The sequence below is a fragment of the Glycine max genome, chromosome 18 (genome assembly GCF_000004515.6).
Source record: "Glycine max cultivar Williams 82 chromosome 18, Glycine_max_v4.0, whole genome shotgun sequence".
Taxonomy (NCBI): domain Eukaryota; kingdom Viridiplantae; phylum Streptophyta; class Magnoliopsida; order Fabales; family Fabaceae; genus Glycine; species Glycine max.
The window spans coordinates 57,279,315-57,339,586 of NC_038254.2; the positions used below are offsets into that span (position 1 = coordinate 57,279,315).

Below are 60,272 nucleotides of genomic sequence, written 5' to 3' on the forward strand. Positions count from 1 at the left end.
AGGGTCTTGTGAGATTCTCTATTTGTGCAAGGAGTGTCTCTTTTCAATTATTATTGTCGGCAATAGTATCGAACTACCAATGCTGAAATCTTTTCTGATTTCTGTCTGCGTTATTTAATGAGAGTTGTTGTAAAATTGACAAATCCTGTAAGAAAAATGCATTCGATGAATACTCTTGGTCAATGGTGTGAGTTTGACTTAATTTATGTTGGGGTAGGGTGGTTTGATTCCATTGTGTCCCCTTCCTTGGACAACAAGATTTCACGTCTTCTCAGGCCCATTTAATTTCAAGCAAAAGCAAGGTGTGATTTACTGATTTTGGAAATGGACCAACGCCTTATTTCTATGAATAATTATATACACATTTTAAAGAGCTACATTATCTGGTACAATCATATTTCAACTTAAGATTTCCTTCTAATTACATTTTAAAACCTTTCTAACACACTCGTAGTGTAATTTTTAATGTAAAAACTGATTGAGAAGTTCGGAAACAGTTGTCGATCCCCTCCAGGCTCCAGTATGTAATATCTTAAAATGTTGAAGAGAAGATAACAGCTAATTGTAGCCCTCTTCGTCCTTCTTCTAAGGACTTGTTTATCATATGACCAAGTACCTTGCAGTCATGTTGTAAATTTAATGCATATTTGAAAATCTGGTATAAAATCATTTTCATGACAAAAGTCATTCTATTAAAGGGTGAAAATTCTTATTTTCACTTTCATTTTATTTTTATTTTTTAGATCTGCGTTGAAACAGAAGCTACACTAATTTTAACTATGAATTCAAACATGTACTAAGTACTCCCTTTGCACATCTTTAAGGCCGAACACACATTGTGCAGAAGAAAATTACTTTAATACTCCCGGACAAGTACAATTACCTTTGCATGGAAGATCCACATTATAGTCACTACTGACACATGAGAAAGTGATAAACTATAAAACTATAAAATTAATATTTTGCGTGATTTGGATTTAAAAGTTGGTATTAAAATTATAAAATCATTTTAACTTAAAATTCCAAAACTCATATCTGAAGTTCATACCAAACAAAGCCTAAATTATCGAGCACGTTATAGCTAATTGAGTACAGCTTGCAAAAGCAAGGTAGTTTGGAAATTTGGGATAAACGATACATTTCTTTAAATTTGGAAATTTTGGAGCACTGTAATATAATAACGATTATTAAGTCTTTTCTTTTATCCGTATTTTTTTTCTGTTAATAAATACCTTGTTTTTAGACCAAAATCATTGAGTTTGAAAATTAGGAACCACCAACACTGATTCAGCTACGAATGATGTTAATATTAATGCAAAGTTCCTATTTAGTAGTCGATGGACCATCATATCTAGTCAAGGCACGAAATACCATGCCAACATTCTTCTTCCAGAACAATATACAAACTAAATAATTTTGAGTACATGAATGCATAATCTCAGAGTCACAGATACCACTAAGCCACATTGACACCATGACAATGGGCTTTTCTCTATCTTCCTTTCTTGCCTCTGATTATAACCTTTAAATAAACATGCTCAGATTTTGCATTTATCATGGCCTGCAAATAATAACAGAACACATAAACACCGTAAGCCATATATGAATAAAAGTTAGATACAAATTCACAAGTGCTTTCAATTTTGTTCTCTGATCAGAGTGGAAGTTTCAGTTGAATAATCAGTGTTAATCTTTAATCAAAACCTTTATTATGCAAATTACCAATATAAAACTAAAATTCTGATTAAAGAACAAGATCAGAAACACATAAGACTGCATTCAAGTTTTGCTATGGTGGTGAGACTCACTTGGATTAGTAGTAGTAATAACACCAGTTTGAGAGAAGTCACAGTTGAAATCATGGCGCCCATTGGCCTGGTAGTAGGCATTCATGGCATAAGTGGCAAGAGCCTTAACGTTGTTGGCTGCAAAGCAATCTCCTCCTGGTTGAATTGGCCTACAATCAACTCCTTGGCTGCACACATAGTTTATGTTTGCTTGCAAAGCTTGGTTGCTAGCATCTGCCTTTGGCACACACCATTTTTGACCTCCTACTGCAGGTGCAGGTTTTGTAGGAGCTGCAGGTCTTGTAGGTGTAGGTCTTGCAGGTGTAACTGCCTGCATTTATTCATTCAAAAATGTCTCAACAACAACATTACATGATGGTAAGAAATTTATCTGAGTAGAAATGTAATATTATTAAGCAAATACTACATACGTACAAACAGTCTCAAGGATTTTCACATGTGCAACCAATTAAAAATTGTCGTGGATGATAATTATGTAGCCCTTTGTTGGTGGTGTTTATAATAACTAATACCTTAAAAGTGATACCAAGCATAATTTCTGATCTGATTGCTCCAAATTACTATGGATTTCTCCTTTACAACAAGACACATTTTGTAATCCATTAACCCAATTTAGCACTACTAACTACCAAGTTCCAATCATTCATTGGTAAAAAGAAAAAGTTCCAATCACTCAAGAGAAAGTTACTCAAAAATTTCTAATTAAAAAAAATACAATATCTTATTACTATAATCAAATTCTTTTATGAATTAATCAAGATTTTCTAAAAGCTAAGAAAAGTGTGCCCATATGACCGTTTGTTAGAATTTGATAATTGTTAGATAGTAAACAGGCCATGTGACGAACTAGACCAAATTCTCCTTCTAAAAAGCAACAAGGGGCACCTCTCTATCTCAACCGTTAGATGAGGGGGGTGCTATTTAAATTATCAACCACAAAAGGTTCACAATAATCGACGGCTTTACAGGCCGGTGCATCTCGAATTGTGTATTGTACTCCATCTTGGAGAGAAAAACTGAAAAAGCAAAAAGTAAAAGGACAAAGAGATCATAATTATCTCTTTTTTTCCATTATTTTATACGTAAAAAACTAATAAATAAAACACTAATTTCACAAAAATCATATTTCTTTAGGTCTTACTAATATTTAATGACTCTCTTTTTAATAGGGGTGTGGTACCTGCACTTATCATTATTAGTGTTAAGGTGAAAAGTTAAAAAAAAAAGATTAAACCTGTCCGTTGCGGAGGATTCCGGAGTCGTAGACGGGAGTGAAATCAGGTTGGAAGAGGCCCCAGTTGCGTTCGGCTATTGGGCCGGGCTTTTGGTTCTCATTGAAGAGCGCGAAGATGTAAGTCTCGAAGCTTCGGTTTGGCATCAATGGCGTTCCCTTCCCCGTCGCCAGGTGCTTCACCAGTTCCCTGTTAAAGGACTGCGCGTTCGCCACGCTGCACGCGTCCCAACCGTCGCAAACGGAGGGCCACCCCGTTTCGCCGACGGCGATGTCCACGTCACCGTACCCCAAAGCATTCATCGCCGAGTGCACCGCGTCCATCAGAGCGTCGAACTGGTTCGTGTAACTCCTCTTCGTGTACCTGTCGTACAAGCCTCGGTTGGGCCTGAACAGAAGAAAGTTCACGTTTTTCCCGTTGTAACCGAAGTACGGGTACGGGTTCACCATCAAGGGTGTTCTCGTCTCCCTCAGAAACTTCAGCATTGGGCCCAACACGTGCTTTGCGTACCCGGGCCTGAACCTGCCCATACTTGGTGGTATCGATGACCGCATTATCGCCAGAGAGTGAGCAGTGGTTACCTGAAAAACCAATAAGCAAAATTAGATTAATCAACTACTATTGCATGCTTTTGTAATTTTTTTATAATAAAAAAACCTTTTTTTTTTAATGTTCTATTAATTTGGTTAAATTTCATTCTCTACAGCTAAAGGGGTTTTCAACTTTTCCTGTAACTATATAGGTAAAAGGGAATATGTTTCAATCATGGTTGCCATTCATGACCGTGACCCAAAATAAACATGTTATTCGAATATCTACCGCAGAAAATTAGATATTAATTTATCAGAATTCAAGGTACACGAACTCACATTGAACAACCATTGATCGTGTTTTTAAGGGGCATTTTATTTGTCAATCATTATAAAATGTAGCTAATGAGACAATATTCACTACTTTGGCTCATATCACTAATAAAAGTGAATTATCTGTCATGCTCTGTCGAATTGAACATCTTAAACAGCTCAAAAACGAATAGCCTTAAGGCCCAATAAATAACAAATTAGTCATGATAAGCTCGAAAAGTTATAAGATTTGATCTTAAAACAGCTCCAGAAGCCAACTAAGAAAATCCAGGTTTACTTATTCTGGTCACATCAAAAAGTAAATCGGAATGATAATTGTACTACAAATCTTAGAATAAAAAAAGGAGAAAATTTTGAAATGTAATAAATGATATGATAAAAGGAAATAGACACATGATGATGATGTTCAATAAATTGTTGTAAAAATTATTATACATGTATCATATCTGAAAAGTAAATGTGAGATTTTTTAGGAGTGAGATGGAATTAACAATAGTACCTTAATGTCGGTTATGCCCTCGGCTAGGAGGGCTGAGTGAAGGGTTCTCATGGCAGGGACGAGGCCGCGGATCATGTTGGTGTCGCCCCAGTGGAGAACCTCGCTGCCGACGAGGATGTAATTAATTTTGGTCTGAGGGTGAAAGGGTTTGATGTGCGTCGCCACCCACTGCCTCGCCGAGTCGATTTTGGTTAAGGCGGCGATGTCGCCGTTGGGGGCGGTCACCGTCACGGAGATGCCGCTGCCGGCGAAGGCCCGCAGGATGTCCGGGTTCACGTCGTAGATCTTCACGCGGTCGATGGTCGTCTTCGTCTTCAGGAAGTTCGCCACCGCCGCGGGCGGTGGAAGGTTGTCGCCGAGCGTGCCGTAGTTGATGCCGATGCCGTGAGCGGCGATGGCGAGGTGGAGCAGCAGGAGGAGGGGAAGGAGGAGGAATGCGGAGGTGGTGGCCATGGGTTGTGTTGTGTTATAAGAATTATTACAAGTAAGAAACAAAAGGTCTTACGTTTGTGTCTATATATAACAAGAGAGGAGGGATAGGGATTGTGAACTATTTTTTAGGACCGTGGTCAAATAGTGTGTCTCTTCTGTAATCTTTGTCTATTTTATAATGACCATGGCGAAACGCGTCACTAATCATGAAGGCTAACGGCTAATCGTGACTGATAATTAAATTATCTTTTGAAAAATTAAATAAGTCTTTTTTCTTTTGCTAAATTTAAACAAATTGGAAGACTGTTTCGTTATCTGATGATGTCATTTTTCTCACAATAATAGGTTTTGTTTGAGAGGTGAATGGTCTCTGTTTTATGTCAAGGATTATTAGACGAAATAATTATTCTTTTAATAATGTTTTTATCTATAAAAAATAAATTTCTTTTGATTATGAATATATGAAAATAAAATTTCGTGTATGATAGTAGGAGAGTATTTTTTGTACTTAATTTAGATTTTTTTTTTATCGACTACCTCATTCTCGTGGATGACTTTTAAAATTAGGAAGAGAATATTTCTATTTGAAAGAAGTTTTTATATAAATGAAGTCTGTTGTCAATTATTTTTGTGAAGTAAATTGAATTGAAAGGGAGAATAATTCAAAAACAGATAAAGAAATGGATCGTCCACAGATAAATAATAGCTTTTCTGCTAGGTGATGTTTTTCACTTAATAATGATTAACTTTTAATTTTGGTAACAATGAGGATTAGTGAAGAGAAAGCTCTCGTGATTGGTGCAAGTCTAACGCAACGAGGTGGGGTAGAAAAGTAAAAAAACGGAAAGCAGAGGGAGAAGTAGCGTGTTGCTTGAACAACGGCTACGGAATTGTTGGGTTTAAAAATGAAAGGAAGGAACAAATTACAAGCTGGCAAGAGAGGGGCACGCCATGATGGCGATGCTGTGGGGGTGTTTTGGAATCGGATTCAAAATTGAATCAATAGAAAATTCATAAAATGAATGGTGGGGCAACCAAGGTGTTGTGGGTCAAAAAGTTACTTGAGATTCATTTCCCTCATTTTATGCATTTAATTTATTCAAACAATGTACCAAAGTGTTCTTTACCGTATGCCCATAGGGGTGACTCATCAGAGATTATCTTGCGTCTCATCTAGCTGTCAGAATGTCTCAGAAACGTACGCGTTTTCACGTGCCATTTTTGCTACTGTTTTGGCTTGGCTTGAACTTCAAAATTTGTGTTGGTGCCAGCTACGCGGTTTCCACCAGGTTCGATGAATCTCGTAGGTCGTAGCCAGCATTGGGCTATTATTGTTCGGCCCATGGCATGTCCATCTTCCCAAATAAACTTACATTAAAGTATAACAACGTATAAAAACCATGCACTTAAATTGGGTGCATCACGTGAGTAGCCCTTTTTTTCAGAGAGGACCAAATATAAATATTAAATATATAAAATTCAACTAATAATTAAAAGACTTAGTGGTTAATGTATAAAGTGTAAATAAAAAGTACTAATAGAGAGCTTCTCATTAAGGACAGAGAGTATAATGAAATGACACCGGCTAAAGGTAGGAGAAAGGATAGTTACTTTATTATGGGTATTTTTTCCCGTCTATTTGGGCAAGCCTACACTCCGTCCATGGTGCATCAAGAGTGCGGCAAATTTGATCAGATTGGGTTAATTTTAAAAATTATTTTCTAAAACGGTCTCTTTTCAAACTATTTTTGAAGGGGATTTATTTTTTCAAAGCGTTCCGCCATCATTACGAATGAAACATCACGTGGCAACATGACATGCGTTTTGCCATTGGTGTTGGCGAAACATGCTGTAACTTTTTTCCAGCGTGGCATGGATCTTGCCACTGGTGCTGGCAAATTTCCGAAGTAACCCTCCAAAAATAGTTTGAAAAGTAACCCGTTTTGGAAATAGTTTCTAAAACTAATCGAGTTTGATCAATTTGCCTCAAGAGTGCAAGTTGAAAGGACTATTATTATGGGGAAGGTTGTCGAATGTCTTAGCACTCATCCTATTAAATAAAACAATAGAAAGGAACAAGCTTTAAATCAAGAAACATGCAATGGGAGGATCGGTTGAACAAAAGCATGTGTTGTTGTAAATCTCCAAAAATGTCTTCTATTCCTACGGACAAAAAAAAAATCAAGATACATGCAACATAACCTCAAAAGCTAGCACACATGTGAACTAAAATACTGCAAGTTCAAAAGTTGTTTCTTTTTTCTTATTGCGTGCTGAATCAAAATTCAAAAACAATCATTATCTAGTTACAGTCTTACAGTTATAAATAATCAGAAATTCAAAAGACTATAATAGTTCACACAAAATTAATCATAAGAATATAAATCATAAGAATATATATTGAAAGATAGGAACATTAACATATAGTACCAAAAATTCCCAGACCCAACAAATATAAGAGGCAAGGAATAAATATCAGACATAATGGGTAGGTATCCAGTACTTGGTGATTGTCACTGGACACCAACCAAAAATTCGACTCTGCAATTGCGACACCTCAAAAACATGGACAAGAAAAAAGGAAAGAACCGTTTCATTATAAAATGGCTTATTTGTTGTTGCTATGGCTGCCTATATGAACCTGTCGTTTGTTGATCAGACTTATTAGGTAGCAAGATGAGGATTTCATAGAGGGAAAAATAGCCGCATAATTCTGTATTATTTTTGTTCAGTCTCTTGTTAACTTCAAAGCCAAAATCTGTACATGTCAAAGAGGCCTTAACAAGGGGTGTCTCCATCTCTCAGGCTTCATCCTCCAGTTACTTTCAATGTTTCTTGGCTTCAACATTCGCTCTATTTCGATTCCTGATTGAAGACAAGATTGCAGCCTCTTCAAATGTCCACAACATTGCTTGTGATCGAAGCAATCACTGCTGCTAACAATATTGCCTTCTGAATGTGTGTATCTTTCATACGGTGACTGCCACTTGGCTTGCAGATATGCTAGAGATCTCCATGGAGGAAGCGGCATAGAATTCTGTTTCAAAGAAGATCTAGTAGCTTCTTCCATTATTCCAAGAAATTGTTTCAGCCTTGTAAAGGAACCCACATAGACAACCGGAAGTGAATTCAGTATCCTATCATATGAATCGACAGCTCTAGCTATTTCAAAGTGGCTTCGGAAATCAATATCAACAATCAATTGCTCCGAGCTTCCAGAATTATTGTCAACCACAACATCAATATATTCATGATCACCTGTGCCACAAGTTTCAACAAGCAAACATCAGCTGAGATGAAAGCATAAGCAAAAACATGTGCATATTGTGCCAGTGGAATCCTGGAACAACAGCACATATAATAATACTACATAAAAGAGTATGCCACTTTACTGTCCTAATATTACTTAACATGGTAAAAAGCAAAAGTAGAATTGTAATTTTTGTCAAATAAAAAAAATATAATATGGCATACCTCCAGGGACCTTGCCACTACCCTGCCATTTAGATGCACAAACACCAGCATCATAACCAGAAAGTCTCATCAACTTCACAAGATAAAACCTGATACAGCTAGCATAACATGGACCAGAATTCATAACTTGAAGGTTGGTCTCATTCATTGACCGTATGAGGGAATGGACAACTGAAAGCAAGTCACTCTCATGTTGAGCCACTGACAGCTTACAGATCTGTGTCATGATAGTCAGGGAAGTTGTTAAAATATCTGTTGATGTAGAAGATAGACTAGAATGTTTTAGAGAATAAGAATGCTTTATTCAAGATGATACGTAGGTTCTACATATCATCCACATGTATAAAGTATAGAGTATAGACTCTTGATCGACTTTGCGGAGACTATTCCCTAGGATAATAATAAGAGATGCAACTTCCTTAATCTAATACCCGTGAACACTAAATACATTGAAACATGAGATAACTGAACATACTATTTCCTAAGTACATTAAATGTCATTATTCTCAACAATATCTTTTATCCAAAGTAAATAATTGGTAGGAAAGCATTCACTGATACAGTAAAATCATAAAACGGCAATTCTATTACTTTGGAGTCAATTTTCTGTTTTTTCTTCATTTTGTTTCCCTGTAAAATCCAATGTGGCAATGTGTCGAGTTTAAATACTTGAGAAACGAGTAGAAACTGCTTCCACCCATACCCCTAGAAAATAGGAGATTACATGTTGCAATTTCATGATCAAACCCAAAATTTTCAAATGAAAATAAGAGATTCAAAATGCATGTGCTAAGACTCAACCCCAGGTTGTTTTAGCTGGTTTATGCTTTCCGAGGCTTGTTGAACAAGAATCTTGAACGTGAATCCTTATCTCATGTCAGATTCACGTTTAACATGGTTCAATAATAAAAATACAAACATGCTCATAGAAAGCTTTGAAAGAGCCTATGAAAGTAACCTATGATGACCTTCCAATAAGCTCTTTTTGGCTTATTTCATAAATTCCATAGTTATGCTTATGTGTAAGCTCTCATCTGATCAAACCTTATTAAATAAGTGCTTAATCAAACTATATAGACCACCATACCCCCAAATGCATGCAAACAAAATCCTTGGTGCTAGATATCAAAATTCAAAAGACACAGTAAAAAAAATAATATAACCAAAGTCAAGGAGGAAAAAGATTGATGTCAGTCAATAAAACAACTAAACCCTGGTTTCTATCACAGTAATGTCTGAAGATACTCCGATCAGAGACAATAAATTCCAGAGGAAATTGTTGTTAAGGAATAAATAAAAGGTTGGAATTTGGTACAACAAAAACTACCATATTATTCTACATAGAAGTTGCCCTTGAAAGGGACCTATTATCAATTGAGAGAAGACTCTTTCCGAGGTGAAGTTATAGGTGTGACCAAGAATTAAAAAACAAAAATCTTAATAAAATTATTACAAGGCCTAGACAACAAGAGTATCTAAGCAGATACAGCTACTTTGGATTCTCCTTGGGAACCTCAAAAATCATAGTTTGAGCAAAAAAATTACATTCTCCAAATAGAAATCCAAACATGATTAAAAAAACAAAACTAGTGCCCATTCCAATTCCTGCCCCCAACACAAACAAAATCATTTTTGTAGAATCAAATCACAATTCAACAATTTACCTGAATCCTCTCGGCGAGTTGAGCGAAATCAGAATGTCCAGTATCGCTATCACTGCTACACCAAGACTCTGCGCCACTACTTCCATTTTCTAAAAAATCGCTAACCATGAGCGCCAAATCATGCTCGCTCTCGTGGCTGAAACCGCCACCAATCTCTCGTCCGCCGCCAACTCTGACCCACAAATCGCCACCGGTGGCCACGCAAATCCTACAATCCATCCCTTCTCCTTCTCCTTCTCCTCCAACGACGTCGTTTCGATCACCCCAAGTCCCCAGCTTCTCTCAAACCAAACGACACCGTTTTCTGACAATCACCAAAGTACAACAACACAGTCGAAATTCCTCGTACACCCACGATTCCTCTGCCTCGAATTCGACAACCCAATTGAACGCGCGGTCCAATTCGGCAAAACGGATCAAAATTTCAATTTTTTTTTTGTTTTTGTTTGCCAACAAATTTTAATAAAAAAAAACTGAATTTTATGTTTCCGTGTACTGACGTGAATTTAGTCGCGAGAATTTTTTGAAGAATTGAAAAGGGGAAAAAAATATGAAATAATAATGAAAAAGGAAAAGAAAAAGAAAAATTTGGCCTTTCGATCTAGAGGGATGAAGAAGGTTGATTGGCAAATGGAAAATGATTCCTTTGCAAATGAAAACCCAAAAGATTGGAAGGCGAGTTCGTTGGAGAAAGAAGGCAATATAAAAGGCACAGGTGACTTGTAATGACCAATTTGCTCCTCTCAATTTGCCCCATCACAACAAAAAATTTAAAAAAAGGAGTGGTTAGTTTAAGTAGTTTAAGTAACAAATCAAATCAATCAATTGTTAGTAGAGTATTAGTTTCTTTAACTAAAATTTTATTGGAAGAAATAACTTTATGATAGATATTATATTATGTTTTTGACTCGTATATAAATCCTGGATAACTTTATTCAAATTTAATATAACTATTATGAAAGATACAAAAGAAAATTATTTTTCCAATATTCGGGGCAATAATGATTTTTTTTTAAGGACAATAAGGATTCAGACAAGAGAAAAAGATATTTTTTGTATGAAAGATAATGGAATATAAACTTTCATTTCCAAATATTTAAGACAAGAACGACTAACACAAAAAAAAAAAGTATCTTTTTTACAAGAGACAAGTTTGTTCAAATTTAATAGAGTTATGATGGAAGATAAAGTTTTATTTTCAATTATTTAAGGTACCATTTATTAAGACAAAAAAAATCAATTCAATATAAAATTAAAATAAACCTTCACATATTTTTATATAAAATATTTGATTATTTGAAAATAATATTTTGCATAAGAAATTTTCACGATCTTCATATTTACTTCAAGTTAATTAAATTATTTTTCTTTGTGTTTTGACATATATTATAAAAAAATTTATCATAAAATTTATAATAAATAATTTTTTTGGTCAATGAAGATATTTTTTTCTCTCGTACAATATGCACTAATAAAGGTTTAACTTAAACCTTTGTACAAATTATCTAAGAATGCTATCAATCTCTGGAAATGAATATAGTGCAATTTTTTTTTACAATTACTCTTGGATTAACTTATTCCTCTTCATTTGTAAAAAAAAAAAACTTATCATTTTCGAAACACTATTGCTAAGATAATCCTCCCAGTTTATTGAAAAGTAATTTTGTTATATTTTTAGAAATCATAAATATCTTTTAGGAAAAATAATCATATTTAAATTTGGTAAAATTATTATAAATGATTAAATTGATTTTTTTAGTACTTAACTTAACTATACTCTAAGATTGGAATTTGATATCAATAATAATTGTTGATTCTTGCACTCCATAGTTTTTTTTTAGCCATTGCACTCCATAGTTGTTGTATGTATCTTTACATATTGATTTTTTTTCAACGGGCATATTTATATTTATTATTAGAATGCTAGCTGCTGCATATATATATATAAAGCTGATTGATGCATTTAGCTGGACGAGTTTCATTCTAGGGAAACCTACGCCGCACGCGTCTCAAGTAGACCATTTTTTCTTGTCAAATCAAAAAGTCATTGTTATTGTTCAAGTTTAACCCTCAAACAATTGACTCTGTCAATTTGTAGTAACTAAATTATAAGAGAAAAAAATGTTTGGGTTTAATTCTATAATCATGTAAAGAAAACACATAAATGTTTTGAAAATATTGAAGGACAGCACCCCAAAGATCGAATTGGTCTGCCCTGCCATTATATTTATGTTAAAGGATGCAAGCTTACATCTTGCAATGAGGCATTGGAGCCACTCAACAAATAAACTACTTTTCTTTAGAGAAATTTAATTATGTCAATTATGATAGGATTGAATATGTTGTTAAAAGCTTTCCTTTGTGTACCAAATTGAATTCCCCAACAGCTACGATGATTTAGATTCATTGTGGCATTGAAAATCAAATATATAAAGTAAGATACGTAGTCCAGCGGCATAGCCCACCTTCACGGGCGAATTTCTTAGCACCATGTTTCTGTTTTACTAATCCCATAATTCTTGCATCTCAATTTAATATAAACTCTCCTACTAAATTATAATAAAAAAATAAAAATTTATAAGCATGCCATTGATCTGCATAAACAATGACTAATGTTGGTTAAAAATTATCAATACACATAAAGTAAATAATATTTTCCTCTTAATGTAATGTATTTCATATCCTACAACATTTGATTATGAAACAGGAGTTATTATAACTTGTGTGAACAATTGACGATAGTAAAATATTTAGTGTTAAAATTAAAAGCAAAAATCTGAACATGGGCATTATAGTAATTACACAATAGGATAACTTTCGTGGAATTGTGGAAACCAAGTCACTTTTAATTAAAATATTGAAATTGAAAGGTTGAAGATGAAACATACAGAAAGTGACAGAAAGCAAATTGATTGATGAATTGGATGAGGCTGACCTTGACCCTAATGGCACAATGAGATGAAGACTCCCTGAATTGCACGGAGACTATATTTTACACTTTTATTATTATCAAATAATTGGTTTCTGTGAAAACGAAGAAATAATAATAATAAGTCACCCTATTAGATTTGAAATCCGTTGCAAATTTCCAATTGTCAAGTCATTGCCATAAATTTAATAGTGGTTTTTTTGCAACGGATGTGCAACAAAAGAGATATAAAAATGTAGTTCAATTCTCCAAGTTACACGTTACCCAGAAAATATTTCTGACAAGTTACTCCTTACAGTAATAAAATATAAGAGAGAATGTATTCAGACCAGAATCATTACAGTAAAAAGTAAGAGAGAACATATTCAGAGCAAGAGAATAACTGGATAAGCAACCATGAGAAATATGCATAAAATAGGAAGTCAATAGCTGGCATGACCAACATTTTTTTGGGAGAAGGTTCTCAATTTTATTTATAGGAAATTTCACATATTCTGCAGACATCTTAATGCTTGAAAATATGTAATAACATTATTTTGATTAAAATCTGTGTACATTAATTTTCAAATGCTATTGTATTTAACATATTAGTCTGTGTAGATAATGAATATAATTGTTATTTTTTTATCAGTTTAAATGAAATTTTTGTAGTATGTTAAGTTGTTAACAAGGCGAAAGCGTAGTTACGGCTTTTTATGAGCTGTTAAAAGTTTTTTTAATTAAAATTGCAAGTTTATGCATAATTATCGAAATAGAATTTTAATTTTGACTATAAATTAATGTAATAATTATTTAAATATTTCGTACTTTTTTCATAATTAACATTTGGCAGTTTTTTTTTCATAATTTACATTATGAACGACTTCAAGGATGAAATTCAAGTAATAGAAATTAATTAGAAGAATTAGATTTTTGCATTAACCATGATAAATGAACAAATTTCCTTAAAAAAAGGACAAAAATATAATTAAAGTCAGGAATAATCACGCGAGACACGGGAGATACAGCTAATCCTTGAAGTGGCATCTATGAGAGTAAAGTTTATATTCGGAATCTTGTGATGACAATAATACTAATCCAGATTAGATACATACCTGTCATGCAATGCAACAATATGAAATCTTAAAATCTTGCATGATTTGATACTTCATTCATTTGCATTTTTCTATCCAATGCAGAAATATATGAAATTTATTGTTTTCAAACCAGTAAATATTTGCTTTTTTTATTAGTTTTAAATATTTTATAATTTTACACTCTAAAAATTAAAAAGAAAGTATATTTCTATTCATTTAATTTAATTGAAATAAAGTGATTTTAGAAGTTTTTAAATAAATCGTTTATATTATTATATTAAATTCAATTTAGTACTCATAACATGTGTCAAATTTTAATAAGCCCCCCTTGGAGATTTTCACCATTGTTTTAGTGAGGCTTTATGAACAGCTAACAATCTCAATTTTAAAAGTGTTGATAGTGTTTATGAACTACACACACATCAATGAGACAAATTAATTAATTTTGGAAGGAAAAAAATGACACACTCAATTCTTATCAAGCAGGGTGATACTGACATGTGTTGAGGAGTGAGGACACTAAATAGGATCATTAGCATAGAAATATACTACAGTGAAAACTATATATAAAGAAAAACAGCATGGTAAATCCTTGATTATATGAAAAAAAAATCCAACTATTTTTTATCAGCCCTAGTGAAAATGTAAATATTTTACAAAAATATCTAATTATGTTTTGTCGCCTTAGATATAAAAGACACATGTTTATCCAATATTCATCGCCATAGCATTATTTCTACAATAATTATTTGTTGTCAACAATTCTATACAGTTTTTAGTACCATTAAATACATCGACTTTATTTAAAGCGTTGGATTATATTAAAAAATTATACGTTGAATTGAAACGATTTTAATCATGTATTTCATGTTGATTCTATGGCGCCACCATTTTATTTTTTGGGGGGGAGATGAATGGAGGGTTGGGGGCGAAGAAGAAGGGTCAAAACCCATTAGTATAAAACATATATATTAAATTAACAATCCGTAATTCATTATATGTTCTAATATAAGGTTGTTAGTATTTTTTATGCATATTGAATAAAAAATTATTTTATTCAAAAATAGTATCAAATTTAAATAAAATTTTATTCTATAATAGAAAACAAAATAAAAACTTAATACATATTTTTTTCCGTGAATAATATGTATATATTTATAATTAGTCTAAGAAATTCATTTATATCAAATAATTATTTTTTCTATAAATATCACGTCTCTACAGCGTTTTATAGTGGATAAAAAAATTTGAAACAAGCCATTCTTTTATTTATTCATAAAGCCAAAAAAATATAATGTTGAACAAAATAATTAATCAGACTTTAAAGAATTTTTTTAGGCAACTTTAAAGAATTGATAAAGCTTAATACATGTATTTTATCTATTAAATCAATATTTTTATAAATATATCTATAATTATAGACACAATTCACCTTTATACCTAGCTATAACTTAAAATAAATCTATCATATTCATAACTATATACAATATAACATAAAGATAAAGATAAACCTCTCTCTCTATATATATAACTTGTGCCAAAATTAAAAGTAGATGGTTGAATATTAATAAGTACTATACAAATATATAGTGGTATCAATTAAAATACTTCAAAATTAGGCATAGTATGTAAAAAATACAATTATTAAATACAATATCATGAAATGATTTAAACAAGACATACTGGCCATAAAGACACCACAACAGCAACATGGTTTGATTACCCTATCATTTATTAGTGACCAAGAAAAGAAAAACCCTACCCTTTTGGATGGGGGCACAAGGCATCTTCTGGGTATGAATCCTCACAATGCATTTACAAACATGACAGATCCTTCTGGAAAGGAGGAAGGACACTTGGCACGAGAAATCCAAGGAGAGAGAATAAGGTTAATTGTAGGACCACTTCTTAAGATTCCAACTTTCTGGCTGACACCTAATAAACGAACATGACAACATTATGTTGCCCCTCCATATTATTCTTAGAAATTAAAAGTAAGGGTTGGCTCCATATAGCAGCGGATACACAACCATGTAATAATTATAATATGATCCATTTCAAAATTGGTCATGCAAGACGCCCAACGCTAAGGTAAGAATCAGTTTACTCTTCAATGGTACAAATTATGAAGGATAGAATTCACCTACCAAGCTTTATTATGATAACAACCAATCCACCACATCTTATTATCAATCTTATGTGGATTTGTATTTATCTTAAAGTGAAACCTGACTTTAAAAACAAAATGATGAGGAAATTCAATCATTGATTAATTTTTTTTAATAAATACATAAAATTAAAGAATGATTTATTAATTTCTTTATGAACGAATGATTCAGTCTAGACTAATCTACGGAAACAATTTTTAATTTTATGATTCAAGATGGATGACACACCTCACTCGAATAGGAAATTTCCAGAAAGGTTTAGAACTTTAGACTTTAGAGCATAATTTTGCACCGATACTTATGCTGAGCTAGAGGGAAAGGAATTTTCTTTAGAGCTACTTTAAAGTGATTTAGCTAGGTAGCAGATGCAGCAATAGGCCTCAGGACCCTCCATGTATATATAAAAAAAGATGCAATGAAGAATATATAAAAGAAAAGCAAAAAGTAAAGACATTGATTTTAACTGTTCCAAAATAGATGAATTTCCATGTATATATTGTCATATAATAAACTCTAGGTTCATATGTGTCACGAGTAATCGATTGTCTTTTCCTTCTTTCTTTACACAAGGACTCCAGTGTGGGGCGTGCATACGAAATACAGTGAACAATATGGCAACCAAGTTAGGTGTACATACATTTATTAAAGGGAACTTGATAAATAAATCTACAATGTATACATCTTTTCCTATGATAATTGAACAAATTCTAATTAATTAATATCAATTTATATTAACAATCACTTACTATCAATGATAACTAGTGAAAGCTACTTGTTTAATGGATACTATCTCCTGACTGATCAAATTTTAACTTTGATGAGGAGCTGAAAAAATTATATTGGAAAACTTCCAATTATATATACAAGACACTGAAATTACATAATCAATAAACCAGGAGTACTGGTCAACAATCATAAGATGTTACTTTGAAGAAATGAATTAGCATTTCTAGTTGTTTTACTGTTCAATCAAAGGATACAACACTTGAAAAGCATGTGTTGCAAAGGATTTGCAAGGAACAAGATATGTGAAATACAAGAGTTGACGGTGGAAGCAATAGCAAAAGTTAAACTAGGAGATACACACGTGGAAGACAAAATGTAGCATTAGGTAAAGAGAATGTTGATACAATGTAAGAGTACCCACACAGTTTTGATGTAGGACAGAGAATGCTGGTCAGTTAGTAAAAGCTTAAGAAATAAATGTGTTGCTATTTTTGTACACGTCTTTTATTCTAAGCCATGGCAATCTAGTCACTACCTCAATGAATGGACATGATCCTGCTTTGAACCTTTTCAAATGTAATCACATTTGAATACTCTATTATTAGATATACCTCATTATATTTATATTTTTTTATTTAATTTTTCATAGGTGTTAAATATAATATATGATATGATGAGATAAAAAGAAAAGGATATAAAAATAATAAAATGTTAATAAAATATATAAAATAAAAGAGCGTTGAAATATTACTCGATGAAAAAAAAAATCCAACCCAAATTCCTCTTCGATATCAACGATCATGTTATTAGTTTTTTCATCAATTCCAAATTTCCAATGCTATGTAACTCTTTCTACATAGAATCAAGGTTTTCTTAATGAGCTTGTCCACATCTAACAAACACGATGGTGGCGCATCAGATACCTCATTAGACTACAATAGGATAAACAAAACAAAAGTAGCAGGGGCATTAACAAAATAAGCAATATGTGAAATGCATGCTTAAAATAAAGAAGAGAAAAAAAATTCTAATTGAGAGGAGAGAGAGTGAGAATTTTACTCTTTAAGTTGTGTTTTTTTAAGTTATAATACAAGAGTAGTTGTGGGTAGAGTCTCGAGATTTTTATTTTTATTTTTTTAATCAAGAAGGGATAAAAGAGAAATCTTATTAAAATAATAGGAGTACAAATACAAAAATGATAATAATTAATTACAATCTCAATTATAAGTTATTAACTCACTTATTTGCACTCTTTTTTTGTTAACAGATTAGTAGATCATTCATTGAAAATGTCGAGCAACACTAAGGATAGGTTTAGTTGAGTAGAAGATAATGGAAAAGAATGAAATAGAGAATAAATATTTAAATTAAAATAGAGAAAAAAAAGTATGAGATCCAATTAAATAGTGAAATTTTTTCTTCAAATCATTTTTCCTTCTTAGCAATCAAATCATCCCTTACAAAACATAGAGGAAATTAAATAGAGCGTTGCAGCAGTGCACAACATATCAACAATGGCAAATCAAGCATGCACATTCTATAAAATAACAAGTTAGCAATCTTGAATTTATAAACACAAACAAAACAGAAAATACAGAAATCACATTCTCCTAAATACATAGAAATAATTTGCAAATCTTTGATGTAACATTGATGGGTGAAAATATTCTGAGCTGTCAATCCAGTTTAGCTAGCTCCATTCCTAGACCACAGACTTGGGCCAAAAAGCCCACAGACAAAATTCCCTAGGACCAAAAAATTCACATAATCCTGTGAGCCAAGACCAGCTCACAGATCCTATAAAAGTTCAAAGATATACCCCTTTTTTATGATTCATTGCTATCTGAATTCTAAATAAAAGTTTGTTTTCTGTTACACATTAACTTTTTATGATTTATTTGATAATATATATGTTTGAGTTAATGCTGAGTTTAAAATCAGATGGATCCTAAGTATTTATGGCTTTCTATCATTCTCTGAAGCATTCCTGTTGCACAATACCAAATGTCTCCTCAAGAATTTCAAAATGATTAATAGTACCACTCAAACCCGCTTTGGTTTCTATCCAATCTGAGGACCGTGACTCACTTGAGCAAAGGAAACTGCTAGCTTCACCAAGATTAGTAATGTTATGTACTCGTATTAAAATGATATATTATTGTTATAGAAATTTAAAATTGCAGTTCCTGTCACATAACTGAATGTTTTTCAATTTCCTTTGCTACTTGGATTTGCTGGTTGAAACTTGTTACCTGAGTAAGGCGAAAACATTTCATTCAACTCGATCATACACTTTGCTAGTAAAATATGTGCAGTGCCTAGAATAAAAATAAAGGTTTTTTATAACAATTTTATGCAAGTTTCAAGTAGAAAGCACGAATTTAAGGTAAAATATGTTTGGGGCGGTATAAAATTTAAAAAATATTAATTTGGTTTCTATAAAAATAAAATATTTTTTATGATTGTTAATAGTAATTCTGTTAGATGATTTTTTACATGATTAACGAACTTTTTTTTTTTTTTTACCTTCGCACGCACACTTAGAAGAAACTAAAATTTGTAGTTATTTCATCTTTTCCCCCTAATCACATCATAAAGTGCAAAAAAATTGCATAGGAAACAACAAAAAGTTATAATTTTTGGAGGATATTAGCTACAAAAAATTGTTTAATTCATTTTAGGGGTTTTAATCACCACAAATTATTTAACGCGTTACAAAAAATTACATGTATAAGTATATTAGTCACGTCAAATTACTATTTAACAGTGTTATCACTAAAAACCATAAAAAATATGTTTTATTTTTACATGGACCAACTTAATACAAAATGTTTTTATAAAGACCAAATTAATACTTTTCAAAATTGTAGAGCACTTCAAATATATAGTTTACCCACTAATTTATCAGCTTGACGGAGGCAAGTAACATCAGTTTAATATACAGGCTAGCTTTGTCTATTATCACAGGTCACAACTGCATCTTGAGGGGAGTTAATTATTACAATTTGTCATTCCAATTGTCCAGCTAATTAATTATTTTGTTAAATCCCAATCCTTATTCTCTCCAACTGCTACAACTCTATATTAGGAATCAATCAAGCAAGGATTTGCTCTAATCTGTGATTTCGTTATGTTCCCTGTCATATCAGAATGTAATTTTGTTCCCATAAATAGCTAGGAAGACTTCTGTTTTTATCAGTTGCGTCAGTTTTACATATACAAGAATTATCTTAAATTTCAATAAAACAAGGAATTGTTTTACAAATAGAAAATTTATTGTTTCAGCTGCATCCTTTAGTTGATGAAACACAACGAGAGATTGCCTTGGGTATATATGAATTCAATCATAGTTCGCAATAATAGCTTCACCTTATCAGTGAATACTGAATAAAAATACTTCTTTTTTGATGTAGCAGTTTTTATGCCATGAACAAATAAAATATCTACTGATTAGAATATAAACATATTAATTTATAGGAAAACAAATTTAACTATATATAAGGTTGTTAGTGGACTTTTATACGTCAATAAAAGCAAAAAACATGTCATTGAAATTTGAAAGGATCCTAATTAAAAGTTCACTACTACAGGTCTTTTAGCAGAAGCTTCTTTTACAAAAATGCATGCCTCCATTTTGAAGGGTTGAGCTCTTTATCATGAATTCCTCACTCAACTTTTGGCATTACTTATCAATAAAGTAATCATGCATCGCTCTTTATTATGATGCAATTATGCAAGAGGGCATACGCTACAGGGAACAAATATGGTCAAAAGGGACAGTGATTAACTTGGAATATATATTTATGGTCATGCTCAGTGGCCTTGGTTGATTGTGCCAAGGCTATATATAAAAGGCTGGAATATATTTGCTTACTAGCTACCAAAGCAAAGCATTAAATAAAGGTTTCTTTACCTTGTCTTTTGTAATTGGCTGGTCCTCATCAACTAAATGGCCCCGATCAGATAAGATTACCATTACAACATCAGATTCAACTACAGTACCCCTTCTTATTGATGCTGCATTACTCTATAATTTAAGTGATATGCCAATAGCATTAAAGTGAAATTTCAATGATAGATGTGTCTTCTTCACTTTTGTTTTGAGATATAAGATTATTAGGACACAGGTGAACAACAGTCACCTAGCTTAAATTATAAAGCTAGCTACTTGAGGTGTGAGGTGCAAGGAATGTATGTGAATTATTGGTCTAGTTGGTCACATCAAGTTATTAACGGAGTAATAAAATTAATTTGGTGGTAGAAAGATAAGAAAGAAAGAAAAAGATCCGTATATTCGATTTTCCTATTTTCCTGCTAAGAAAAAATTGACATTTTATAATTAACATTTATCAATAAAAAAAATTAAATTGGTAATGGTCTTAGATCAATTACTTCATTTTTCTTATGGAACTGTTGATTAATTACAATATTGGCAAATATAAATGAGATCAATAACAATTTCATTCATTGTCCTAATTCAATATGTGAAAATAGTATTGTTATTTCAATTGAATTATTATATTTCCTTATTCTGATTTATATTTTCCTTGGCCTCCGTTAATGAAAATATAACATGTTACTGATTGGTACATTTTTACTACAACTTAAATCACAAGACCTTTATTTTATATTGTAATAGTAGTTTTTTCACTACTGATCAGAGAAGAGTTTATTTTAGTCTGCGTTGGTAAATATGTGAAGGGAACAGGAACTCACTACAAATTGTTTTCAATGTACTTGTCATTAATTGTAGGATGTGTGGTATAATCAAGTAAATTATATTACGTAACCTTTTTCAATAGTTTTGATCTTTTTCTACCTAAAATGATATATTCGACGATATACTTTTCAGTCAGGATGAGTGCAAAGTTTGCATGAGTTTGTTTTAGAATGGACTGTTTTTTGTTTTATAACTTATTAAGAAATTATTATTTCTATAGTTTTCTCTTTTCCGGAGATGCGCGTACTATTTATACTTATATATACCTCTTACTAACGTACCTAACTTATTACCTCTAAGGTAAGGGCTTATTCCGTGGTATATATCTTTACGAAACATTGATTTGTTTTTTTTAAAAAAATATTTGTTAACTACTTTATTAGTGGGAAAGATTTACCGGTTTTATCAATAATTTATCTTTGTTCAAGAATCTAGTAGATAATCTTTAGAGTAATTTCCTTTCTTAATCACATCTTTTTTATCACAAAATTTGAACTTGAGACATTATTAATGACATTGTTTTTTTACATTGATGTTTATTTGAAAATAAATAACCATTAATTTTATTATTGGTTTCAGTTTGGATTTTAAAAATCTTAATAAGAAGACACTTGATTATAAGGCTTACCAGTTACCACTTACAAAGTCATTTACATTATATATGCTAGAGAGAAATCTATCTAATTTTGCATTTGGACTTAATTAAGATGGTTGAACGAGTGACGAAATTTAAACAAATAAGAAATTTGGCTAGAGATCATAATTAAGTTCGTTGACGTACATACTTACTTATTTGAAAAAGAATTGTACTTGTATATTTTCATTGTATAAAATAAATCCAATTGAGGTATGCAATTTACAAAGGTATATTATATATAAATAGCTTTCTGTAAAAAAATATATTATAAATACCTTGCAACAGAAGCAAAACTTTAACTTACCTTCGCAAACGATATATCATGTATGTATAAATGATAATTTTCACTTGCAACCCATCTTTAAACATTAATTAAGGTCTTTTGCAACCCTCTCTAGTCTATATCGCAAGAATATTGAATACTACTCTTTTTAAAATTTAATATGCATTATACCTTTAAAAAGGTAAAAGGTAAAGTAAAATTAATTTAAATGGGGGCAAAGTTAATCACGTTCTGAAAAAAAAAAAAAAAAGACTTTTTAGAGAGAAAGGAGAATAAGGCGCACGTAGCTCGGGGGAAAAGAAAGTGAAAGAGAGAGAAGGAACCTTCTCGGATTCAACGGATAAAATGAATAAGTGATCCCAAAATGTAGAATAAGTTCACTTGCAAACATTTTTGCAAAGTATTACAAGATGATAACACAACTTTATCACCACAAGTTTTGTATTACTAGAAGAACAATGATTTTTGTGTACAAAACCTTATGAACGTGTATTAATCAGAAATGGTTTAAAAGAAAAAAGAAACAAGACTAAAAAGAAAACAAGTAAAGTAACTCAGAAATCGATCATAATGACTTTTTTTATTTGTCATCTAAAAAAAAACATTTGTAATATTAATTAGAATGTTTCTTGATACAATTCGATATATAATAACTTTGACGTAAATTTTATCTGTTAGTGGTTTGTTTGTTCAACTGTCTATTTCCATTAAGTAAGTGTTTGGGATAGTTACAGATAAAATTATTTGTAAGTGAATTAGATTATTTTAATAATCGACTATATATAATTGATTACAATTAAAATTAATTTTTGTTTGGGTAAATTTACTGAAAAATGTTATTTTTAGTAGTAAAAAACCTATTTAAGATAAAAGTAATATTTTTTGTAGAGTAATTTGGAACAATATTCGTTGCCTTTTTTATTTGTATAAATTAAGCATTTATATAAAGATAACAAAAATTAAGCCATGAGAAGTAAATTAAAGGTGAATATATATAGGATATATGAAATGTAATGTTCAAATAGTTGTAAGTAAATTTGATGGGTCAAAGGAAGGTAATTCAATTGATTAAGCAATTAGGTAAGTTATTATAAATTTTTTGATATTGTTTTCTCACCGATAAAAATAAAATTAATTTGATCCAGAGGTTATATTATAGCATGCAAACGTGCAATAATTCCCAACAAAAGTGAAATAAAAAAATCTGTCTTATTTTTTTTTGTTTGTATGAAAGTTATATATTGTCTTATTCCAAAAGCAAGGCACAATATATATTCACCAATTGAAACAATCGTTGCTAATACAAGTCCCTTGCAAATCGTCCTTTACCCTGACATGTTATCAATCATGTCTTCTACAGGCAATAAAGTTAAATAAAAAAAAATACTTAATTATAGTATAAGTGAAGTATTACACATTGGCTTAATGAAGGAGTTAGGAGTAACAGTGGTCCTTTGCGTTATTCGATTTGTCTGTGGTAGGCAGCAAGAATCAAATTCCTCTCAACACCTTTCAAAAATGATTTCTGCTATTTTTAATTCTATACCTTCTAAAGTTTGATTGCACTTCAGCGTTTTTCAGTTTCCACGAAGTTTCAATAATTGACGCTAGCTAGCATGGCAATCCAAAGTTTTGTCCCGAAGCACATTAACAAAAAGTAGAAAAAAAGAGTGAGTACATTCATTGACTCTTCTCCTTCACACTTCGAAGCACCAAGTGTAAAGAAAAAGCTGGTAGATCTACAAGAACCAAGATTCTCTTAAGATGATGATGAGAAATATCATTACATGATGTAGAATTATATAGATCTCGAACAATTTCTATCTAACACATTTTTGTGTATATCATTGTATTATGTATCGAGACCTAGTGATATCAAATCATGTGATAATTTATCGATTCTCAGTAGTTGCTTACATTATAGTATATTACATGATGTAGGATCATATAGATCTCGAACAATCTCTATCTAACACATTTTTTGTGTGTGTCATCGTGTCACGTATAGTATAGATTGATCGAGACATGGTGATATCAGATCATGTGATAATTTATCGATTCTCAGTAGTTGCTTACATGATGGAGCATGCATTTACGTTGTCTTCACTGAAAAGGGACATAAATTTCTCTTCTGTATCAGCTGATGCTGCAAATGTTTGGACGTTTCGAACATAGCCGCCGGGTGCCCTTTTGTCATAGACGCCGGAGGCATGAGGATATGTGACCACATGCTGTGGAACATAAGGCCAAAATTCAGCTTTTTTCTTCCCGGTTCTCTTTACCCTATTCAACACCTTGTTTGGATCAACGCAACCATTCACTGTCACCCTGCTTTGCTTTCTGTTTATCTCCACAGATTTCACTCCTGCAACACATGCACGCATGTATCCATTAGCCTTCAAATCAATTTTTCTTTAATTTCGTATAATGTACATTTAATTAATATGTGGTTTAATTTTTATGTATGTAGTTAATTTTTTTCCTTTTCAATTTTCGCTTGTTACCAATCACGTACATATCTCAAAAGCTTAAGATATAAAGTACTAAAATGTTCTTTACGGAAGCATTAAGCTTGAATATTGCATGTACATGTGCACGGACCTTGTACTGAAATCCAACAAGATGATAAGAATTTAATCAAATCTGAACCCCTTGATCATACTGATTATGATATATATATCATGATATAAATTAACTTTCCAAAAACTTAAAATTATAATATACCGAATAAAGACGTATAGATAATTTTATATCTATTAGGTATCTAATATATATAGATATCTAGTAATAAATTAAACTTTGGATTAGAATTTAGAACCTTTGATTGTAGCCACTGCATTTCTGACTTTTCGTTCACAGCCATCACAGTCCATTTTGACTTTGATCTCAACTGTCTAAAATGAAGACCGACATGTGAGGAATGAATATATATGAAGCTAATAAGGAAGGAAAACATAGCGTTAAAAAAATTAAAAGTATGGGGAAAGAAGAGAGCATAAAGGAAAATGGTGTTGTGGCATGTGGTAATTAGGTTAGGGGAGTGCCTACCTGCATTGTTTTGATCTTTTTGCTGGGAACTGTGCAAAAGTTGGAGATGATGTAGTTAAGTGCACCCATTTCAATTCCTTTCCAAAAAGCAAATTAGAGAAGAGTGAGTGAGAGAGAAGACAGGCACAAATCAAACATGAGGGCGTGGTGTTTATATAGGAAACTAAAGATTCACAGCTAGATAGAGAAAAAAAAGTTGAATTTCCAAAGCGGTGTCTAGAACATTATGTTAATATTATAATAAGAAGAAATAATTCAAGTGGACATACGTGCCCATAAAGTTAGATTTGTGGTTTATAAGAACATGCATGAAAGATATATGCTTTAAAATTGGTTTTGTGGTGCCATGTTTTATTGAAAAGAAAAAAAAACAATTGTTTTAAATCTAGGCAGAATTATAAAAAAGTGATTTTGGGTTGCCTTTCTTTTCTGTCAATGAGTATGACTTGCTTTCCAACATTCCATACATGGTGCATCGATTCAAAATTATACGTTGTGATTTAAGATAACGAGCGTATACATTCTAAAAAAATATTTTTATTATATAAAATATTATTTTGATTTAAGGGAATGTGTACATCCTAAAAAAAGGTACGTATAAGGAATACATCCTATTACCAAAAAAAAGGTAATTTGTACATATTATAGTAAAATAATTTTCAAACTAAAAGTATTTGTTAAAAAGTAAAGTAAAAGTAGTTAGTTCCACATTGGTTAGGAAATAATTCAATAAAGGATATATATAAAAAAATGTGGACCATATAAACCTAATGTCAAGGTTTTAGTTCTTCCGATCCTAGTGTTTCACCCCTAGAGTCATATAAAAGAGCTTATTAGCAATGTGGGGATTAGATATATAGTTCAATATCTCTCTCTCTCTATAATGATGATAATGAAAATTAAACTTAGTGGATTTGTTGTCTAGTTCTCTTTACTTATCATTATCATTAGCTCATGAACTCGTGTAAGTACTCCATGAGTTCCCGATCGAACAATGTTTTTCATTATTAAAAGAGTCGAAATTAAAATAACTATAAATTAGTTAAATATTTAGATCAAATACCATAAATAATTAGTGGCATTGTTAAAGAAATAATTTAAAATTAAATAATGATTATTTTGGATTAGGTTGAGATTTTTAAAGAATAATTCCCTTAATATATAGAATTCTTTAAAGGATTAGTGAAACTGAATCTTTGTAAAGTAGTTTGTCGAATTTCCATTGATAAACTTTCAAGAGCTCAAAGCTTCAAACAACAAAAATGAAGGAGGAAGAAGATGATTAAGGAGAAATTGACACATTCAACTGACTAAGATCAGTCCAATAGTAAGTTAGACCTAAATTTTGACAGACTTTTATACTTTAAATAAGAAAGTTATATGTTGAACATTTTTATCAATATAGGTAGCTAGCTTTTTTTTAAAAAAAAAAACAAATTAATAATAAATATTATTTTGTTGATAGACCTAAAATTTAAATTTTAGTTATTTTATTTTTGGATTGACCAACAATCAACAACTTATTAGAATGATAAGCCTAATTGCAGATTTGTAACAAAGGATTCACACACCTTAAAAAGAGTTCAATCTAAAATCTCATTCAAAGTTATACACACATAAGTGTTTGTAAAAGGTATTTAACTAAACACCAATGAACCCAACTAAGGAATCTAAACACTTTTCAAGTCACAAAAATCTATAAGACGAGGGGTTTGAAATACATCAGAATGTGCTAACTTTCAAAGATTAAGAATCATACCTGTTCCTCTAAAAAATCATTCGTTATTTTAGTTGTTAAATTTGTTAGCGATCGATCGATTTTTCAATTTCTAAAACTAGCCGTTTTAATTTCTTTTTTAATTTGACTCAAATTAACGAGCTTTATTTTTTTTCCCAAAGTTTGTATTGTTTTGAAAAAAAAGAAACGAAAAATTAATTTCAATTTTGTTGCATGTTATCATTTTCATTTTTTTATGAAGTTATCATTTTCGTATGATTATGTATTTTTATCTATATTTTTTTTGCATTTAATATCATGATATATTGTCTTTCAAAATAATAATAATACATAAATGTACTATTATTAATTCTATGTATTTAAATATATATGTATAAAGTTTTGCAAAATAAATTTCTTTCTCTCGCTCTCTCTAAAGCATTCTTTATTACAAAAGAAACATTCTATGTATTTTGGGAGAACTCTGGGTATCCTCTAGTTGAGAATTATACATGCACTAATTTTTTTGAAGTACTGAGATGCATTAAAAAATTGATTTCTTCTGACATATATTCTTCAAGACACATTCTATGCATGGCCATTAATATGTATTAAGTAGAATAATAATAAAAGACATTGGCTTAATAATGAAGCAACTTCAATTTAAAAACTTTCACTCTAAACGTGTATCACCACATTTAATTTCGAGTTATTAGTACGTACGTAGTAAATCATCTTTAAAATGTCATGTATATTTTTTAGACTATATATGTATATACTTAAAATACTTTCATATTATATATATATATATATATATATATATATATACATATATATATATATATATATGTATATATATTTATAATTTTATTTTGTGTTTCTCTTAGTTTTAAATATTTTTATTTAATTTCAGTAAAAGAATAATGTTATTTTAAAGGTGCTATTAATAATTTTTATGTGCCAGTAATACCGTTAATTATATTGGCATACTAGTGAAATAAAATGTTAAGAATAAAATAAATGTGTAAAAAAAGTTAGGAAATATAGATTGTGTGGACCTCAATTTTTTTTTTTTTTGGTTATGATAATAACTGTTTGAGAAGTGAAATTTGGTTAATATATGTTATAGACACACGATTTATTTAATATGTATTGTATTAAGACTTAAGAGTATGTTGGGTCAAAATTAAAATTCCAAAGTTAATTATATAATTTGTCCTCCAATCGGAGGGAGAATAATTGACCTACCTAATGTGCAAAGTGGCTATATCTTTCAAACCCTAAAAAATGGGGCAAAAAGAAGAAATTAAAGCATTATGCAACCCCACATATACAGAACAGAACAAAACAAAACCACCGCCCAAGGATCAAAATTCCTTGTTGACTCGGAACAGTTTTGTGCTTTTGGTTTTTCTTCTCTCTCATTTTGGCAGGCAGATATTCATCACTTCCAAGTTTGGATTTCTATCAGTCGTTTTCCCTTTCCCTACACAAGCATTTTTTTTTATCTTTTCTGTTTTAATAATTTGTAATGTTTGATAATATTTTATATAATATAAAAAACATAAAATAATTATTTTTTTGGAAAAATCTTGTATTAAACAGTAAAAAAAATTATTATTATAAAAAGTTTTCTTGTATAATCTATTCATTTCCTTTTATTCTTTTTTTCACTCATCTAAATGAGTGGAGTTTTTTTTTTAATTTATTTTTCTCGTATTTTGTATATTTAAGCAACATATCTTTATTTTTTTTATTTTAATTTTTACCCTCACATTTCTAATCTTCTTTGTCCTATTTCATTCCTTATCCAAGAAAAATGTTTATTTGTTTTAAAATCTAGTAGAATTAATTTTGAACCAATATTTAAATTTATTTCTATAACAAATTTTACATTAAAAATACATACCAAAAAAGAGTTATTTTAGAAATAAAATAATATTTAATTGCAAAAAAAAACAAAACTCACCTATTTAGCCAAGGAGCTAGGCTCCTGATGAACCTGGATTAGGAGGTTGCTCTTCTCAACAATGTGAGGAAAGAAATCAGTGCGCTGATTTTTTTGTTTAGATTGATTTGATGAAATAAATGTTTATTTTAATAAAATAAGTAATATTTTTTAGTATTTTTCTCTAAATTACTTCTGTTTAAAAAAATAATTTTTAACTTATTTTAAAAAATAAATCCTATCTACTTCTTAAAAAAATACTTATATAAAAAATATTTATTTTAAAATTTAAACAAAGTCATCCTTAGAGTGTGGGGAAGATTATATCGTCTTATATTGCATCACACATTCCCCATCATGGCATCACAGTTGTACTGATGCATCTAGGGTGCATTTCTTTGGGGTGTAATTTTGCTTGGCTTTTCTGTTTTTGTTCTCTTGTAGTACACTACCCAAAAAACAAGATCACCAGATTGAAGAGAAATAGAGATAGGCTCTCATGTTAAGTAAGTGATATAAATTAGGCTATATGTATATCTTGAGAAAACATAGCTTTTATCAGGATGTGGTCCTTTTGCTCGATCATATATTAAATTAGATCCTAGAAAGAAGAAAAACAAAAGATAATTAACTCTTGATGTCGTTGATGCATATTTGGTGGAATTGGCCGTAGTTTTATCAAAGTTTTCTTCCACACTACAGATTCTCTAACTAACAAATAAGAGTTTTATTCATGGAACTTAGAATCTAAAGCTCTATATGCAAATCCTTAACTCACTAAAACGTACTACTTATCTGAAATGCTGACACATGTCCCCAGCGTCACTTTTCTGATAAGTTACCCTTCTCAAGTGCATTCCTTTGGAAGGCATTTTTGAGAAACTTTTAACCTATAACTTGGATGAGCTGAAGCTTCTCGAACCACATCTCTTTGAACTTTTAATATAATTGACGTAACTGTGTGTATCTCTTACTATCCACGCTCATCATGCATATGCTAAGGAGATCGAAAATATATAATATACTATTGAGAATATTACTAGTTAAATAAAATTATGACACAAAACATACGCGACCTTGGATGAAATTTTAAATAATGAACAATGAACAATAAAATATATATATTCCCAATGATGTATTTGAGGGTATAGAAGAATTCTCCAAAATGCTAATATGGTCTCTTCATAATTCTCCGAGTAATAATGTCATGTGATTATCCAAATGATGTATTCGAGGGTATAGAAAAGTTCTCCAAAATGCTAATAATGAACAATAAAATATATATATTCCCAATGATTGATCGAGGCCAGCATTGGTTGCTGCTAGCATCCATGGTGGCATTGAAATGTCCAGGCACAGTAACATGCAACAGCATTAATCTTCATAGTATGATCCTTCGCAGATATTTCCATATAATTTTTTGCAATATCTCGCATTTTGACGAGAATCATAGAATGAACTTCCTCAGGAGAAAAGTGTCGCTCCTGATGCAGCAGGTACCTAACTGAAAGAAATCAACAACTCTTAAATGAAACAAATACCAAATCTTAAATGGCTTAGTTAAGTTTATGTTCATTTGATATTTTTTTAAATTTTTTTTAAACAGATCTTTCATAAAAGAAATTATTATAAAATTGTCCTTTTATTGTTATATTTTCATTTATTTTTGAGAATTTAAATTTATGATTTTTTCCATTTAATCTTTCTTAATCAAAAACCAAATAAGAAATTATTTATGAAGATTAAAATATAATATTCGTAATATTTATAAAAATTAAAAGGAAAACCTATAATATGTAGAGAGATTAAATGAAAAATAAAAATTACAGAAAAATGTTTAGTAAAAAGATATTTTAGGAAAGACTTGTTTAAAAACATAATAGTCAAAATAAATAAAAAAACATGATTTTTCTACAACTGATGAGCTGCATAGTATTATTGAAGAATCAAATTATTTACATCAAGTTATTATACTAAAGACTAAACTTGAGAAGGAGTCTCCTATATCCGAGCAAATTTACAAAAGAAATATGTAACAAAAATATGGCCAAATTTGACATGATACAAAGTTAATACACTAATAGAATCATAAATTCCTCCTTTCAAAAATAATATAAAACAAAATCAAAAATTCCTTATTAAAGTTAATATTACAAAGTTACAAACTAAAATTTAATGATATAAACATTTCATTTGCCAATGAGCAATTAGAGAGAGTGTGTGGATAAAATAAATTAATAAAAAAAGCCCAATTTATCCGAGAATACAAAAATGGATGGGGCTCTTAACTCTGAACTATAGTAGCTTGAGGCTTGAGCTAGCTACTCTACACACTTAGCACAACAACAACAACAACCATATTTCCAACTGTGAGTTTCCTTCTTCAACGTTCGTTTGAGTCTTATCTGTTATGTTTTCTATTTCGAATTCAATTTCATCCAAATCAATTCTAACCAAACGCACCTTCCAATTACAAGTCGAATTTCCCCCACATTTTGTTACATATTATTAATTAATTAAAGAATAAATTTTTAGTGGAACCCTAACTCTCCGTTAATCAATCGACCAAACAGGCATAGCTGCTGCCCGCTCCGATAGATCCTCTATTCCGCAATTAGTTGCTCTTGAGTTCTTTCCTCTTTGCTTTAGAAGATTTTCTACCTTTGTGTGCTTTTTGTAATTTTATTTTAAGTAATTTACATTAGTTTCAAACTTCAAGTACACTGTGTATGATAAAATTGGTGCTTATCTATACGTTTTGAAGATGTGACACTATAAAGGTGATAACAAACCACTTGAGTTTATAGGATTAAAATCAATTGTGCTTTGTGCTATTAAGTGTGATTTCTTTCTATTCTATTCTATTTATTTATTTATTCTGAAAGCATACATTTTGTGGGCATAATGTTGGGGTTGACCCAAGGTCTCTATTTGCCGCCACCCCCTTTTTGGAAAATAACTTTGATCAGTTCTCAATAGAAACGAGGTTGAGTTGTTTGGCGATTTTAACTTTTTTTTTTCTCTTAATTTCTGATATAGCTAAGTGATCAAATTGCTCATGTTACCTAATTTATTTTGGTCGGATTGAGTTATTTTTAATTAACCTCCCATCCAGTGAGACACCGGATTCTGTAGGATAAGAGCTTATCAAGAGTAGAGTTGCCTTGTGCAATCTGTTTCTGTCTTCTGTCTAGTGCATCAGATATAGCTGGTTAAGATTCTCTACTCGGGTGCATGGCAATGGTGATCTCTTCTGTTCATGCCACACTATTTGCCAGGGCCTCTTTCTTTTGCCAAAGTAGTGGCCTAAGAAGCTTTAGGTCGTGTTTACCTTTCTCATCTTCAGCTGCTTCTGTCTCCACTCACAATTTTTCACGGAAGAAATGGAGGCAGCCAGTGTTGTCAGTATTGGATCTTGGCGGAGTCAACATAAGCAGAGAAGGTACTCTGGGTATTGCTTGTTGTTTTTCTTTTATATCTGAATGTTTATTGTCTTATAAATGCTTATTTGAGCTATAAGCACATATGAATATATTATGATCCACAGAAAAAAAAACTTTCAAACTTGGGCAGGTATGCACTAATATTCTTTTTTTTTTTCTTTTTTTTCCCCCATAGTTTTGAGTCATTTGATACACTGAAGGATGTTCTACACGACCACTAATTGTGTTGTAACTTTTAAGGAGAATGTCCATGACTATGACCTATTTGCACACTTTCTGTGAGTGAATAACATTGAAGTCATTTTATTTAATTTTCACATTTTGATATAATTGCTGTTGCAGAAGTGGCTAGGATGTTTTGGGTGGCCTATAATTTGCTTTATTTATTCTACTTATTTTACTTTCTATATGCCTTTACATTTGTGGTGCTGCTTTATGCTAATGTTTTGGTTGAAAAATGTTCTTTGGTTTATAAAATTCTTATAATTTCTGATTCGTGGTGTTATAGATGTGGTGAGGGATGATCCAACAAATAATGTGCCAGACAATATATTTTCAAAACTTGGAGTGCATCTTCACAGGAGGGATCAACACCCTCTTGGGATACTGAAGAATGCAATTTATGAGTATTTTGACACACATTATTCAAATAAGTTCAACAAGTTTGATGATCTTTGTCCTATTGTTTCAGTGAAGCAGGTATGGAGAAATAAATTGAAGAATTAGTTTCCCTTTGCCTCCTATATGATGCATTGATATTTTTAGCTGTTACTTTGTTTCACACATGTTAATACACTATTTTCTATTTATGCATTTAGTTCCTTCTAGATTTATGCCGATTATTCATTTGAGTATTTCATGCCAATGATGTTCTCTATTTGTCATTTGATGTTATTTGAGTAATTTGCATGTTGATTTTCTTCCGAAGGTAAATGATATTTGTGGAATATCAGATAACATATCTCGTAGTTTTTTAAGACCAATAAACTTGTTTAAATCCTTAAACAAGCCTCTAAAAGGGAAAAACAAGTATTTTGAAAGTAATTGATACTAATTTGTTTATGAATTTATTTTATGAATTACATATGTTTGTACCTGTGATATTATATATTTTTCTTTGATATGAACTCACAAAGCTGACTTAGTAAAGGAAACAGTGCTTTTACTTTGGCTTTAATGAATGGTCTATTCAGAGATGATTGAGTCATTGATCTTCTGTTTTTTCTTTAATGAATGTTTTAAAATTTGTTGCAATTTCTGTTTGGGTTTATGCGGCTTATAACATTTGGGGGCTTTTGATCAAATGGCTCTTCAGTCCTTTGGTGGTGGTGCTTTTGATGAAATTATATTATTCTTCAATCTTTTCTTGTACATGGTGTTGCATTTGATCAAATGACTTAATTCTTCAGTCGTTTTTTGTGATGTTATTTAACCAGTATCTGCAGATTCTTTAATCCTTTCCGTTTGGAAAGTTATATAAAACAGAGGAAAAGGGGGATAAAGAAAGAATGCTATTCAAAAGGATGACTATAGTAACATTGTACATGACTCCATATATAAAAAATACTGTTAATGCTAGTTTTTAAGCATAATTGTACTTTATTTCTGATAGTAAACAAAAATTTCTGATGCATCAACCATATTTACAGGTTGAATGAAGTTCAAGTTTCACGGTCATATTAATTTAAACTAATATAGTTAATTATTGAAACCTCAGTTAAGAATACTGCTATGTCTTGTCGATGTTATATTTTCTACATAAAAGTAAATGTGCCACCTCAGCTCTGCTAATATAGTTCTTCGATCCATTGTTTTTATCCCTTTCATTTTGATTGCTTATCTTACTTATCACTTCTTTTTGGTTGATAAGGTGGTTTGAACTCTGGTTGGGTTTCTTTGTGACAATCTTCTTGTAGAATTTTGTTGAGGTCTTGGCTCCTTACAATCTTTTTCTTGTTGCAGAATTTTGATGATGTCTTGGTTCCTGAAGACCATGTAAGTAGGAGCTATAATGATACTTACTACATAGACCCTCAGACTGTTTTGAGGTGCCACACAAGTGCTCATCAGGCAGAATTATTGAGAACTGAATACACCCATTTCCTTGTTACTGGAGATGTTTACCGTAGGGATTCAATTGATTCAACTCATTATCCTGTCTTCCATCAAGTATGTCCCCATATGCAGTAACTGGTTTAATCTAATAATAATTAACTTTATATAATTTTATCTTTTTTATTTTGTAGATGGAAGGCTTTCGGGTTTTTGTTCCGGAAGAATGGGAGGCATCTGGAATGGATGCCACATTATTTGCAGCAACAGACTTAAAGCAATGCCTTGAGGGTCTAGCACGTCATTTATTTGGTATTTCCAAATGACCAATATGTGCACTTCATTTTCAGTTGCTGCATTTTGATAATTAATGAGGATTTGTAAGACGAGTTAGTTAAAGTAAAGAAAATAATCAATTTATGGTGGCTAGATACTTCATCTTTATTGCATATACATCAATACATGCATTTTCCATTGTTCATGTCAAGATAAAAAATACTTTTTAAAAAATTATGAAGAGGAGAAATTTGCTTCATGACTTTTGACTTAGTGTGAAGGACGGAAGTTGTGGAAACATCCTCTTTGAGGGTAAGGTTGTATACATCTGACCTTTGTAGAAGAACTCACAATGGTAGGAGCCTGGATGTGTTGGGCTGCAATTTATGTTATACAACTTAGTTGTCCCAACATTATAAAAGAAAATTGTGTACAACAATACCAACAAAATACATGTGTATAATTTACATAGTCTTCCTTAATGCACTATTTGATACAAAGGAGGGGAGGGAAATGAAAAAAATTACTATTATATACTTAGAATGGTAAAATAAAGCTATTCGATTAAGAATAATTTAGCCTAATTATTGTAAAAGTTTTGCTTCCCTCCACATTTCCCAATTCTGAAGGGAGCCAAAATTGAGCAAGGAGGGAGTTTAGCCTCCTCCATCTCCCTCTAACCAAACATTATGTAAATGATTTTCTTTTTTTAAATAGCCTTCTCTGCGCATTTATAGTTTTTCCCTTTTGCGTTTCAGGTGCTGTGGAAATGCGCTGGGTGGATACTTATTTCCCATTTACTAATCCATCGTTTGAACTTGAAATATATTTCAAGGCATGCTATGCATACTTATCTCTATAACATGGTGACAACAAATGTTATTTACTAGTATGATTAAAAAATAATATGAAAAGAAGATTGTGCATTATATATAAAAACTTGTTCATTAAAGTGCACTAGATTCATCCCAAATTGATTGTGACCTTTCAAATTTAAAATTTTATCATCACCATATTTGTCTATTTTATGTGTGATTAAAATTTGCAGACTTCTTAATCCTTGCCCTTTCGTAGCAGATTTTTTCTTCTTAAAAACACAATAGATGTCAAGACACTGGGTTTCTAACCCAGGTTAGAACCTATCCCTTGATAGCGATACCACATAGAAACACATAATAAGATAAAGTGAGAAAGCCAAGGGAAATAATTCCCTGTATATGAATTTATATTTTATACTAATGAATTAGGGGAAGTACAGGTGTAATAGATTTAATCCCTCTGCTCATTACTTCGTAAACTTTATTACTTTTTACTTTTAACAATCTTAACGTCACACTAGTTGTACTTTCACTTCTTTCATTCTAATATGGCATATATCATCTTATAAGCACAAAGGCATGGTTCCATGGAAAACATCTCTAACAAGGTCCCCCTCGTAAGCACATATGGTATATATCATCTCGTAAAACATCAAATAATGGATAAAAGGTTCTTATTTTAAGCATCAGGTAGCATTTGGTGCATGGACAAAATGGAGTGGAGCAATTTTGTTCTCCTTGGTTCCATGCTTCCACCCTTTTAGTGGAACTAAAATGTTCCACTTTTTAACCCCATATCCCATTTTGTTCCATTTAAAATTTACCAAACATAAAATAGAACCCAAGATGTTATGTTTTGTCTTATTCTCTACTGAATGCTACTTTCGTCATTGCAAACATAATAGAAAATTGGTAATTTATCAAAGTTCATCTTATTTCAATTCAATTTGCACAAAATTTATAAAATAAGAAATTATAGGATGCAAGATAGAAAGTTTTCATGGTGTGTAAGAAGTATCATATTCACATGTATCCAATATAGGTATTTGCATTTTATATTCTTCCTAAATTGGAAAATATTTCTTGGTTTCCAAAGTCATTATTCTGTCTAAACTAAATGTTTGTTTTTGCATCATTAATTAAGCCAAGGTCCGTTGTATGCTACTCTCATTTCTGTCATTTGGATGATGATACTTTATTGGACTGATATCGGGATCTGTTGCAGATTTGGAGGATTTGCTGGCATTATCTCCTCTATCTTATTTGTTTCAACTTACAAGTAGTTTAGAGTAGAGATTAGTGTTGCCTTTTACCAATGAGGGTTGGCTCAAATGGTATATGTTCACGAAAACAATCTTGAGATAATTCTTCCCAGTGATCCTTTAGTGGTAGGTTATCTGTGAGACCTTGCTGGGGCTTGTGGCAATGCCCTGACCTTGGAATTAGTCGTCGTATAGTTTTGCATTGATCTGCTACAAAGAGTAATTGAACAAGCTATCTGGCTTTACGTGTAGATTTGTAATGTCTATGCTTCCTTACTGTGCAGTTGTTGGATTGCAATGCTAAAAATTTTCAAAATGTCTCACCTTTGGTTCTTGCGGGATACAATTTTTAAACCCTTTCAACATCTTCAAAATTTTCTTCTTAGTTTCTTCAATAGATTATTCTTATACCAGAATCCTAATCAGGTTGACATGTCAGAAAGTCTAGCATGGCCAAACTATTTAGATTAGGACGTTCTTTATGAATAATTGAGAGTGGGACTAGAATCTGGAGGGGAAGAAGTCATATTTGCATCACCCCACTACTTATGTCATTACTAGTTAGTGCATACGGCCATACACCTTATATCCAATTTGAATTTATGAAGCAGCAGCTTCATTAATGAATGATTTAACCAGAAGCTATCCATAAGTCATTTATTCCTATGCTTGTTTTATTTCTCTTCATCCCTGTTTTTTCCCACTCAATAGTTTTCTAATAAAATCAAGTAATGTCTATTATATCTTTTATTGCAGGAAAAGTGGTTGGAAGTTTTGGGGTGTGGAGTGACAGAGCAAGAGATTCTGAAGAGAAATGGGAAACCTAATAATGTTGCTTGGGCTTTTGGTCTAGGGTTGGAGAGGTTAGCTATGGTTCTATTTGACATACCTGATATTCGTCTCTTTTGGTCAAATGATGAGCGATTTACCTCTCAGGTATTTCATGGATATGTTCAACTAGCATCCTTCAATGCTGTCTCTTCTTTTTCCCGGTTGCCATATGTGATGTGACTACAAGAATTTATGATGTAGTCATCTTGAGAATCAAAATATTATCTGTTTAGTTCTTTTGTGATCTCTTCTCTAATGTATTGCTTGTTTGCCTTTTGATTTTATATACAGTTTTCCAAGGGTCAGTTGGGAGTCAAATTTAAGCCATTTTCAAAGGTAACATCTACATGTCCAAATGTGTGCCTACCCTTGGGTGTATACATTTCTTATCACTTTTCTGAGTATGTTCACGTCTAGGAATATCTCTTACTCCTTACAATATATGGCTACAATTTAAACGTGAAAGCTGGATGAGAAGGATTCATGTAATTGAAAGTTAAGATGGCCCATGTAAATTGTCATGTAAAACTCTGTTTTGTGCAATGAGAACAAATAGTGAGTTTTGAGGGTCTAATCTAAATTGCAAGATACAGTTAAGCTTAGACCTGCATATGTCCATGGGTTTGATGCTTCACTATGTTAAAAGCCTTTTACTAAACAATCTTTCAAGCATCTTGTATACAGTTAGTTATTTTAAACTAACAGATGTAGATATATTTTCTGTATTTTAGTTTTATTCTTGTCAAATGATACTTGTCTTTTATGTAAATCTCAGACCAGAAGGCATTTTACTAAGCAATCTTTCGAGCATCTTGGCGGTTATGTTCTCTGCATGTCTGACTGTCTTGCTATTCATTTTGAGTCTTGAATCTTGAGGAATCTATATTTTTATTTCAGTGGACACAGTCTTGTGAGAGCATTCTAATTTTTGTGTTTGCCTTTGCAGTATCCTCCTTGTTACAAGGACATGAGTTTCTGGATCAATGAATCATTCACCGAAAACAATCTGTGTGAAGTTGTTAGAGGAATAGCCGGGGATCTTGTCGAGGAGGTACATCTTTGAATAATTTGGGCAGAACTTTTTTGTGACATTTTACAATTGTTTGGATTCACAATTAGCTGCTTTCTTAATGTTCAATGGCAACAAAGTGCGTATTAGATGAGCTGATCTTGTACTATTGACTAGGGTTGATAATATTTTCAGATGCTGCATTTTTTACTTCAGAAAAAAATCACCAAATTATGACACCCAAATTGTAAATCTACTAGAATCATTCAACCAGAAGCTTAAAGCTTCACTTGCCATAATATTTTATTGGCTGAAATTAATGCAAAAAGGCAAACCTCGGTTCTGTTTAAGGGAAAGTTGCTAAACCAAACCAGAATACTAGAAATGGCCTTCGCAATCCCATCTTGACAGACAAAGGCATAACATTTATCTTGAAATGAGTTCTATGTTGGTGTGCTTGATCTTATGTGATCTGTAAAATAGATTCCTATTGTTTCCAATGAAGCTACCAAATATAGAGGAAGATTTGGTAGAACCAAAATCCTTTCTGAGCAGGTGGTTGGCATTCATTATTTTAAGACCATATTTTGAAGAGGCTTTGACGAATGTTGTTAATTAGTTCCTACTCCAAGTGCCAACTAAGTTACGAGCAAAGAAATAGTTCTTGGTTGCTACTTGTTCTCATATTGGAATATAAAACTTTCTGAGTTGAATCATTAAATTGAGCGCCAAACTTATATTTCACTATGGTGCCTGATAAAAGAACATACACCAGAAGTTTTGGGGAGTAGGTATTATTGTACAGTAGGATATTCATTCTACTTTATTACTGCTATTGCTAGTGCTCGTGTGAATATAGAGTCAGTTGTAGAAAGATATTGATGTAGAGATAGAACACTGTTTTAGTGGAATAACTGAAGTGATTTGGACATTCATTATTTTACTGTATAGTGATTAATGAAACTTAGTTAATGTGCATAACGTCTATTTAAGTTAACAGAGCATCTATTTAAAGTAGACTTTCCCAATCTGTACTAGCATAACCATTCCCTTGTATATTGCCTTTGGCTTCGTACAATAATCCCTTAGTGGGTCCTCCTCAGCTGGATCTGATGGAACCACCACATTCCAATGTCTGTCACATGGACACATACTTCAATGTTCATGGCTGCCAAGAACAAATCATGAGCAAAAAATGGAGCTTTTGTTTTTTTTTTTTTTTTCCTTTAGGCTGTGATCGGATGTGCAGACAAATAAAAGACCAAAGATGGAAATGAGGTGGTGCAGTTTGGTATGAAAGTAAAGTTACAAGTGGTGGGCCCATAGCTTAAAATTTCCATCTTTTCAGTTGCGGCAAAATTGATCTTTAAGGCAAAAAAAGAAAATCAATTTTTTAAACCAACAAAATTGATTTTCTTTGGTTTTTGGGCAAAAAATCGATTTTCTTTGACACAATTTTTTATTTCTCACCTATTTATCTTAAACCAGACAACACAACATTTTATTTCTACTCTATTTCTCATTTTTCAAATTATCTCTCTTCTATTTCTGTCTACCCATTTCTCTACTCTAAACCAAACACACCCTTACTTGGCTTTTCAACTGTTTAGCTTCTTATTCTTTCTTTTCTCCATTTTTTTTCTTACATTAATCATTTAGTTTTTAACAGGATTATGACATCCTTTCCCCCTTTTTTCATGAGTGCTACATTAAGTTTGATCCCTTTTTCTGTTTTTGTTTGGCTTCTCGAATTTGCAGGTGCAATTAATAGACAATTTCACCAACAAGAAAGGAATGACCAGCCACTGCTATAGGATTGCATATAGGTCTATGGAACGTTCACTCACTGATGAGGAAATAAACGATCTGCAGGTATTAAATATTATTAGAATTACTGGTGCAATCATTACTAGTCTAGGTCTTATGTTGTCATATTTTGTTTTGAAAGTTACCAACACTTGTTTTACCCCTTGTCAATGCAGTGGAAAGTAAGAGAACAGGTGCAGAGCAAATTGAATGTTGTCTTAAGATGAGCTATAAATGTTGAAAATTTACAGCTTTGCTGTGTTCAATCTCATTTTTGTTAATGTATAGATGTTTTGCCTCCCTTTAGCGATTGAACAGCGCTATAGACAGATGTATTATTTAATTTCACATAGTGAATATACCCTACAATACATAACGAGCCATGGCTAGTCCAACAGGATTATCTGTATTATCTACTGTCCTGTTTTGGGGAAAAAAATATTTTATTGTAAAATTTCTGGACCCCGACACACGAAATGGTATGTTCTCCAACAATAAATCTTTTGTTTGTGTTTTCATAGCAAAGCACTGATATGATCTTGCCGAAAAATAAAAGAATCCTCATTGCCAAACAGTGGGATTGTGGACGATTGTTTATACATTACGGGTCCATCTTTTTGTCTCAATGTATGCAAGGAATGTTTTGATTTGTGCTATTCTAGATATGCCAAAGAATGTATGCAATGACAGTTGCTAAGTTTCTGTGATAGTAAAAAAATCTAAAATAAATTCTTTTAAGGTTTTGTATAAATGTGGCTCGTTTCCCTATTTTTCTTTGCTAGAAAAAGTCAAAGACGAGAAACATTTAGAGCAGAAAACATACCCGACATACTCTCGTAGCAAGTAAAAAATTGAATAAACAACTTCATGTTTCAATAATTCTCTCTTTACCATCACATTTTCAAACTTGAGGTTCTTTCTTCTAAAGTTTTTTTTCATAAATATTTTCTAGAATTAAAACCAAACATATTTCTATTTTGAAAATAGAAAGAAGGTCATTAATGATCCAAACAAGATTCAGAAAAATTGTTTATTGTGGAGATATTTGTTGCTTCTACTAATAAATAATAAATAAATTAAATATAAATAAATTTTTAGAATTTTAAGAAAATAGTACATATATTAATTGTCTAATAAATGTCTAAAGATCAAACATAAAATTCATTTTCAATTATGAGTTTTTTTTTAAAACAAACAAGTTTATAGTTTTCAACTTATTAAAAAATCGTCTAATACTTAATGCATACAATAATAACAATTTCGATAAGGACATTCCTTTTTATTATAGTAATATATAATAGTTTATAAGATGATTGGTAAGGAAACTTGATAATTTTGATTTCGATAATGATCCTATGGGTATTAAGAAGCTAAGATTGAAAAAATAAAATTTTGAAAATAAATGAAGATTGAAAAGAGTAAAGGGTTTAAAAAGATATACTATAATAAAGAAACAAGAATTCATAAAAGATGTGAATTGAATACATATATAATGATTTGTTGAACCTTTAGTCAATTTAGATGTTGTTGGTGTTTGAGGAATTAAAAATGTGTTAGGGAACCAGTTAGGAACCCCATTTCACACTTTCCAAAGCAACTATATGTTGCTTCACATTCATGTGATTTGATAATTGATTTTGGTTCATCTCACTGCTACTCTCAAACATGCTATAAGTAATTGTGTTTTAACCCCTTAAAAATTGACAATCAACAATTTTATTGATAGACTTCTAATTAGTCAAATTATATGATATAAATACATTAATCTGATATCAGTAACAGTCTTCATATAATTTTTGCATAATCGTGTCAACTAATATCGAAAAAATACTTTGATCTCCCGTACTTTTCAATCATACCTGCATCAATGAAATTATTGAAATTAATAATCTCAATTGAAATAACTTCCTTTGATTACACAATTCAATTTCTCAAACTTTTATCCATATTCCAACCATTTTTAAAAGGAATTCATCTCAAAATTTGATTTTTATAACTTCATTAAATTTTACCTAACAAGGTAACAATATGTTTTACTAATGGTTGTGTTCTGTCGGAACAGATCGTGCAATTTTGCCATTTTTGAACTGTTTTTGGGGATCCACCGGCCCACTGCCCCATGCTTGTGTATTACTTTTACTTGTATAGCAGGCACACAAGCAGTCGCCATTGTCACCCAGAGTAAAAAAAGAGTTGTTTCTGGCTTTTTGATTTTCATTCACCGTTTGGCTCATGGTAAAGAAGATGGTTTTGAACTTTATTTTTTTTGTGTTCTGTAACTGCATATTTTGTATTTTTATATTTATCCTTTACACACTGCACTCCCTTTCCTTTCTTCGCAAACCCTGGTCACTATTTTTTGTGCTAACCAAATCTTCACACAACACAACAGCTATGACCCATATTGAGTCCTGCGCTAGAAACAGAGAGCGTGGTGGTTCTGAAATAAATAATATTTTTGTATCTCGCATTGATATAAAATCATTTTTTTATAAAATAGACAATTAGTGTAAATAAAAACTACAAAAATATAATAATTTATTTACTTTTATCATAATCCAACCAATTTAACTTTAAGTGGTTAAGTTTGATTAGGATTAACCCAAAATAAGTTTCAAAACTCTAACAAAACCCATCTAATCAAATATAAGAGTTTAATCACTTATAATATAAAACTTTATATTATAACCCAATCATAAATAATCATTTATAAGACTTTTTAAGATAATTATTATAAAAATAATAAATTAACTTATTATATATGACAGTTTATAATTAAATGACTATGTAAAAGTATTCTAGATAGTTGGTTCATAATCTTTTTAAGCTTGATGTTCACCATCTTTTTACTTATTATACTAGAGTTTTGACTTAACATTAACTCAAACTTATGCACATCAATTTTTTAAGTAACATTATGCAATTTATTAATTTTCATTTCCAATCCATGTCTAGAGTTTGACATAGACTTTACAAAACTAAGCACAAATTGTGAGAGTCAACTCAATTGAACTTTCATATTGACTTTTAAGGATTTCATTACACACATGCATAGATATGAGTAGGTAAATTGTGCAAAAATAGCTACAATGTTAATATTGTGTAATGATTTTTTTTTTTTAGTTTGAAGAAGGATAGAATAAATAAACACTTTCAATACTACTAGATAAAACACGAATGACATGTTAAAACCGTCAATAGAGACTCACCCAAAGAATTAGTACGTAGACCTAAACTACAAACAAACCTACGTACTTGAACTACAATAGTTTTTTCTAATTGTTACTCAACTAGCTTCTTGTGTTAGAGAATCTCAAAAGAGAATTGTCCACCAAACACGAAAGATGACATTGTTGTGATTTGAACCCCACTTCCACATTAGGGTTGTCAATAGAGACCCACTTAATGAATTACTATGCATGCTTGATTACAAGCAATTTTACTTAGTTGTAAGTACTCAATTAATTCTTATGCACTAAGGGATATCACTTAGAAAGATTCCTCCATCAAACAGAAAAATCAAGGTGAACTTGAACCCATGCTTATGAAGAAAGTGAACTTAAATCACATATTTAAACACTTGTGCTTACCCACGTTTACAATAATAAAACTTGTTGTCCTCCCTTGTAAAAATGGAACCCATAGATATTTTTTCTGCATTTAACTCATTTTCTTGCCAATAATCATGTGAAGCTTATTTATTTTCAATTTGTTCAAACTACTTCATTCCTTTTGATTTCACCATATATTGATAAAATCTTATTTAGTATTTGACTTACAATCAGAACACAACCTGTCTCACGTTTTAATAAAAAGACGAAGGTTTTTGACAATTGGCCATCAATGTAAAATTTATTAATCTCTAGCACAAGTAATTTCACTTCCAATTAGTCCATATCCTCAATACCGGAATATGTTTAGACTTTAGAGATTCTTAAATCACCCTTTTCTTTGTCAAACACGATTTGTTTTTTAAAATTAATAATTAGTGCTTATATAATTTCATTCTCCTACTTTGTCTTCTACAGTATAAGCAAAAATAAGTTTATTTGACTTAACGTTCAAAATAACTTTATAATATCTTCTCTGACTTGCTAGGGCAATTTTTTTTTAAAAAAAGGATACTTCATTGAATCTTTAAAGACAGATAAATTCATTTTACAAGAAATACAAGAAAATGAATGTAATGCAAGAAATCTAGTGCTAGAAATTGATGGACACCAAATAAACAGATTACTTTTTTTTTTTTTGTAAACTAGAAACATCTACAAAAGCAAACAAACAGATTACTTTCCAAGCACTATCAGAAGTTTCATTCCAAGGCATGCCAATTAAACACGTAAACCAACCAACCCCCATGAGAAAACATATTCATTAAGGCATCCAACACTCGAAGCATATAAAGAAATTTAAGATAATTAATATACAGTATGGATGTTACGTAGAATATGAGCCTCTATGTCTAAGTGAGAAAAACCCTTTTTATCTTTTGGATGAGGTGATTAACAAATTAAAATCAACAGATCTATTGAGTATAGAAGCAATACAATTATTGTCCCCCTAACTTATACAGCAACGGGTGTTTCGCCTTCTTGTACAGTGCCCTTATCACCATCACTTCCCTGGCTTCCTTTGGATGCATTCTGCAAAAACTTGTGCTCTGAGGGTAAATTTTTCTTCGCTTTCCGGCTTCCTTCAATTTTCCACTGATCCCATACCCGAGTTTTTGGTGGCGGAGATGCATCTCCAATTGGTGCAACCAATCCTGGTTTTCCATCATCAATAACACCATCAACTAAACCATATTCCTTAGCTTCCCAAGGATTCATAAAATTATCACGATCAGTGTCCAATTCAATCTGTGGATAAAATAAAGCAACGTGGGTAAAAACATATGCATCACATTGGTTAACAAACCAATTAGATATTTAGATAAAGGGGGATCCATTTGATATCGAACCTGCTCTTCAGGTTTCCCTGTAATTCTTGATAGTATCTTGTTTATCTTAATCTTGTGATATGCCATTTCTCTTATTCGAATGCTCATTTCTGTAGCCTGCAATTATGTTTTACTTTTTTAGCAATATACAATGGAATGTTTATGCTAAGAACCACTAAGAGAAAAACCATTACACAAGCTGATTTCCAAAGGAACTTATTATGCATATTGTGGTTGCATAGTAATTACAGCAAACATCACGAAATCATAATAGATGACCAGAACAACTCCAGGAAAAATGCTTCTATTAGTTATCACAGTTCACATCACAGTATTTATCAAAACTCACTTTTTTTACTACAAATATTCACCGTATTTGGTTTCTACAAAATTTTACTTAGAATATCAAACTAGCACCATTCTAATGCATCTACAAAGAAAAGCATGCCAATAAAGTTGACCTTTCAATTTCCAACCAAATCAACTCTTTTAAAACTTTCCTTCCAGGTTCCAGCCAACAAGCTTGAACCTCAACAGGCACAGACCAAAGTAAATAAGAGCATAGTGTGACATGAAATCAGAAATTCAATCCACCTCATGCTTGCACACCCAAAGTACCAATACCACACAGCCACCTCAGGCTTAGCATGTTTGGTTATTGAAGTTTTGTTTTAATACTTTCCTCATCGTATAATTCTCTAATATACACTTGAAATCTAAAATTAGCCTAATCTTTAACCTGATCACATAAATGCAAATGAAAGTAACCAAAAAAACTTTAGACCTACTTCTAATTGACAAAAATCAAAGCCAAAATATATGAGGACATTCTTACTTTTCCACCAGCAGTTCCAAGTGGCTGATGGATCATAACTCTTGAATTCGGCATACAATACCTCTTGCCTTTTGTACCAGAAGCAAGAATAAATGCACCCATGGATGCAGCAAGCCCAAGGCAAACAGTTGACACATCTGCCTTGCACAACTTCATGGCATCGTAAATTCCCATTCCTAATTGAAATGATAAACAAAGAACAATTAGCAGAAGACAGACATATTTCAGATTCATTAAACTGAACAATGCCCCAAACTTCACTAACAGTGTGTTCCTATCCTACAGTCACAGATTCAATACATTCAATCTCTTGTTGAGAGAACCTTTTAAATGTTCTAATGAGATTCAAGTTTTCACAGATCTGAATTATCTCGTGAATCAGCATCAACAAAGCCTTAAATCTCATGCCTGGGATTAAGAAAGCTAACATTGAATAACAAATTGAGCTCAGAAGTCAAATGCATCTGTTAGTCAGGTGGTTAAAAATAATCGTGTAAAAGCAGTGAATAAAACTTAGTCAACATACCAGCAGTTACAGAACCACCAGGTGAATTTATAAATAACTTAATGTCTTTCTTGGAGTCTTCAGCATCCAAAAACAAAAGCTGACTAATGATAAAATCTGCAGTCATATCATCCACCTGATCAAACAAAACAATTCACCAACACACCATCAGATACTGTCTCACTCTTTGCAATTGCATTCCCTTTTCATAGTGCTTATTTTCTTCTTCTTTATTTTGATATATTGGGGCATCCCACAGTTCAGAATGAACCCACATTAACAAGCCAAACATTTCTCAAAATAAACAGCATCAAACATGTAATTGTGGGCGTGCTTTAGAATGAACCCACATGAACAAGTTTGCAAATTCCCCTTAAAAACATAACCAGAAAGACCAAGGCTATTCTTAAAATATGAAAACAACAAAATCCATCCCAAAATATTTATATATATGTAGAGAGAGAGAGAGAGAGAGAGAGAGAGAGAGAGAGAGAGAGAGAGAGAGAACCTGAGAACCCAAAAAAATAATTCTTTGACGGAGAAGCATGTTGGTGGCGTCGAGCTCTTCGAATCTGGGAAGCCATGGGGAAGCGGTGGATGCAGAAAAATCGTGTGGAGAAACGAGCCAGTTGGAGGACAAGGTTTGTCTGGAGGCGTTAACTATGGACAAAGGTTTTGTTCTTCTGGTTTTGGTTGAAGCTGTGGGAATGGGAATTTGAGAGTGGAAAAGGCCATGCTTATGCTTCAACTTCGAGCTTAAGGGTATACATGATGTTGAGGATAAACTAACCTCCATCTTCTTCTCTTCGCCCCCCTCTTCTTTTTGTTTTGTTTTAGCTCGATGTGGTGCTCACCCCTTTGTTTGATTGAAGCTCATGAATGTAAACTGGGCTTAGATTTGGGCTCTACAGTTCCTCTTGGAGCCCAACTATTTGCCTTTATTTTCTTACATTTTCCTTTTTTTTTTCTAAACCACACAACCATCTTTTATTATGTGTAATCGTGTTTGAATTAGTTAGGAAGCTATGTATACGATAAAGTTTTCCAAGTATTTCATAGTACTCAGGGGACTTCTGTATTTTGGAAATTAGTTTTTGCAATTGTTCTTTCAGAGTTTAATTTTCAGAATATAAAAGAGGGCGTGTTAAAAAAGCAAAAAAAAAGTGTACGAAAATTCATTCCCAAACAATTTACCTTTGCTATTGAAGTGCATAATGAAGTGAAAGATATATTTTTTCTTCTTCTTATAATAAATTTTTTTTGAGTATCAATACTTTACATAGATAATTTTCACAAAACTAATTGAAACAGGGGTCAACTAAAGTTTTACATTTATTTAAATAAATCATTTTTTTATCAGTAACGAACTAACGATCAAATAGATTGAGTTTATATTGTTGTTTGTTTAATCTTCTTTCGGTACAGTTAATGAATAGGTTTTTTTTTTTTATAGGAAGTTAATGAATAGGTTAATCACTTAATACAAATTTTAATTCTTACATTTCATTACAGTGAAAACTGAAAACATAGCTCAAGCCTCAGGGAATCCAAACCAAAACGAGAGAAAAGTAGCAATACAATTCTTATTATATCTGTATTGTGATAGGTCCATCCATGGCTCTTTCCTTTTCTCATCATCCTGTTCTTCATGGGAACAAATTACCTTTAGCTCTGCAATCTCAATGCATAACTTCATCAAAGCCCAACAACACATGCACATTCACATACCCATCTATTCGGTGTTGCTCAAGTTTGAACCAGAAAAGCAGCAGCATCAACCTCAAAACTTGCAAGAACTGCAAAACCCAATTCGACCCTGCACTCAATCACCCTCTTGCTTGTCGATTTCACACTGCCCGTTTTGGAGTTACCCCCACTTCGTTTCTCAGTTCATACTTATTTTGCCCTTGCACTTTGTTGTGGTTTAGCTTTTGATTTTATTTTTAAAAATTTGATAAGAAAAATATATATTGACTTTTGACATGAAATAATAATCCCTTTAAAAGCCTGGTCAAAGAATCTTCAATGTTGCACTCGAATAATTGACCCCGATTAGACAAAGATATACCACCTATTAACTGTAGTAAGCTGGAGTTATCTGAACATAGCTAAGTGTTTGTAGTATTTCAATTCTGTGTCTATTTAAGCTTTTGAAATGTACTTGAATGTGGCCAGATCTCTAGAATGTTTTTTTTTTTTTTATCAATGTTTCATTTGTATGGCTGCTAATTTTCTGAGTTAACTGGTGCTGAACGGGGGTTAAAAGCTGCCTTTTGCTGTTGTACTGAAAAATTACAAAGGGATGTGATGATTATTCTAATGTTATGTTACCTCACGATACCTTGAGCTAACTAGGAATGTCCCTCCTAATTTGTTGCTACACGAATCATGTCTGTTTGAGTACACATAAAGATAATATTTGTTCCTCCTGAGAAGTTATCCTAGATTTATTGATTAATTCAGAAGCTCACATTTGATGTGAAATCATAATTCTTCCAAAGATCTCAAATCATTTAATTAACACTCCAGGTCAAAAAACTTGCATTATTGCTAGTTCTAGATTAGTTGTTCTCAATTATGTGAAGACAAACTGGTTTGTTTGACCAAGTTTATTTCTCTTCTTAAATTCCCTATCTTCATGGACGTTTTTACTCTATTTGGAAGACAAAAATATGTCTAAGTTATAAATATTGTTATCTTTAATTTCTTACTTCAAAATCCGATATCAAGGACTTGTATGTAGTTATAAAAACCATTATCAAGCACTTGTTATATCCAATATTAATTATATGGTGAATACCAAATTCCTTTCATTAGCTAAAGTTCTGAGTTAGTGATATACTAGAGACTTGAGAGTTGAGAGGTATAGACGGACTTCCATTAAATAGATTGTTTATCATGGGACATAATAACCACAGTTATCTTCTAACCCTTTTAATTCTTTAAAGCTATCACAATGTCTTTCCTAGTTCACTTTCTTCTGGGAGATTGGGTCCTCTACTACTTTCTTTTCTTTGGAACTTGAAAGCTACTTCTCTATACTAGTAGAAACTTGGTGGAAACATTTTTCATTCTTACACGGACTAGGAAAATTACTATAAAAATTAAGATGACTCAACTGATTAGTTGGGAGTTGGGACATGTAGCATACGCCTAGAAATTATAAAACCCGTTCGTTTTCTTAATTTCAAGGGGGGAGGGTGGGATTTCCTATTTGTTTTAGAAATGGAATATAGATATGAGGCCTATCTTACTCATCAGGCTGCTCACAAAGCATGTCATTAATCTGTAGCTTTTCAGTATGCAGATCTGAATGTGACTCGGGTTGGGTGTAAACCCAGTCTGTGATCTGCTCCAAGCAAGATTAACTATCACATTACTTATATAAATGTAATGCTGTTACCCAGAAGTGTGAATACGCATTTAATCTGTTACCCAGAAGGGTAGAATTTATGTGTGATGCAGTTGGTTGTTCTCTAGGAAGACTTGCAATTGATCATCTTTGGAGTCCATTCAACTGTGACTATTGGTAATCAAAGGAGGAGGAGAAAAGAAAAGGGAAGCTTGGGAGTTTGGAGATCGAGGGTAAATTCAAAGGAAATCATATTGAATTCAATGATTTAATCTGGTATACTGATACTCCATTTATAGAGTTTATTTATCAAGTAACTACAATTATCAAGTAACAATATCAGTAACTAACAAACTAACAATATTAAATATGTAACTGAATGTAAGTAACTTCTAGGAACACCACTAACACCCGTAACAGTGACTTCCCATTCCTCATGTCTTATTCTACCGAGTTCCTTTGCCAAGTTCAGAATCCCATTTTCCAACTATATTCGTTACTTGGGCTATATTGAATCCTTTTACCAAGGCAACAAAATGAGTGGATTAAGGGAAGAGTTTATTTCCGCTAATAATTTCAATAATTACAAAAAAAAAAAAAAACAAGGCATAACGAATTTGTTTCTTTGGTTACATTGCTAATAGTCCTCCAAAAATAATTATAAAAAATCATTCAAAATAATGGGAACAAATGTCCAATCCACCACCCACTTGAATTTAAGTGAGACAGAGGCAGAATGGTGTCAGGATCCTCTCCATTTCTCTCAGAAATGGACATCTCCATTTCGGTCCATATCTATTAAACACGCGGTTTACGATTTTCTTAACGACTGAGAGACACATTGCTGAATGCTTATATTAATATTAATGATACGTATATGTTATAGAGATAAAAGTCAAGTGAATCATAAAATTATTGATACTTGTGTTTTTACACTTAGCTACTCACCCACAGACCACAGTACGTATAATTATTATTAATAATAAAATTTAAATTTCATACACTAAGATACTAAATTAATTTTTAACATTTAAAAAAGTATATATTAATTTTAAAAAATCAATATATTGGCAACAAAACAACTACCAATAATGACGAGCATATACAGACAGCGCAAATTAAAACAAATAAAGATTGAATATCATGCGTGCTTCTCAAAAGTACCATATGGGAATACAGCCAAAACCGGCCAACTTGTTTATATATTATACCAAATGTCGGTTTTGTTCTGAACTTTAGGGTGGTCGACTGGTCGGTTCAAGCAATTTTACGCATAAGGTTTGGTTTTGGCTACTAATTTGTATCAATATCCATTGATCCGATAGCAGTCTTTTTTTACACTTTTTTTCTTTCCTGTATATGTTACGGGATCCACTGAAATATATATAGTTAATATGAGTGATAATGTTTTGAATTTGAGTTTTATGAATGAAAAAAAAATGTAATTAAAAGAGAATTTTTTTTTATTAAAAGTAATTATTTAGATTTTTCGATAAAAATTAATTATATACTAATAATATAATAAAAAATATATGAAACAAAATTTCCTACAACTAGCTAGCTAGGTGCACGCAGCAAAAAGACATGTAAAGATCGAGCACATAATTTCAACACTTCAATAAATTTATTTCCTTAATCATTGGGTTTCTGTTTGTTAAAGTCTAGTATTCTCATGATCGAGCCCCAAACTGTTCTTTGTGTTGAGCATTGATTACTTTCTTTTGACTTCAAGAAAGCAACATTACTAAGCAACTAAAGTTTACTAACCGGCGCGGGCGGTACATCCGCGTAACTGCATAGTATTTTGGTGATAAAATTCCAATCAACACGGTTGATTTGATAGATCATCATATCCTTAAGTAATCCCTTGCTTGCATCCTTTATATATAATTATATATATCATCAGTATATATAATTTCTAACAACATGGCTTTACCTACTCACATCGTTCCAAAACTTATTAGCAATATATATATATATTAAGGTTTAAGATCCATACAACCCGAGCATTGATCAATTTAGCGTAAAGTTGTTTCAGCGGGTGATCTTAAGTTTGAGTCTCATACAAAGTCATTTATAATAATTTTATTCGATTCAAACACAATTTTCATCCATCATGTATCAATAAAAAGTATTAAGGTTTACGATTTAATAGAGGTGTTTTTTTTTGTTTTTTGATTATCAATGGAAGCTACAAATCTGGGATGCTGCAAGCTTTCATGGGGGTCAGTGATTTCCAAGAACGTTAACCTAACAAGCCAGAAGCGTATGGTTAGAAGGAGGTGCGAAAGTGGGGATGGTTGGGGGAGATTGGTTGATGAGGGCATGATAGTGCTGCGTTGGCGTATAAAGGAGATGAAGAGGATGGAGGAGGCGAATCAAGAGGTTCCTTCTCATTGGATGGAGTGGGAGAAGCAGTACTATGCTCATTATTATGACCAACATGTTTTTCATGCCATGGAGTTATTGCAGTCTTATTTGATGAGCCTCAGGCTCAGACCCATTGTAGCATTAGGGGTGTTAGTCCTTGTATCTTTGAGTGTGCTCATGTGTTCCGGGGTGGGCTTCTTTCATGCCCTAGAGGTAGCAAATAGCCTCGTATCTTACTTTTACTCATCAAGGGAATTAATATAATTCAGTTGCTATTGCTATAGGTTCAACTGATCAAATAAATCTTGATAGTTAAATTTCATATTATATACTCCTTCGTATTAGCTAGGCAATATACATGTACAATATCGATCTTTGTTTGGGATGACTTTTTTTGGGATTATATAAAAACCCCATAAATAAATTATTCAAGTTTGCTCATTAAGTTTGTAAATAGATATATACTCTCTTTTCTAGTATATGATATGTTATTATATTCTAAAATTTAATTTATTGTGTTAAAAGGGATAAATAATAAATCTTGCAAGACTATATATATGAACAAGTTTGGATGAAAAATTCTAGCTCTACAATGTTCTGAATCACACCATTTACTGCAAAACCAGGTGTTAGTTTACGAGTCTCCTTCTCTGGCAATATTTTGAAGAAGGGCATTATATGCCCTAAACATAGCTCTGCCATATATAAGCACACTAGCTAGTGGTCCAAAAATTTGGTGACACGTACCAATCTGGATATACATGTTGTGGAAGATATATCTAGATATATACCATTTGGAATGTCTCTGTGGATGCATAAGAGCATTATATATAGTTTTGCGAATATATGCATTATTTAATTAAAGCAGATGAAGTCGTTGGAAACGAAGTTTTACAATAGGGATGTTAGTGCTTGTAGCCATGCGCTCAGCAGGGTATGGTTTTAATTAAATTTTCAGCTTTGACCTAATTTTTCAATTAGTCTTTTTTTTTTTAACATAGCCAAAATGTTTTTTGATTCATCCCTAGTGATCGATAAATTCACGCGCAGCTACAAACATGGTTTATGATAAAACATGATATTCAATTTTATTTTTTTTAGGATATCATATTCAATATGTTAATTACCCTGTCACTAAAATGTCCCATCCTAAATGATAAAAATTGTTACTCATTAACATTGATTCCTTTTATTATTTATAATGAATAGTTTACATATTAATATAAAATTTATAAATTTATATTAATTATTTTTCAATTACCATAATTAGAATCTTTAACTCTTTAGCAGGACTTCAAAATATAAGCTTTAGTTCGTTAAGTTAATTATAAATTAATATTTAATTTAAAATTTAATCACATTTACGATTTATCACTTTTTTAAGAATATATCTTACAGGTATGGAATTCAATTTCTTTCCTACAAATTAAGCTAGCTTGTGTGTTGCCAACACCAACCGGAAGAGATTGGTGAGATCCCATGCTTGCCCCTTCCAAAATTTGATGTGATTGGAAGAATTTTGTTAGCCGCCAACTTATTTGAGAGAATAAAATGCGATGGACGACTTTGACAGAAAGATATTGTATATATACTTTCTTAGTCATTATTATTATTCACCAGTTTTATAATAAGAATAATAATGTATCAATGGATCGAGTTTAGTAGAGTATATGATCAGTTATTATAAATATTTTTATTTATGTTCAGTTTTTATGAATAAAAATAATAACAAGAATCATGTTTTCTCACAATAAACTTTACAATAAAAAATAATCCAAAGAAAAAATGAGAAACGTTAGATGAAATGAATGGTATATTAAAAAAAAAACAAAATGATTTGATGAATTTCTTCATTTGATTCAAATTCTTTCATTTTTGTTTTCATTCAGATTCAAAAACAGTTTTCATCTTGATTTATAGAAAATTTCACCCGCCGTGTGCGACTTTACTTCTTCTAGGAAATCTGCTAGCTGTGCTGTAAATGATTAAATTACCGACTTTGTAAGGTTTTTGTGACATCGATAAACACCGTATCATAGGCGCGTAGCCTTAAAATCCACGCACGAAATCTTTGTAGGGTGTGTTTCACACACCGTTTCGTTGATGTATATATTGAACACCATTTCAAACCAAAAACAAACACGCTATAATATTAGTCGTTATTGTCAACAATTAACAGCCATCCATTTCAATTCCTTTGTTGATGGATTCTGTATTTTTGTACACGCATTTGTAACTGCACCTAGTTTTGCCACTGCATGTGTGTGTGAAGCCGTGAAGGGATAAATTAATTTCATATACTTCTATATAAGTTACACGAAGAATTATACTATCAATGATTTCATATGTAATGTTGTTATTTGATATCAAATTTTATTAAAATGAACAACTAAGTATACAAGAGTTCTTATTTTTATATATTACAACTATTAAATATTTTCTCTAAATTTTTAGGTAGTTTCATACTCTTGTTCCGCTCCATAATAAGTGTGATCATCCTAGGTTTTATATATTTATGTTTTCATCAATCTTTATGTAATACATTATTTAAGAATAAAAAACACTCGCTTACGTTAATTGGGACCATCATCACTTGGGAAACGCCAACCATTAATTTGTTTATCTGATGTCCCATGACAACTCAGATTTAGTACGAGGTCTTTAGATGGATGGGGTGAACATGGTCATTCGTGAAGGCTTTCTCAGTTTTATACACAGTTTGGTTTATATGCTTTGGGGAAGGAAAAGAATTATCAGAGATGGAGATGCTTAATTTCTGTGACATGTAACTTGTTGGTGGCTATGGAACTGAGAAACAGAATTTTGGGAGGATTTTGAACACCATAAAGATCATCTCATGGTTCTTGTACAAGAGCATGACGGATCCCCATTCATTACGATGTGGAGACAATTGTACCAACAAGTAAATTTTTTATTTTAATATATTGAATAAATATATTTTCTTCATAAAAATAAATCTTATTCAATTCCTACAAGATATAATTTTTTAATAAGATGAAAGATAAAATAAAAAATTAGTTGATATTAATTTTATTCACTTTATCCTTTTAAATTTTATTGTTTTTAATTTTTTATTACCATTTTTAATAAATCTTTTATATTTTTTGTTTGAAAATATATTATACTATTTTTTGTTTGTCTTCACTAAAAATAATTTTGGATTCACCATTGTACAGGAGGAAGCAGAAATCAGCAATCTTTTTTTCGTTTATCAATCCTTTATTGTATTTAAACAGTTGATACAGTTGGAGACACATATTTTTTATCCCATCTAGTTTTTTGTTAGCAAATGTATGAAGTCCTTTTTTGGACATAAGTAACTAACTGTACATCTTGTGCATATTGAGATTTAATTCTTCAGTAAAGACCACAACTATTTTCCACATGAGATAATTATATGTTTGAGTCAATTAAAATTATTATGAATGATAAAAAATTTTCTGCAAATATTTAATTACATAATAGTTGCCTTGCAAGATGAAAGATATGAATAAGATGCCTCCATTCTTAGGCAAATTAATTAATTAACCCAAGAACTTAGGGTTCTTAATAATTAGTTTCTTTATTTTATTATTTGGGACTATATATATATAGTGAAGTGGAATGAACAAGAAAGAATGATACTTATAATAGATATGCAGTGCAACTGTGTAAATGAAGCGAGCGAGTAACACATTTTTTCTAAGAACGGTGAGTTGACCAGGTACGCTGTACGCGTTCATATAAAGATTTTTTTTGGAAGGCAAAGATGACATGTCATTCTCAATTAGTGGTTGTATAGAACATCCGTCAGTGGATCAACTGATTCAAAACTAGGGGAAAAAAAGAGATTTAATTATTAGTGCATAACTACGTAACAAAGTTTGAAAGCTTTTTCTACGGATCATAATATGTGATTACAGCTCAAATATTAAGCATTTATAAGACAATAAACATTGAGATATAAAAGAAAAACAACAAGCAATACCCAAAGTACACTTCTCTGGAGTGTCTCAAAGGATTATAGAAATGTTACAATATACATGTTCTTTGTTTTGGACAGACTTGCTTCCTGTTATATATTTACGGTTGTCTGTTTCGTGTTATATATATGGTGTAGGAATATTAATTGGTAGAAGGGATCGTCTTTTTTTAGGTTCAGAATGCTGGCCACGGGTTCCTTTTTGTGCTGGTGACTTTGTAATTTGTATAGTCGTGTGGTGGAGGTCTATTAGTTCACACAAGTAGAACTAGCACACATTTTGGGTTGCTGTAAATGTGGTAGATATATATCAGAATTGATGTAAATGGGATGGTACGTACCCCTTCTACCATATATCAATATAGCCTTTTTTTATGCGTATATCAATATCAATATAGTCTTTTTAGTTTTTGTTTGCTGATAAAAAAAATTAATCTCAATTTATAGTTTTGATAAATTAAATTGATTTTTGCCCTAAACAAAAGGGACTCGAAATTTAATTTATATATGAGCAATCAATAATGCTGGAATCTGAATTACTGATAAAAAAAATGCTGCAATCTGGATTTCATGCTAGGGAATAGGGATCCTAACAGGAGTATATATATAAAAAGTTATAAATATATATATATATATATATATCGTGAGGTTCAAACTTCTCTTCATAAATAAGATGGAGGCTATATGACGATTGATGTTGTGACAAAAATTATAAACAATTAATACTAGACTAACAAAACCCCTAAAACTTTTTCTATTAATATATGACTTTTTAATTTTTTCTTATCAAATATTTTTTAGATTGGACCAATTTTAATAACAAAATCATTTGATATAATTTTATGTGTTTTCTATTATTTTACCACCTAATAAGTTTGATTTTAAATTCAAACCCAATTAATTCAATCTAATTCAAAGTAGTTTAGATAGGATTCTTTTATTATAATTCTTTAAGGAAAGTATATGTATAAATCATGAAATACACAATATATCAATTAAATAAAAATAATTTAAAACATCGAAAAATTTATATCACGATATTAAGTATAATTAATATTAAATTGATGGGACCCTAAAAAATATTGGTAGTCACATTGATCACAAATTCATAATACATAAATCAATATATATATATATATATATATATATATATATATATATATATATATATATATAATTAAACAAAATAATACTAAAACTTTTAATCATGAAAAATTAGTAAATAAAGTTGTGTGTGTATATATGATTTAGAATGAATTGAATTTTAAAATGAAAATACAATATAATATTATTTTATTTTATTTTTAATTTTATCACTTAAATTTTATTGACAAAATTAATTAAGAGCCATTTTTATAGTAGGCTCGAGTTTTAATATATATATATATATATATATATATATATATATATATATATATATTAGGATAGAGTTATAATATAAAAAATACAATATTTTGAAAAGAAGACCTAAAATATTCTCTTTTCAATCTGATGAAAAGTTGCCCACTAACATAATTTGTTTTGGTCTTCTTCGCCTGCATACGATGTACCTCGCGTTCTTTGCTGTGCTGATGCATAATTAAGCTCACTTTTTAATTTATGCTTGAAGTTGAAAAAGGGTCCAAACATGTTCCTATTTTAACGAGGACAATAAATCACATACCTACAAAAGTCTTGTGTTCGACAGTAATTACCTGGAGCAATAATCACTGTTTGTGAATAGTGTAGCCAATGTATCTCGTCATTAAATTAAAGTCAAGCTTTTAATGGGAGAAATCTCCATTCGTGATCATTTTTGTTTTTGTTTTTGTTTTTTTCGGCTGTAATCAATAGTATTTGGGAAAGCAAAGTGTGTATTAATATTTAATTATTAGTTACGTACATGCAAACGAGCACCTTCTCAATTATTTATACTCTTTATCATCACAAGTCGGACTAAAATTGATACTTCCTCGGTTTCATAATGTTTATCATGTAAAAAGAAAAATCAAGCCTTAAAATAATAACTATTATTTTAATTTTTTTAATATAATATTAATGATTATTTTACGTTTATATTCTTATATGTCTTGTAATATTAATATGATGGATGATAAAATTTATAAATTAACTAAATTTTATATAATAATTATACTTATTTATTTATTAATTATTTAATTTATGTAAAAAAATCTAGAACGAGAAGGAAAGAGTAACAAATTTTCTAAAATGCCTAAGGCCTTTTTTTCTCAATTTTCTTCGAAGAAAATTTAATTTAAAAATGTTATTATTTGGTATTAAACGTAAGTGAATATTTTAATAAATTTAAACTTTGATTCATCACTTTTGTAAGAGATTAATCCATTTTTTCTAGACTCAACCTAGCTACATTGATATATTTATATAGTAGATGTTTGATTTAAAGTTAGTTGACATTTTATTTAATTATTTTGATTATTTTAGAATAAAACTATTTTAAAATATTTTTAATATAAGTTTGATAAATAAATGCTACCTAGTGTTTTTAGATTAGAGTACTTGTTTAAAAAGGTTTTTAATGAAATTTATATTTATTAAATAGAAAGGATAAAATCTATTTACTATTTTTTAAGTAATTGAAAATATTTAGTACAGTATATAAGTTAAATGTTCTTTAACTAATAAATTTAAAATAATATTAGTAAGACTCTTAATGCTATGTATTCTATATAAGATCTCTGTACACTCATTAATGTCTCAACTCTCAAACCTCAGTACTATTTGAACATTGACCTAGCTAGTTTATTATAAGGTCTTATTGTTAGAACTATGCATATTTAAACGACTAAGATTCAGTATTTGAACATTGGCAAGAAGTTAGAGTCTCTTTGGTTGTCATGTGTGTGCATTTTGAACATTCAAACATGTTTAATTGAGTGATAAATGGGAAACGTTAGATTCTTCTTACTAATGTGTGCTTGTTCGAACTTCGGATACTTAAAAATCAATGTTTTAACAACACGCAAATAAATCAAATAAAAAAAATCATGCATCTTGATTTGAAAAGGTGGCACGTACACTGGCAATAATTCATTTACTTTTTTAAGAAAAAAAAGAGAGAGAAAAAGGCAGCGACTCAGCATGTCACATAAAGAGTACGTGGGGAATAGAAGGAAAAGAGAGTTAGGATTTTCAAGTCAAGAAAATAATTAAAGGAAAGTACGGTAAAATTAATAACAATTTTCCACATATCTCAAACAGTATTTACAATGAAAATATATAGCCTAAGCTGCCAAAGCATGAAAAAGATGGCCAATTAACCATCTGGAAACAAATCCTAAAATTGAAATAAAATCCTTTAGCCAAAATGGTCTGTGTTTTAGGAATCATAGAGCTGTACGTGATGGACTTCCAACTTGGTTGTTAGAATGATCCAACATAGCCTCCTCAAGGAACTTTGGAAGACTGACAGATTTGGATCCATTTCCCTTTTTCTTATGTTAGCCACACTTTAAAATACCTTTGTTTGCTCTATAGGTTCCAGTTTCTTTTCACTGACATGTGAATACATGCAGCGCAACCAAATACCCTTAGGTTTTCATAGCTAGGA

At 31.2% G+C, this 60,272-nt stretch overlaps 6 protein-coding genes across 9 annotated transcripts; 2 read left to right on the forward strand and 4 right to left on the reverse strand.

Annotated features, from left to right (window-relative positions):
- Window positions 1-1,350: 1,350 nt before the first annotated feature.
- On the reverse strand, window positions 1,351-5,044 carry LOC100793715 (glucan endo-1,3-beta-glucosidase). Its single transcript, XM_003552655.5, has 4 exons — window positions 4,403-5,044; window positions 3,043-3,621; window positions 1,809-2,118; window positions 1,351-1,561 (listed from the first exon to the last, which is right to left on the reverse strand). Exons 1-4 carry the CDS (start codon window positions 4,853-4,855, stop codon window positions 1,539-1,541), a joined length of 1,365 nt encoding a protein of 454 aa, XP_003552703.1. The 5' UTR covers window positions 4,856-5,044; the 3' UTR covers window positions 1,351-1,538.
- Window positions 5,045-7,217: 2,173 nt separating this feature from the next.
- On the reverse strand, window positions 7,218-10,735 carry LOC100794240 (uncharacterized). The gene is made up of 3 exons (XM_003552656.5): window positions 9,973-10,735; window positions 8,309-8,525; window positions 7,218-8,092 (listed from the first exon to the last, which is right to left on the reverse strand). Exons 1-3 carry the CDS (start codon window positions 10,189-10,191, stop codon window positions 7,602-7,604), a joined length of 927 nt encoding a protein of 308 aa, XP_003552704.1. The 5' UTR covers window positions 10,192-10,735; the 3' UTR covers window positions 7,218-7,601.
- A 13,012-nt stretch (window positions 10,736-23,747) lies between these two features.
- On the reverse strand, window positions 23,748-25,686 carry LOC100306004 (heavy-metal-associated domain-containing protein). 2 transcript variants are annotated; one of them, XM_006601672.4, is made up of 3 exons: window positions 25,560-25,622; window positions 25,330-25,401; window positions 23,748-24,876 (listed from the first exon to the last, which is right to left on the reverse strand). In XM_006601672.4, exons 2-3 carry the CDS (start codon window positions 25,382-25,384, stop codon window positions 24,584-24,586), a joined length of 348 nt encoding a protein of 115 aa, XP_006601735.1. In that variant the 5' UTR covers window positions 25,385-25,401; window positions 25,560-25,622; the 3' UTR covers window positions 23,748-24,583. The 2 variants fall into 2 exon arrangements, with proteins under 2 accessions (XP_006601735.1, NP_001236173.2); NM_001249244.3 differs by having other exon boundaries at window positions 24,247-24,876; window positions 25,330-25,405; window positions 25,560-25,686.
- Window positions 25,687-31,442: 5,756 nt separating this feature from the next.
- Window positions 31,443-41,220, forward strand: LOC100794763 (phenylalanine--tRNA ligase, chloroplastic/mitochondrial). Of its 3 annotated transcripts, none has more exons than XM_014770874.2 (11): window positions 31,443-31,593; window positions 32,340-32,666; window positions 33,176-33,366; window positions 34,630-34,836; window positions 34,914-35,031; window positions 35,754-35,830; window positions 37,832-38,011; window positions 38,198-38,242; window positions 38,853-38,957; window positions 40,674-40,787; window positions 40,898-41,220. In XM_014770874.2, exons 2-11 carry the CDS (start codon window positions 32,459-32,461, stop codon window positions 40,946-40,948), a joined length of 1,296 nt encoding a protein of 431 aa, XP_014626360.1. In that variant the 5' UTR covers window positions 31,443-31,593; window positions 32,340-32,458; the 3' UTR covers window positions 40,949-41,220. The 3 variants fall into 3 exon arrangements, with proteins under 3 accessions (XP_014626360.1, XP_040868164.1, XP_006603042.1); XM_041012230.1 differs by lacking the exon at window positions 31,443-31,593 and adding an exon at window positions 31,636-32,210; XM_006602979.3 differs by lacking the exon at window positions 31,443-31,593 and adding an exon at window positions 32,843-32,945 and having other exon boundaries at window positions 32,555-32,666.
- A 3,875-nt stretch (window positions 41,221-45,095) lies between these two features.
- LOC100795295 (ATP-dependent Clp protease proteolytic subunit 3, chloroplastic) lies at window positions 45,096-47,852 on the reverse strand. The gene is made up of 5 exons (XM_003552658.5): window positions 47,509-47,852; window positions 47,022-47,136; window positions 46,496-46,671; window positions 45,682-45,777; window positions 45,096-45,580 (listed from the first exon to the last, which is right to left on the reverse strand). Exons 1-5 carry the CDS (start codon window positions 47,794-47,796, stop codon window positions 45,287-45,289), a joined length of 969 nt encoding a protein of 322 aa, XP_003552706.1. The 5' UTR covers window positions 47,797-47,852; the 3' UTR covers window positions 45,096-45,286.
- A 4,684-nt stretch (window positions 47,853-52,536) lies between these two features.
- LOC121173983 (uncharacterized) lies at window positions 52,537-52,986 on the forward strand. Its single transcript, XM_041011864.1, has one exon. The coding sequence runs from the start codon at window positions 52,537-52,539 to the stop codon at window positions 52,984-52,986; it is 450 nt and encodes a 149-aa protein (XP_040867798.1).
- Window positions 52,987-60,272: the final 7,286 nt, after the last annotated feature.

Coding starts and splice junctions, on each gene's coding strand:
- LOC100793715 (XM_003552655.5), bottom strand. CDS start 4,855: ATGGCCACCACCTCCGCATTCCTCCTCCTTCCCCTCCTCCTGCTGCTC. Junction 3,622..4,402: donor AGGGCATAACCGACATTAAG/GTACTATTGTTA, acceptor TTGGTTTTTCAG/GTAACCACTGCTCACTCTCT. Junction 2,119..3,042: donor GAATCCTCCGCAACGGACAG/GTTTAATCTTTT, acceptor GAATAAATGCAG/GCAGTTACACCTGCAAGACC.
- LOC100794240 (XM_003552656.5), bottom strand. CDS start 10,191: ATGGATTGTAGGATTTGCGTGGCCACCGGTGGCGATTTGTGGGTCAGA. Junction 8,526..9,972: donor AACTCGCCGAGAGGATTCAG/GTAAATTGTTGA, acceptor ATCATGACACAG/ATCTGTAAGCTGTCAGTGGC. Junction 8,093..8,308: donor TAGTGGCAAGGTCCCTGGAG/GTATGCCATATT, acceptor CTTGTGGCACAG/GTGATCATGAATATATTGAT.
- LOC100306004 (NM_001249244.3), bottom strand. CDS start 25,628: ATGGGTGCACTTAACTACATCATCTCCAACTTTTGCACAGTTCCCAGC. Junction 25,406..25,559: donor AAAAGATCAAAACAATGCAG/GTAGGCACTCCC, acceptor TCTTCATTTTAG/ACAGTTGAGATCAAAGTCAA. Junction 24,877..25,329: donor TGCAGTGGCTACAATCAAAG/GTTCTAAATTCT, acceptor CATGTGTTGCAG/GAGTGAAATCTGTGGAGATA.
- LOC100794763 (XM_014770874.2), top strand. CDS start 32,459: ATGGCAATGGTGATCTCTTCTGTTCATGCCACACTATTTGCCAGGGCC. Junction 33,367..34,629: donor CTATTGTTTCAGTGAAGCAG/GTATGGAGAAAT, acceptor TTCTTGTTGCAG/AATTTTGATGATGTCTTGGT. Junction 40,788..40,897: donor AGGAAATAAACGATCTGCAG/GTATTAAATATT, acceptor TTGTCAATGCAG/TGGAAAGTAAGAGAACAGGT.
- LOC100795295 (XM_003552658.5), bottom strand. CDS start 47,796: ATGGAGGTTAGTTTATCCTCAACATCATGTATACCCTTAAGCTCGAAG. Junction 47,137..47,508: donor TTATTTTTTTGGGTTCTCAG/GTTCTCTCTCTC, acceptor TTGTTTGATCAG/GTGGATGATATGACTGCAGA. Junction 45,778..46,495: donor TTGGAACTGCTGGTGGAAAA/GTAAGAATGTCC, acceptor ACATAATTGCAG/GCTACAGAAATGAGCATTCG.
- LOC121173983 (XM_041011864.1), top strand. CDS start 52,537: ATGGAAGCTACAAATCTGGGATGCTGCAAGCTTTCATGGGGGTCAGTG.